General features: G+C 37.2%; 4 protein-coding genes across 5 annotated transcripts in view; 3 read left to right on the top strand and 1 right to left on the bottom strand.

The window, feature by feature from the left end:
* The window catches only part of lrriq1 (leucine-rich repeats and IQ motif containing 1), a 26680-nt gene extending 11118 nt beyond the window's left edge, over positions 1-15562 (top strand). Inside the window, exons 13-24 of the mRNA XM_079874722.1 lie at positions 1945-2280; positions 2582-2750; positions 3306-3425; positions 4055-4144; positions 5181-5308; positions 5410-5466; positions 5599-5687; positions 6807-6905; positions 10982-11060; positions 11191-11251; positions 11494-11611; positions 14959-15562. Of these exons, the coding sequence (XP_079730848.1) occupies positions 1945-2280; positions 2582-2750; positions 3306-3425; positions 4055-4144; positions 5181-5308; positions 5410-5466; positions 5599-5687; positions 6807-6905; positions 10982-11060; positions 11191-11251; positions 11494-11611; positions 14959-15092 (1480 nt within the window). The 3' untranslated portion in view covers positions 15093-15562. The remainder of the gene's footprint in view (positions 1-1944; positions 2281-2581; positions 2751-3305; positions 3426-4054; positions 4145-5180; positions 5309-5409; positions 5467-5598; positions 5688-6806; positions 6906-10981; positions 11061-11190; positions 11252-11493; positions 11612-14958) is intronic.
* A 3336-nt stretch (positions 15563-18898) lies between these two features.
* alx1 (ALX homeobox 1) lies at positions 18899-24455 on the top strand. Its single transcript, XM_079874913.1, has 4 exons — positions 18899-19247; positions 20416-20708; positions 22069-22197; positions 23150-24455. The coding sequence occupies exons 1-4, from the start codon at positions 19043-19045 to the stop codon at positions 23486-23488; spliced, it is 966 nt and encodes a 321-aa protein (XP_079731039.1). The 5' UTR covers positions 18899-19042; the 3' UTR covers positions 23489-24455.
* Positions 24456-55256: 30801 nt separating this feature from the next.
* rassf9 (Ras association domain family member 9) lies at positions 55257-66128 on the bottom strand. Of its 2 annotated transcripts, XM_079874142.1 has the most exons (3): positions 65930-66128; positions 60320-61463; positions 58029-58304 (listed from the first exon to the last, which is right to left on the bottom strand). In XM_079874142.1, exons 1-3 carry the CDS (start codon positions 65974-65976, stop codon positions 58233-58235), a joined length of 1263 nt encoding a protein of 420 aa, XP_079730268.1. In that variant the 5' UTR covers positions 65977-66128; the 3' UTR covers positions 58029-58232. The 2 variants fall into 2 exon arrangements, with proteins under 2 accessions (XP_079730267.1, XP_079730268.1); XM_079874141.1 differs by having other exon boundaries at positions 55257-61463.
* Positions 66129-67378: 1250 nt separating this feature from the next.
* Positions 67379-71849, top strand: nts (neurotensin). The gene is made up of 4 exons (XM_079874143.1): positions 67379-67880; positions 68448-68509; positions 69858-70088; positions 70842-71849. Exons 1-4 carry the CDS (start codon positions 67790-67792, stop codon positions 70983-70985), a joined length of 528 nt encoding a protein of 175 aa, XP_079730269.1. The 5' UTR covers positions 67379-67789; the 3' UTR covers positions 70986-71849.
* The last annotated feature ends 240 nt before the right edge of the window (positions 71850-72089 follow it).

The raw sequence follows: 72089 nt of genomic DNA, 5'->3' as shown, positions 1-72089 counted from the left end.
CAGGACTTAAACCAAGACTTCTATTGAAATCTATTTCAGCTATGAAAAATGCATATAATAGTTATTTATATTTAATCATATTTTAACTGTAGCTAAACTACATAGTTTATGCAGAGGGTCTTTGTATAGAATCTGAAATCCAGGCCTAAAAGACCTAAAATAGGGCTAAAATAAATAATTATTATATATATATAGATATGCGGTATGGCAGAGAAAACTTAAACTGAGCATTTCATTATTTTTAAAATCTTGTGGTATTGCTGTAGAAATTTAGCATTTGTTAATATTGGCATGAGTGCTAATTATTTCTTTGAGCTCATACATGGTGAATATCAACAAAAAATTACACTTTCACTTCTGTCAATACAAAAGCCGCCTTAGACGCTGCTGCAGACCACCAGCAAATAAAGCAGAACACTCACCATGTTTCATAAAGCATGATTGGCAGAAGTCTGTGTGTCCTGTGGTTCAAGCTGAGGTCTCTCATAGCTTGGAGGACTTTAGAGAATCCCCCCCAACCCTTCCGCCGCACACTCTGCACAAAGGGTCTTTTGCACACCCGTGGGGACCGCTGCAGACGTTTAACATCTGACCTGACCCAGTGTCAGTCCCAAGCTTTGGCTAGGTGAAGACTCTGCCGTCTGACCGCGATACAATGGTAAACCAATGCCCGTGTTGATTAGAGTGACAGACTGAATTGAGGGATTCATTTAATGTCATCAGACCACTGTAATGAAATGGAATTTATGACACTGAATTATAATAAAGAGGAATGTGTCACTGCAAAAGCTGTGTTAGTTCTTCAAAATAATTCATAAACAAAAAAATCCCGGTTTTTCTCTGAGGTAATTTCAGTTGTCAGTAAGTAGGGGAACTGTGCAAGGTCTAGGATTGTATTTATTTTCCTTGGCATGATTTTTACAGCTTGTAATAATGTTTGGCTTTCAGAATGTGCATTGCTGACTGTATATGCAAATTGACATTAATTTGTTTTAATGAGGTAATCAAATTAGCCTCATCTCTGTGCTTGTGCTGTATTTGAACATGTTTCGACAGTAGTTTTGTTTCCCAGTACAAATGTGCATTGCATTGGACTCTTGGATGTAGCTTTTTACGACTCTATTCTGGACTGAAGTGTGTGTTGAAGGGGTGCGGATGCCCCCTTAACCGTGTCAGAGGATTAGAATAGCAGGGACTCAATAGTGACAGAGCTGGTTTCTGATGTTGACAGCAGAGACGGGCTCAGGGGTCAGGGGCAGGAGGGGCGAACTAGCCATGGCTAATAGAGTAATTAAAGGGGTATTGAGACACCTTTGTAGAAACTTCCTGAAACACTTCATTATAGTTTTACATCCCTCAAGAAATGTCCAATTCATATGTTAAAGGCTAGTTTAAATCTTCATCAAGATGTTGGTAAAAGATTATAATAAATTTTCATTTCAAGATTACTTAACTGCAGTAGTTACCATGAACTATTAATGAAAAGTACTTATAAAGCATTTATTAATAATATTAAAATCAAAATTTGAACTAATCTAACATGAACTAACAATGAACAGTTGTATTTTTATTAACTAACATTAACAAAGATGAATAAATACTGTAATAAATGTACTGCTCATTGTTAGTTAATATTAGTTAATGCATAATGCAAACTAATGTTATCTAATAGGAACTTGTAACGTTACCAAGATGTATTTTTTCCATAAAAGACTTTTGAGGGGCCATTTACACATATGCAATTTTGCATTTAAAAATTCAGTGTTATGAGCAAGATGCTGCAAAAACACTAGATGCAAACACTACTTTCAAACACACACATCCAATGCATGTTTACAGAGAATGACAATGAAAAAGCAACGTAGTGGAATGCAAAAACGCTGTGTGTGAATGGTTCCTAATACATGAAATTTGTGTATTTTTGTTCTCACGTTTTTCACGCAGTTCTGCGCCCTCGCAACATGATGCCCAGCTTCTTGCCATTGGTCACCAACCAGACCTGTTCAGATTGGCAGTGGACCAGCGTTACGCCCATGAATACGGTGACAGCTGTGTCACTGAAGATTCTGCACTGGCCGCAACTGCTTGTAGTCGTTCATGTAGGCTTTCTGAACCATCTTTTTCACAGGGACAAAGTCCAGAGAAGCAACCTCGACATACAGCAGATTGGCAGAATCCACAGAAGACTCAACTTTCTCAATCTGACCTTGAGCTTCGATCTGCTGACCGCATGGAGACACAAAGTGAGAAGGAACCTGTTCAGGCACTGAACCTTAAAATGTATGACTCTCACACACACAATATTTCTCTTACTTTGTCGCAGTAACGTTTACAGCATTTATTATCTGTTTGTAGAAATCATCTCCCATGATTTGAAGGCACATTTAATTTTAGCTAAAGATAATCAAAATAAAGCTCATCTTTAAGTCATATGACATCGGAACCCTGCTGGGTCTCTCTCCAGATGTTTTAGCGCAGATGAATCATCCAAGGCTTGAGTTCAGTGACATTCATTTAGTCTCTCATGACCTTGGTGAGTCATCAGATAAAATTGTCTTTTGTCTTCTGTGCTATCACTCAGAGAGGCAGCTGTGGTGATCCAGCAACGCTGGCGGAGGAGATGCGTATTGCGGAGACGTGAGGGCCTCCCAGACTTAATTGAAAAAACTAACACAAAATCAAGTCTTCAGAATGTGGAAGATACCTGCATTGAGAGGCCTGAGAGGGAACGTGCTGCTGTTGTTATTCAGGTGAGACTCACAAAAATTCCTATGTTCAGTTTGGTTTTGTTCAAGGATTGTTTGATCTACAGCATCATATCTCTGGAAACGTGTTTTCCATACCTCCTTTTATGAATGCAATAAATAACTTGAATAAAATTAAATCATCTTCATTACACCTATTACTGCCAAGGGCTTGTTTTGAGTCGGTAGGTAGTGCTTTTGAAAAACAGGCTATTCCTTTCACATGTAACTTCTAAGGGATATTTTCTCTCTCTCTTTGTGTTTAATGAGTCTCTAAGGACTCGAACCGAGAGAAAAAAATGATTAATCAGATTCCAACGTGTCGCTGGAGTGGGAGCGCTAGGGTTCTGATCTGTTAAGTCTTTTTTTTCCCGCGGGGAGTACGCAGATTTAAAGGCATCCCGGTGTTACATTTGTCTTACAAAGCCAAAGTCACAGAAAGTTCAAACTGCAGACCTCGGGGCAATTAAACAGAGGTTAACATGTTTTATCTTCCTAATGGGATAACACACAATATTTATGCTTGCATGTGATTCATGGCTGTGTGTATTGCCCCTGCAGGCTGTGTGGAGAGGCTGCGTTCTGCGGAAAAGGCTGGCCCGTGCTCTAGCTGCCGTTCAGATCACAGAAAGCGATGAGGACTTTGAAGAGGTGGACATGGAAGAATTCATTTTTGATGAGGTATGAGCAGATGCGTGGTGCTCCTGCCATTACGGTGAAGTCGGCAGACAGATAGCCTGGGCCACTGCGCTGACAGTCCTTTAACTAGCGCTCGTAGCCGTGAGGCGGGAGGCTGTCAGCAGTGATTAGGTATTGAAAAAGAACAGTCAATGAGCGGGAAAGAGGGGAAGGAAAACCTTGTTTTTCTTATGTCACCTGCTATTTTCAGCCCGTTTGCATCACGTTTACTCAAATTAACATTGGCTTAACCTATGAATTACGCTAAGTGAGCTCATCTGTGTAGCTTATTAGGCGATTTATTATAGTGTATTACGATGTCATGTTAAATTGATCTGTATTATCATCTGAAAATTCAGGAGTTTTTCATAAGTTGGCTCTTCAATTTTTGCCTGTCACGACTACAGGGGGGGGGGGGGGGAATCTGTTTCTACATTCTCAAGTGTTTGTCACACACATGAAACGAGTTCAGTGCTTTTAACTTAATGAGATCTGCTACTTGCTTTGAAGGCATAATGAAAAAAAAAGTATAAAAATAAATCTTTATTAACTATGCAAATCCAATCAGATGCCATTTTAGAATAGCTGAGTACCAGCTTTTTTTAATTTTGTGTGCGTCTTGTTGTAAATAGAAAGCGCAGGAGAAAGACTGGATAACCCTGCATTCCTATTCTTCACCGGCCAGAATTATGCCATTTTCGGAACAACTGCCATTGCCAAAGGTAACAGCCCTAGGAACCCTCCTTCTGTCTGTGGGCCGGCACAATCAGAGTCTCTCTGGGTGATTAAGTGCCGAATTTATTGCCTCCAAAAACACAATTACTTTCTGGGCCGCCTCAAACTTCCTTCTCGTCAGCAGATGTCATTTTTCAGCACGGTGCTTTGTCTCCTGCGGTTTCTTTTCTTTAGCAAGAGCTGGCCTTTTCTATCACGGTAGCGGCGCTGTGATGTGATGCAGCTGCTGCTGTGGAGATGTAGAGATTGTCGAATGCACTTCAATGTTCTTAACCAAGATGAAAACTGAGCAGCAGAAATATTATCTATGCTTACATAAAAGAATTGAAAGTTCACATCATGAAAGTCTTTGGGCCCTATCATACACCCGGCGCTAGGTGCAACACAAGTGTTTTTTGCTAGTTTCAGTCCGTCGCAGTTATAATTTTTACGTCCTGCGCCACGTTGCTTAAATAGCAAATGTATTTGCGCCCATTTGTGCATCCATGGGCGTGCTGGTCTGAAAACGAGCTGTGTTCAGGTGCATTGTTGGCGCGTTGCTATTTTGAGGCAACTGAAATAGACTGCACCATTGACCAACTGAAACCTGGTCTAAAGTCAATGGCGCAATATTATTTAAAGAGCACGTTAGTAATGTGTGCCTATAGGTGGGTCCACAACGCGTAGATGGTCTGCTTGTGCGCTAGAGAAGCGTTCAGTTTTTCCGCTTGCAAATTCCACCATGTAAATAGCGAATCCGCCATCGCGCGAGCGCAACTGACTTTTAAAGGGTATGGGAGATGTGACTCTGATTGATTTATTGCACGTTAACACACCCATTACTTATTAAGAGAATAGGGACAACCCTTTTGGACCATGCGCCGGGCACACCGACCATTTTTCCTGTCGTTAAACTAGCAAAAGTGGATTCGGACACGCCCTAAGTGCACTTTAGACCATGCGCTTAGATTGTTAAAATAGGGCCCTATGTGTTAGAAATGACATACTGATGCTATCTTTGATTATCTTTTTCGGTACTTACAGTCTCAACTCCTTCTTCCGATGCCGCCAAAGACCCTATCTGTTTTTCCACGGCAACCTAAACATGCCTGGTCAGATAGTGAAGATGCAGCCTGCTTGGAGCAAAGCGTGTTGCCTCACCTTAGTAGCAGGTGATCATTTGGCTTAGTTTCTAATGCTCATGATTATTCAAATAAACATTTTGCTAATGTTTTCTTGCAATGTCTATGGTTTTCTGAACAAACATTTCCAGATCAGTCCTCAAAAAGAACAACATGTCCGAGAAATCAGAAAAAATCCTCAATGAATGGTATGTTTCTATGCTCCTTTTTGCAGTCCTTTCAATAATAAATAATATTATTGGAATAATAATAGTAAATAATTTTTAATTCTACATTAAAAAAATGGCCATTTTAGTTACTCTTGCTAACTTCTATTTCAGGGGCATCACTAATGAATCCACTGCCCTTCTCATGCTGAAGAGAGCCAAAAAAATGAAAGGCAGGAAACAGCAGGAGAAAAGATTATTGGGTAGGCATATCCATCCATCCATCTTATGAGCTATACTTAAAACCATTCAACTTTTAATTCAGTAGATCCTATATTGGAAATCCTAAATCAGTGCATCTCAGTCAGGGGGCCTGGGCCTACTGGGGACCTCTGAAATCTTCATAAGGGGCCTCATCATGACTTACAATGATTTAAAATAAAGATTTCTAGACCTGGGAAAGTCATTTAAATCAATAAAATCGTATAATTCCATGTGCATTTTTATGAATATACGTACACTTTATAATTAGGCCAAGCTACAAAATATTATAAGTAAAACATCATTTTTTTTTTTATTCTTATCCTTAATCCTTATCCAGTAAATCACAACTGGAAACAGTGACGGGGCCTTTGAATATTGTTGTGGACAATGGGGTTCTCAAAAAGTTTGAGATTCCACAGTAGATTCCTTACAGTATTAGCATCCGACATAGCCAGTGCAAGTACATTCCTGTCAGTAAAGTTACATTGCATTATAATACTGCATATTTAGTCTATTAAAATCACTACCACTAAAAAGGCTGCTATCCTTCAATCTGTACTGACATTCAGAAACTTCTCTGTCTTTGGTGAGCAGTTGTGCCACACTTAGCATGGATCTTTTGATTCCATGAGAAGCTTAATCTGTCATAACAGCAAGCAGCTCCACCCTGTTCCATGCCTTGTCATGTTCGATTGGCCTGTCTGCAAACATTCTCACATATATTCCATCGTGCTTTGAGTTCCAAGGGCCCAGAATCAGCTTCATTACTAGGAGTTAGGAAACATCAGCGCTCATAAGTTCAATGGGCCATGAGTCTAAGAAGAATCCCAGACACGGTAGTCCTGGCCCTGGTCTGGATCCTAGAGGGTTGGCCTGAAGCCGGCTTTGATCAAGGTCAGGAGTGCGTGACTCTAATGCCACAAATCCAATCATGGCCCCATCAAATGAGGGCCTGTGTCAAGCTCTCAGAGCCACTGCTCCATAGGCCCTTTGGTCTTGTAATGGAAAGTGAAGCTTTGGTTTCTGTCAGTTTTCTGTTTGCGCTTGTCTGCTCGATGAATCCTGCATTCGCATGAGCTCATTTGTGGCTTCGTTCCTGTCTGTGTTATGTGTTCTAGACCCAAATCTACGTCTGGCCCTGTTCAGGAGCCACAGTAGCCAGTTTGTTTCCACAGAAACTCAAAGAACACGTTTCGCTTTCAAGGACAACTTTAAAGGTAGGACTGTATATATACACCACAAACCAAATAAATCACTATATAAAATTTAAAATGAATCACATTTCAGATGAATTACAATTTTTTTCTCTACATAAATGAACTGATTCACCTTATGAATCAATTGGTTTATTATATGAATCAGTTGTTGTCATATAATATACAACAACTGATGGAGTTTGCACAATTTCCTGAACTGATCCATTTTTATTATTCCCCGTGGGCTGGATCCATACAGTCATTTGGGACACGCTTGGATCTATCTTGTGTGTAATACACAAAAACATGCACATCGCTCGATCAAATTGAATGCACATGATGGGATCGTAAATAGCTAGCTATTAGGTTGTTTGGGATGGTGGAGAATAAACAAGATGATTGTATTTCAGGAGACTTTGTAGCGGACCTGAAGTGTGAAATTGAGTTAAGTACAGAGGAGGTAGGGCACTTAGGGGTTCCAGACTGAGAGAGAGTGCTGTCTGCAGCCCTTGTGCCACCCTAGGGGGGTGGGGCTTTCAGTGCGATGCTACCGAGCGTAAGAGATAAGGGATAGATGAAGGGTCACGTTAAAGAGCAGGGCAAATAAATGAAAAGAGATCCTCTTTACATGCGAACGGTTGCTTTTTTTTCTTGACTTTTTTGTTGTTGTTCCGACTCCTCCGCCAGTCCCATGGCGTATGTAAGCCGATACCCATTTTCAAGTGGGTTACTTCATGTCCAGCACATCCACAAAAGAGAGCTTGGATAAAATAAACACGAGTGAGGCGGATATCTCGGAAAGAATCTGTCACGGCTTCGGGGGGCTAATCACCTCCAGAAGGGGGCTTGGAGCGCTCGGCTGAAATGTAAGCCCCTGCTGGGGGAGAGCAGGGGAGCGGCGGCCAGCCTGTAGCCTGAGGCTTGGGGCCGTCCCTGGTGGGGTTGGGGTTGTGTTGCTGGTGCCTTCCGCAGGTCAGCAGAGGGGAAGAGCAGGTAGCCTTACCCAACCCCAAAGCCAGGACACAGTCCCATGATGCCCTGCTCATGTTGGTTTCAACATCTTTAATCTTAAGAAATGCAATCACTTTTTTGTTAAATGCAGCGTAGTTGCTTTGCATTAACCTGCAAGTTTTTGCTGCTCTCCTGTGCTTAATTTACACCATGTGTCCTGTATTTCCAGTCTCCTGTATCTGCTGGGCTTGGCACTGTATCACTTCTCAAGTAGATGATGCTTTTGGTTTGGTTGGATTCCTTTGCAAGGAAATCTTGCAAGAGAGTCCACAGAGTCCACTTTTTGAATCAGTTGAAGGAGTTTAACTGACATATAATGTCTTACTTGGTTCATATGTGTAGCTTAACAAATGACTTGATTGTTTCTTTTTTTTGCACTTGAGTCAAATAAATTAAAATAATCAGAGGATTTTTAAAACATCAGTTCTTAAATTTAAAAAAAGTTCAGATAAACCAATCATTTCAATCTCACATTAAGATTAATCAGATTCCCTCCATTTCGTTGTCCTTTTTTGATTGCTTCAAATTGATGTGATTGACAATGTGTGTGTATGTGTGTGTTGACCGCTGGTTGACCGCCTGTGGTCTGCTCTCTGGAGGTGAAGGTTTGACCCAGGGTAAAGGAAAGTGGGAGACAGAACCTCACGATAAAAGACCTGACCTCCCTCTTTGAGGCTACTCGGAGAACTCCCAAACAATCAAAGCCCCTTGGGTATGTCTCGTACACACACACATACACTCAAGAATCCCCCACATGCAAAGTGTGTCTTGTGGATAGCCTATGCGTGTGTGCATGGGGTGACTTCACTGCAGTGAAACAATTTAGGCATTTTGGACACCAAATTCCAGTTTAGTAAGTCAGACCCCAAAATAACTAGAAAATCTATGGAAGCATTTTTGATAGACACGAGATAATTATTTTGTGAGATGGAATGTATATAAGCATCAAAATATGAAAGATCTATTGTGGATAAAATACTTTTTTGTATTGTACTTTTTTGTTAAAAATCTTTTTTCATTTTAAAGTTCCCTCTGAGGATGCATATATAATCTTAATGTGTTTTTGAACTTTCTCTCTCACTCTCTTGTTATTCTCGCTCTCTCAGTTGTTATCCTGGTTTGGTTAGGGCTAACCATGTGTCATTGCCTCAGTATTGGTATGAAGGAAGAGTAGGATTTCTGAAAATACCTGCGCAGTGACCTTAAGGGAATCATGTTGACCCGCTTCTCTGAACCCACCCCCAGCAATTCGGTTCTGTCATCCTGACCCTCCATGAAAGAGCTGATTCTCTGAGTCCTGCCACCGCCATAGCAGCACCACACTGCCTAATGTACTTAAGAGCCCTTTTAACAGCCGTGACTCCTGGGCCTCCTAATGTCCTGAGGGTGGGATAGCTGGGGGGATGCGAGTTCGAGAGCTACTGGATGCTACATGTGCATGTGTTTCTATCATATAATATCTGTGGTTAACTCTGGAGGTCCTTCCCTAAAATCTGTGTTCACTGATATGATACACGCAACTTCTACCCCTTTTTTTCTTGTAGTTTTGTAACTTTTCAGCAAACAATAATACTTATTATGAACCTGTCTTAATGCACACCTTTTTATGAATCACTTTTTATGAACTCAAGTAACATTTTTATCATTGTTAAAATATAATTATATTGAATCTATAACCAGCTAAATGCTATAAATTAAATATTAATAATATACATTATAAATAATGTTAAATTATCATATCAACTTTTCTATTTCTATTCTATTCTATTCTATTCTATTCTATTCTATTATATTATATTCTATTATATTATATTATATTATATTATATTATATTATATTATATTATATTATATTATATTATATTATATTATATTATAATACTTATTTTAAAATTCAGTGGCCCCAAAAGTATTTGGACACTTAAGGGACACAAAATGTATGCATTAGATAAACTAGACAATATTAAACCAGTGGACATTTATTTTAAAGAAAAATAACATAAGCACCATTTTCAAGTAAAAAATACTTTAGGGCCAATTGGTTAAAGGTCATTGCAAAATGACTAAGTAAAGTTAGTTTTGAGAAAAGCATGATTTGTTTGCAAAGGCCATTTGGCTAAATATTTTGTTATTGAATGCAATGAAATTCATTCATTTTGTGTTCAAGTGTCAAGAGTCCAAGCCGTTGGGAGTGGAAAGTTCTGTGGGTGATTTACTTACAATGCACACATTAAAGAACACAGCAGCAGCCGGATCATTTCCATAATGATCAACGTAATCCACCAAGAGCAGCGCAAATTACCATCAGGTTTAAGACATGCTTTTTTTGGGCCGTTAAATAAATACCAGTAAATTGACAAGCGCAAACCTAAGTAAATCGCGTTGCATGATTCATTTAAATACTCTCCTCCGTTAAATATTGCGTCTGAAAGGGAAACTCCTACAAACGCATATGCAAAATCACACTAATTTGCCCTGTTTAGTAAATCTGTCCGTAAGACTTTTCAGCACCAATAAATGTGGATTGCCTATTTCCCCGTTTTCTTGTACAGCCCTTAGGGAGGAGTTAATCACTTGACATTTTTAGTGGATTTTCAATTAACCCATGACAACTGTAACCCATAAACCTTGTCTGCTCTTTATTTTTTGGCAAAACCATGGAAATGACTTAAATAAATGGCTCATTAGTTCCAGCACTTGGCCGTCAGAAGTTGTTATCAATTCATGCTAGTCTCCACCGAGAACACGTTTATTCTGAATTAAGGCTTTTTAGTGATGCATATTGACACTGTTCATAAATTTTCCTACTTCTTACATACTCATTAGTTTTTTATTGCTCAGATGACTTAAATATACACCACAGAAGTTGGTGAAACAAAGTCATTTTCATGTGCTCTCCAACCTCACAGACTTGTTTCTTCTGCTTCTTAGCTACAGTCCAAAACTATTCTTTTTTGATTCACGTGGTGCTTATCAGGAATTGTCTGGCAAACAACCCCTCTTCTGTTTATTTCAGTAAATATTTAAATGGATGTGTCTGAAAAAAATCTTTTGGGTACTTTTCTTCTTGTTTCATGTCAAATGCAGCTCACAAAGCACCGAAAGCAGAGGAAAAACAAACTTACCAGTGGCTCCAACCCGACACGGACTCTAAAGGCACGGGACGGTGAGGCACACTGCTCTGAACTAATAGTTCTCCAACAATCAGTTATAGTGGTGACTTGTAAACGTACACCATCTCACATTTTGTGAATATGCTGTGGTGTTAGAGATAATCTATTCAATTACTTTTTTAGGGAACATTTCCTACCTGATATTGGCCATGATATTCTTAATGGTGGGAGAGTGCAGCTTGTGGTAAGAGCTATTTTTTGTCTTTCTGTACTTGAACTGTTCACTAACATTTATTTGAACACTTTTTTTTCACAAATCCTGTTCTAATTAACTGTGAAGTTAAATTTAAAGCGGTACTCGTGCAAATTAAAAAAACGTACTAACAACTGCTGCTGTAAATACTTATTTGAAGGAGAGTGAATTTATGAATGTTTGAGCATGTGAGAGGTTGTCTATACTTTAACGTACCTGTTTTTTTCTTTTAGGCCATTGGGGACAGAGACGGTGTAGAATCGGGAGAAAAAGTTTGGGCTGACTCCACTGATGTCTCTCCACCTCGTAAAAAGCATACGCAAGCTCGGAGATACTCAGCTGAAAACAGAAGTGAGTGTTTTACTTAAGATAACATAAAATAAATATAAAAATATAAAAAACACATTATATCTGTTTGTGCCAGGTCTGCTTATATTTGGTAATACTGATATTTACAGATATTTATATTTAAGTTTTGCGTAAAAATATTGCTTAAGCAGACCATTTGCTTTTTAAAATATTTTTTTGCTGATAAAAAAGGTAATGGAGTATGTAAAAGCCCATTAACATTAGAAACATCTGTGCCCTCATTGTTAATAATATCACGCAAGCAAAAAAAAAAAAGTTTTTGGAAAGCAGTGAAAAACTCCCTTCTCCACTTCTGAGTACATATAACACACTATAAAATATATATATATTTTTTTTACTGTTATCTCTTTTTCTGCTCCAGGTTTAGGTTGTACTCAGAACATCATCGCCGTATAATAATTTATGAAATGTTAAAGGATGGGATTAATTAAGGAAGGATTTTAAAACACTGCGGACTTCACACAATGATGTGAGGTTAAATCATGTCAGTCAGGTGCCAAATCAAATACTGCACACAGAGTCCAGTGGGTGTGGCATGAAGCGCTCGATGGAAACTGACATGAATGTACACATCATCTGGCTCACTTGATAACCTATTACAACATCACACAAATCCGATTTCACACAATTGAAAACCACTCGACATCACCATGCCTTTTATATGGAAAAAAAGCAGGTTTGATCATTGTTTCCACTGGGGAATGTTTTTCCACTGACCAAATTTAGACAAGTGAGAACTTTTAGACAAACATGTTTATGTATAATAAATATATATATGTAGTATATACCATTCAAAAGTTTGTTGTCGCCAAGTTTTTTTCTTTTATGTCGCTAAGAAATTAGCTTTTATTCAGCAAGGATGAATTAAATTGATCAAAAGTGAAAATCTATGATCTTATCAATGACCTGAGTGAACAGTTCTTCTGTTATTAATCAAATGATCCTGAAAAAAATGCATGACAGTTTCCACAAAAACATCATGAAGCACTAATGTTTGCAACATTGATAATAATAAGAAATGTTTATTTAGCACCAAATCAGCATATTAGAATTATTTCTGAAGGATCATGTGACACTGAAGACTGGAGTAATGATGCTGAAAATTCTCCTTTGTCATCACAGGAAAATCAATACATTTCAAAATATAATAAAATAGAAAACAAATTTCAAATTGTAATACTATTTCGTAATATTACAGTATTTTTGATCAAATAAATGCAGCCTTGGTGAGCATAAGCAATTTTTTCCAAAAACATTAAGAAATTCTAAACTTTTTAATAGTAATATTATATATATATGTGTGTGTTTGTGTGTGAACACGTGTCTCAGCTTAGCAGACAGATGCCAGGGTCGATGAGGGGACGGGGGGGAAATAATCTCTCTTTCAGCAGGAAACGGTCAGTAAGAGACCCCTGACACCTCTCTGATTAAGTGCGAGCTCTGTCACACACTCTGTGCAACTCAGGACTCACCCTGACAAAGATCCCACTGAGTGACACAAGCAGGGCTCAGCGCATTTAACATAGTGATGTCGGGCTGTGAAGGCTTTTCACTGTCTGTCCTAATAAAGCCAAATTAGATTCCGCTGAAGATTTGAAAATGAAATCCACGAGGATGCTGACAGCCTGACCGACTGAATGACTGACTGGCTGTCTAAATGACTGACTGAATCAAGCCTTTCACACAGCGGTATTTATATAGGTGAATTATTGGAGAAGCTTATAGTGGTATGAAGACTAATTCTACAGATCAAAGAAAATGAAAATGCAAGATTCCTTTATAGATTCATTTTACAGTTTGTATGCTAAAGCTATTTCTCTATAATCCACAAATATCAGTACTCATTTTCTGAAAGAGAATGTTTTATTCCCGTCGCGTGTTAGCCTGTTTATCAGCTAACGTAATACAAATTTTCCCAGTCCATCATAGGCCTCTTGTGATTTGAATTGGATCAGCGTGAGCGATTAGGTCATGGGCACAAAGTTGACATGCTTAGTATGTTCAATTATAGTAAGGACTCTATAAATACTACTTAGCTTTAATGCAACAAGATACCCTCTACTTACTGGGGCCGAGCCATAAAGAACAGTTTAGGGAGCCATAAACGTTTTCATTATGTGTGTAGAGGAAATCTCCCGGTGCCTCATTTTTTGCCCTCTTTCAAAGGTAATGGGAGCAAAATGGCTGAAAACAATTTGTTTGGTCACAGCGGTTAAGTGAGTGTGTGGCCGTTTTATTAAATATCAGCCCACAGAATTCGGGTAACAACATTTGTCTCTTTGAATATAAACTTCCAGGGTTTGAAGTGCAATTAATATCCATCGAGGGCTGACGTCTAGTTTTTCCACTTTAATCAACACAGACAAGGAATAAATTAATACAAATGTAGTAAAACCAATCATTTGAATTAGCTAAACAATTACTACATTTGTAAAGTGGGTTACACTTTATTTTAAGGTAACTCCGTAACAGTGTAAATAGTAGGGCTGTCAAACGATTAATCGCGATTAATCGCATCCAAAATAAAAGTTTGTTTTTACATAATACATGTGTGTGTACGGTGTATAATTATTTTCTATATATAAATACACACACATGCATGTATATATTTAAGAAATATTTGCATGTATATACTGTGTATATATATTTATATTATATATAATTTATATTATATATAAATATTTTATATATAAATAACACGTTTTCTTAAATATATATATGCATGTGTGTGTATTTATATATAGAAAATAATTATACTCCGTACACACACATGTATTATGTAAACACAAACTTTTATTTTGGATGCGATTAATCGCGATTAATCGTTTGACAGCCCTAGTAAATAGACAAGTAAGTACTGAGTAATATTAATTAACTACATGTACATACTATAGGGTTAAGGTTGGGATTTGGTTTAGGGTTAGTTACTTGAAATTATGCATCGTTTTCTGTTATTACTGTTGTAATGTGAAACTGTCACCTTAAAATAAAGTGTTTGCATAAAATGTATTGAATTTATTAAAAGCCAAGGAACAGAACAGACTTCAGACTACATTTGATCTTTGAAATGAAATAGAATTCTGTGTGGCAAGATGTGGTGCACGGTATCCTCCCGAATCGATGAAGTTTTACCTGATGTTTCGTTTTGCCATGTGTGACTTCTTGCTGAGCGCAGCCATGGGTTCTACACGTGGAACACATCAGCTGCAGAAAAAAGAACTGTGCTTGTTAGAAACACCAGAAATGTCAGTCAAAGTCTTAACATGTATTTGAAAATGGATTAGCATTGTTGAAGGTGTATTTTTACAACATTATCTTTGTCTTCACAGAAACAGAAGTGCCATCCCCCACCAGAGTCAATTCAGCTCCGATCCAAAAGGAACGCATCTCGTTCCGGGACAACCCAGTGCGACAGAGTGGAGGCTGGGGTGGAGGAAAGAAGAGGGCCAAAGTGAACAAGTAAAAAGATAACCACATCAGCTTGTGTTTGTTGCACTGAGACAATATTGATTCAGTTTGTTCTTTTGTTTTCACCCTTCGTATTTGCGGCCGTGTATGTATTCCGAGTGTGATGGATGTCTTGTTGATGTAAGCCCTTAACAAGACTTACAATGCACATTTGATCTCCGCTGAAATTCCTTGCAGCTGCTGTTTTTACTAAAATCCAGCTTCCTCTTCTACAAATGAATTAGAAGCAATGGATGTGATATAGCCCAAATATCTGCAGGCGGTCACAGGATACGTATTGCTTTCAAGTATCACTCCATTTAACATGAGCACTGCGAGCCATGGAATGGGTGGAAACCATTTACAAATGACATGCTTAATATGCAGACAATGACAGGCAATAAAAACCAGCTTGTTCCTGTATTTAATTTACTTTTTTCTTTCCTTATACTAGGAATTTGTGTTGTTCATGAAGCTCAGTATAAAATGATGCACATTTAATGAAAGTAATCAAAATCACTGTCAATAAAGTATTTGGTTTGCACTCAAACACCTATTCTCTGTATATAAATCTCTGATCAAATGCATCTATGGCAAAACAGTCAGTTATCTAAGATAACAGATAATATCCTTCTTTCTGTATTTGAACTTTCTGGCACCAGTTTAGGGTTCATTTTGTATGCCTAGAAATGATAAAATAGCCTAAATCTTGAGAATAGGGTGTCTTATTAGTGGGAGTTTTGGCATTGTGTTTGGATACGCGTCCCATATTGAGTAGAGTACATTTCCAAGTTTCCACTTTTGCTGAATCTCAGAATAACAGACTGAATTTGCAGACTGATGCCAGCAGTTAATTCATGCCAGTTGTTACCCACAGAAAACATAGGCAAACCCTGAGAGATAATCTTTTCAACTGCCAGCAAGAGCAGATCTGCATAGGTTAGTAAAACCCTTCAGAGCCATATAAAACCTATTGGTTTGTTTGGGTTTCTAATAGACTACGTTGTATTTAACTACCCAGGAACGCATTATGGGGAAAATAAATAGCCTACTCTTTGAATAATCCTTCACACTAAAATGAAAAGGCCTTTCAAACCAAATTTCACATTGCAAGCTCAATGCATCTGGCCTGACCTGAGCAGCTCAATCACAGCAGCTGGAAGAAGTGACTGTGGCCACAAACCGTTTATTATCATTTTAATTACTTAAGTGACTGCAAAGGCGTATGTACACAAACCCAGCTGACACTCTCGTACTGAACTCTGACTTTCACCAGAGATTCATTCTGTCTAGTACATAAGAAAGAGAGAGAGAGAAACAGGGAGAGGCAATAAACAATGGCAAACATGTCATTGGCCTGAAAGCCTCATGTGGCCTTTACAAAACCATTCAAATTATGTAAGAATGTACCTTCATAATAGAGAAAATCATCTATGTACCAATTTGACAGATATCATGTTAGGGAGATCCCTCTGTCATTCTGGGTTATTATAACTGAAACTAAAACTAAAACCATTAAAAAAAATAATAATAATAATAATTAATTTTTAGTTCAACTTGATTTACTCAAATGAAATAAAATGAATAAAAACGTATATAAAAAAACTTGATTAATAAAACAAAACAAAATTACAAAAAGTTTAAAAAATGTAAAAAATATGAATATAAAAATATAAAATGTTATGCAAAATATTAATAAAAGCTATCAATGATACTAAAATATCTCTGCTGTCATTATATATTTTCTTTTTACTTTACATTATATTATATCAAGGACATGCAAGGCTCCTCACAGTGTATAGGTGACATATGAATATTGTGTTATTAAGACTTCATATATTATGGTAACACGTTTGAATTAATAATTAGAAACAGCCACATAGGCTATACGACAGAAATACAAAAATAAAGACTTAATTTGGAGAACTTTTTCCCATAATGTTGCATAATGTTTTTTTTTTTTTTTTTGGTATCGAAAGGATCAAATGACAGATCAAGTGTTTTAAATACCTCATTGCTTTAATGTTCACTTATTTGAGTTGATTTTGCAGCATCGCGTGTATTTACGCGCTTAATTGAGTGAAATGAGATCGTAAGTAATATAGCTTCATCTGCGCTTTCATGTGCTTTGCTTCTAATGCGCAGACAAAATTTCAACAAACCACACAGAATTTCTCACATTTTCCCCTCAGCAAGAGGTCCAAATAGAAGGTCATTTCAGAGCCTTAATAAGAACCCCCCTGCTACTTAAGAGCACCCCTATTTATTTTCATTTTTTCTCGGAGTGGCACCATCAAACCCCAAGCATTGTAAGTGACCCTTAGATATGGCTAGCCTGGCAGGTGGTAAGGTTTGCTGGCAGAGAGAAGACGGTGATCTCTTACACACATTTTGGAGTGAGGGTGGTATCGGATGACGCCTTTCCTGTTTGAGATACAAACGTTTAGGTGGTCGCAAAATCATTTTGGTGCCGATCTTTATAATCTCGCATCGCAAATGCTTTCTGCGCGTGTCAAAACTGTTGCTGTCGGGAATGTCAAGCTCTTCGTTGTTTGCGTTATCAGTGGATTTTGGATAAAGCCAAGTGTGCCAGTACCGAACAAATTACTCTAATATTATAGTTTTTAATATCACACTTTTATTGAAAATACTGTATCAGGCTTGATCATTTGTGACAATTAAAGCATATTTATGATCAGTTATCTTGAACTTTGAGAGGATATAGGCCTAGCTTTTCAAATGGTGTGGGAAAAGGGATTATTATTTTTTTATTTTTTTATTCTGGTCACATAGCCTGCATTTCTTCACAGTTGAGTTATATGAGTGTGACCGCGGTCAGCAAGCGCTGCGTGCCGTCGTGATATTATTCGTCGTATATTATTGATTGGAAGATTCAGATTGACGTTTCATGAGACTTGCAAACACAGGTTTGTCGTGCCGATATAAATAACTAGGCTATTAGAATAATGTTATAAGAAGAAAAACTATCTGAAACTTGTACTATCTGTATAGGCCTACGTTAAAAATCTTTAATAGGCCTATAGGCCTAAATAAAGACCATAGTCTGTCATTTTACTGGATTGTAAAAACGTTTAAAATAAGTAATTTCACTGGAAATTTACATTATAGCCTATTTAACAAGGCAATATGCATACTTTATTTAAAAATATTTTTAGGATTGTTTTTATAAATAAAACGTATTATCACCTTAAAATCATGCATACAATAATATAGAGCAAATAAGATGCTTAAATAATTTAATGACATTTACAGAACTGTAAAATAAATGTTTTTAGCCCACATGCCATAATGCGTGCCTATATTTTTCTGGCAATAGCCAGATTATGCGCTGGAACATGAATTAAATATTTAGAAAATGAAGTGTGCTATTTGCAGTGAAATACAGTTTTTCTACAAAGTAGAACGTTTTGATGTTTTCCTCTTGATGTTATTTATTAATAACTTTATTCGTTTTATTAAATAACGTAAAAAATGGGTAAAGCGTATATGCTTTATAAAGACAACTTACTTTGTTCTTTAAGCATTCATCCAACTTTAATATGATTAGTGAAATGCTTAATATTGTTTACAAATAGTTTAACACTTTAAATATCGCGCAATATATCTCCAGTCGGATTTATCAGTTAAATGATCATTAGAGATATCCAAACACACTGAAAGCGAAAGCAAGTGTAACTGTTTCATTTCGGGTCATCAGAGAGTTTCATAAATCTTATTTAGTGCTTGTGCGCGTGGGTGGAGTTTCACCTTCTCCATATTCAGAAGTTGGGTGGTTGCTTGAATCTCCCACTCTTTGCCGTATAAAGAGTGGCCCTCGGTCTCTTTAAGACAAGACAAATTAACGACTTGTACAAATAATTGGCTGCATTGCTTCATTTTTGACATCACTAAAACATTTATGGTGTCCATTGACGCTCTTCATGCTTGAGACGAAGCCAGAGGACCATGATGGAGTACTTGAGCGACAAGTTCTCCTTGAAAAGTCAAGCGATTAAAGGCAGCGATTACTACATGGACCAAGTCATGGAGACTTTAGACAATGTGCCGTACTACAACAAGACATCACCGAAATGCGTCCAAGCCTTCTCGATGCAGAGCAATGAGCAACACAGCACGATGGACAGATCGTCTCCGTGTGACAACCAAAACAGTAAGTCTGGCTTTGAGTTTAAAAGGGTTTTAAATGTAACAAAACATTTTGTAAAACATTTTAAGATTCTTCCGTGTTTTTTTTTCAACACCTTGGTTCAGTAACTAAGTTGCTATGTGGTTCTCAAATTAAGTTTTTCAAAGTTTCTTCAGGTCAATGCGTTCAGATCATTTAAAGCAGCGATTTATGTGGTGAAAAGTTAAAAAAATTCTTTGTGTCATAATGTCCTCCTGTGGCATCAGACTATAAAATCACTTTTTGTAATAACCTTTATTTTTATGTGTAAAACAAAATAGCCTATTAGAAGATAATTACCGGTTTTGCGTATTCCAACGATAAATGTTTTTATTTTATTTATTGGTAGGCTAGCGGCTATACGTAGGCTAAATAGCGAAAAAGATAAGAATTAAATGTGAAAAATACATATAACCTTTGCAGATTTAACCAGTATTTAAATATTATATATATTTTTTGAAAGGTTACAACTTTTCAACATTTCAAACGTTTGAATATTGTGAGTTGTAATATTTAATAAATATAGGCCTAGGTCTAAGTTATGAACAAAAAATAGCTACAAAGTTGTTTCTTTTGTTTTTACATATATTTTTAAGAAACTTGTCCCTTGACTAATTCCTTGTAATTCTAAATAAACTTTTTTGGCCTTTAAAACTATATTCTTCTATTAAACGCATTGCTCTTTTATTTATCCGCTTATCGGCTAATGGGCTATTTTGGTAACACTTTTCATTAAAAAGTCATTCGAAAACAATGTTGCAGATAAGTGATTTATTTTCATTAAAAGATCAAAAAGAAAAGAAATAAATGTCATTTTCCCCCCCTGATTGTACGTGGACTAAATAGCCCAATAATAGGCCTACAGGCCTTTCATTTTTTCCGCTATAAAGGTAGGCTACAGTTGACAGGACTAGCATTGACTTTTTTTATTTATATAGAAATTAATAAAGTGTATATTTAAGGTCTTGTTTCTTAATATTTTATAAACCCTTTGAGATAATCATATAGCTACGGAGTAAAAAAACATGTTTGGAAAAAGTTTACAGCCTACAACTTTATTCTCTATGTTGGAACATTTTTTTAAAGAAAGTTTTAGATTTAATTTTAGATGCTGCTGAAATTGCAATTTTATGTATTTTAATAATGATCACAGGCGTGAATTACTGCGCTCCAAAAACTGAGGACAGCAGCCTGCACGCGCTGGAGAACTGCTGCAGTGTCCGAGTCTCACCGGCCACAACCGGACCAGACAAAACTGAGCTGGACGACATCGGCGAAAAATGCGACAGCAACGTGTCGAGCAGCAAGAAGAGACGCCATCGCACAACCTTTACCAGCGCTCAACTTGAAGAACTCGAGAAAGTCTTCCAGAAAACGCATTACCCAGATGTGTATGTGAGAGAACAGCTGGCCATGAGAACAGAGCTCACGGAGGCAAGAGTTCAGGTAAGTGGCTCACTTTCATTTGGATTCTCTAAAACTCTTTCGCTTTTAATTGATTTATTTTAGGAACTTTTCAAGAACTTAGGCCTTGTCTGAGAAAAACTTCATTATGTTTGAGGACATTTTACTCACTATAAAACATTCAAATCAAATGTGATTGCTCAAACTTACATGCATTCCTCAACGTAAACAAATGAAAACAAACTATAATTGAAAACGTAACATAAATTTCAGCCTGAAATGTTGAAGTTAAAATGACAGTGGTGCAATAACCTGTTCATTCAACATTTACGCTTGGCTCTTGGCGCTCTGCGTCACATTTTTCGACATGCAGGATAATCCATTACTTTCAATGAGAAACCTATGGCGTCATATATAAACGCGTTGGGTATAGGAACGTTATCTGAACGATGTAACGAGTTGGTTGAGAATGTCAACTTGAACAAATGTCAATGTTCATTGCGCTTTTTCAACCATTTTGAATTTAATAACTGATGAACAAAATCAAGTTTAACCCTTCAAAACTCATGAAAAAGTAATGAAAGGACAGAAATTGAGACAAATGAAATGATGGAAATAAAGATGCTGTCCTGATGACATATTTACATAAATGACATACATATTTACTGTGCTCACTTAAATGTACAAAATAAAGGTTCCAAAAGGGGGGTTCAAATAAAGGTTCTTTATTGGCATTGACGGTTCCATGAGGAACCTTTAACATCCATGGAATCTTTCCATTGCACAAAAGGTTCTTTAGATTAGAACTATTTTTGGTTCCCCAAAGAACCTTTCAGTGAACAGTTCCTAAAAGAACATTTTTTGTATTCTTTGTGTAAAGAATATTTTAATAACCTAAAGAGCCTTTTTGCACTATACAAAACCTTTTGTCCAATGGAAAGGTTCCATGGATATAACATATTTTTTTAAATAACCATATATACTAATAAAGAACTGTTATTTTTAAGAGTGTTTGTGTACCATGGCGTTATTACCTTTATTTAGTTATAGATCTGTATTTGTTTTCAATCTAAACTTAGTAACCCTTCCTATGTCACAATTTATGAATTTAATGTCACAGCCCTAATTAAATTAGAACTTAACATTTAATCACATTTACAAATATTTAAATAAAAATAAATGGTAGCACTTTATTTTACTGTGTCCTTGTTACACGCGTTACATGTAATTACTATAGTAATAACAGTAAATGATGCATAATTACATGTAACTAACCCTAAAACACACCCTAATTTTAACCATAATCCTATAGTAAGTATTATTGTTACTCAGTACTTACTCAGATTCATTCAATCGTTAAACATAATGGAAAAATAACTAAACGTTCCTCTTTCTATTCAAGGTATGGTTCCAGAACAGAAGAGCCAAGTGGAGGAAGAGAGAAAGATATGGACAGATCCAACAGGCCAAAAGCCACTTTGCAGCAACCTATGACATATCAATGCTGCCCCGGACAGACAGCTACTCACAGGTGAATTACTTATTTGTATCATAATAATAAAGATCATCTAATGCATGGCTGTTGATTAAATATGCATCAGCATTTTAACCTGTATTGGCAACCCTGCATTGTTGTGCATCACTGTTTGAATGTCTTTAACCCAGTGTTTTTGCACGATGTCTCAGAAGTAATCACATATTTGTCATACATTGTATAAGTAGATTTCATGATCTTTTTATGTATAATTTTTTTTTCAATGTGACAGTATTTATTGATCTGATTACAAAATATGACTAAAAAGTCACAAAACATTTGACGTAATTTCAGCAAATAGCATATGGTGAGGGTGAGGGTGAGGGTGAGGGGTGGGCGGTCAGCCGTCTCACGGTAACTGACAAAACCTGTTGGGAGGATAGGAGAGGAAGATTTACATGGCACCGCGGGACCTCAATTTCCTTCATCCGAGAGCATATTCCTCACTCATGCGTTTTCCATAGTCGTATAAAAAAAGCCTCTGCCTTAATTTGACATTACAGCAGGTCCTTATTGCACCAGGCATGTTGTAAACCAGACTGCAGGGCTTGTGTTTGTCTTATGCCCATGACATGTGTACACTCAGATTTTTGTGGTGAACACAGATGCATTTTTGTGGACTGCAGGGTTTGTTTTTAAAAGCCTTGTCTGGATTCATTTAAAGTCTTGGACATAATCGTCACTGTGTTTTAATGCAGATTGAGGGTGTATCTGATATGATGTCATCAGTTTATCAGAAACTTTTCCCAGGCACACAAAAATGCATTGATTTCTGTTGTAAAATTGAATTAACTTTCCAAATCGGAATGTATATTGATGTGCCATGAAACATTTGGTTTTCTTTATTTTGATTATTATTCAAGCCTGTTGTTGTTTTTCCATCTCCATTTCATCACATGTACCAAAGAGTGTGTTTTCTTTTTTTGTCTCACATTCTCTGACCACACAGATTCCCAACAACTTATGGACGGGTCCCGCCCCAGGCAGTTCCGTAGTGTCGTCCTGCATGATCCCGCGAGGTTCCCCTCCCTGCGTGACGTCGCCCTACCCCCACTCGCCGAGGGCCGCCGAGCACGGTTACGTGGGCTTCCCCAATCACCAGCAAAATCAGTTTGGAGTTAATCACGTGTCTCTCAATAACTTCTTCGCCGATTCACTTCTGGCTCCTTCACCGAACAGTCACGCCGCGTTTGAGACCAAACCCGAGTTTGAACGGCGGTCCTCCAGCATTGCTGTACTGCGCATGAAGGCTAAAGAACATGCAGCCAACATAACTTGGGCCATGTGAACTCTGAACTTAGTCTAATAGTCATGATCGGAACTGTTTTTGCCTAATAATAATAATAATACAGTCAGTTACTTTCATGAAATAGTGGCTGTCCAGTTTATATTATTACTTTTTATATTTTTATTGGAACAACAAAGATTTCAGCCCCGTGATTATAGACATTTTAAAAAAAATAATTTAATTAAAAATCTCTGAATTGTGTTTTTTCTTCTATTGTTTTAGCATCTCTTGTTGTCATGAATATGAAGGGCGCAGAACTCAACAGTATTATACTCTCATGACATTAACAGAGAGGTTATGGCTGACATATTAACACATATGTCTGTGTGCTTTGCAGCAAAGCTGTATTAACGCTCTCTAGCTGTGGCTAGTCTGCAGTGCCACGTGCAGAGGAGCACATTTTATTATTTTATGGAAATAAAAGTTCATTCAAATAAGCAATGTGTTTCCATTTTTTTTTCACTCTCTTAGCTCTCTTTTGATAGAACATGATTCACCAATAGATTGTGATTTTGAATCATATTAGCTGCCTTTAAAAAATGTCATGAATACACATTTGTAACACTTTTGTTTTCAAAGTTCAGTCTTTTGTTGTTTTATGAATTAGGTCCACTACCGTTCAATTTAAAAGATATATTTTTTAAATATATTTTTAAAGATAATTTATTGCTGTGGTGGCAAAGCTGAATTTTCAGCATCATTACTCCAGTCTTCAGTGTCACATGATCCTTCAGAAATCATTCTAATATGCTGATTTGGCGCTCAAGAAACATTTATTATTATTATCAATGTTGAAAACGATTGTGCTGCTTTTTTTTTTTTTTAATTTTTTTGATGAAAAGAAAGCTCAAAAGAACAGCATTTATTTGAAACAGATTTTTTTTGTAACAGTGTAAAAGTCTTTAACTGTTACTTTTGATCAATGTAATGCCCTCAACGAATAAAAGTTGTTTTTTTAACAACTCTTAAACAGTTGTGTACGTTTTTGCCAATTGTCTGTATTACAGTTATGATCTTATATTCGTGTTTCTGAGTGAATTGCCAAAATAAGCAGTGCTAAATAATTTTCTGGTTTAGTACTGATCCTTTTTCAGCTTCTCTGTTGACAGTTACATATTTCTCCTTTTGAGACTAACACAACTTTACCAAGTTACTCAACTGTTCATGACTTTTGCCAAATAAACAACCTCTTCTTTTTCATTATTATTCTCATGTTTTTTATCCACAAGTTTGTAAGTAGCACTGAGGTGTTTTCTTAAATAATAAGAATGATCTTGATTTGTTTTAGCTGATTTTCATGTTTGTGAACGACTAAAAATGCTGTATTATGCATGCCAGGCCAGTAGTTGGTGATATCTCTTTGTACTGAGCGCCTATCCACCTTATTTTTCAGGAAAGAGCGGGCGTATATGAATGTGTCTGGCTTCTGGCGTCATTCGCTTCCAGTTCTTTTTAGCTGTACAACTCATTAAGCTGCTTGGTATTGCAAACTGGTATTTCTTATCATTTGATTTGAATGTAATGTCTTAATTATAAACACGCTAGCTTGTAGCGCAAACGGTTTTACAGTTTATGCACTTCGATATAGTCTTCTCATTATTTCCCTATAGCGACTAATAAATCGGAAGTCTCGCACATTCACAGAAAACACCTTCCGAGTCGAAAAATAAGGTGGATATGCTAAACATAGTACGCATGCGCATGACGTCACCGCTTTCACAAATTCACGTTTTTGTACGTTTACACAGAGAAAATAACGGTATCATTTTCAAAAACTTGCTTTAAAAAGTTTCCGTTTTCAGGCCCCCAAAATAATTATGTAAATGAAAGGCCAAATAGGCCATAAATCGGTAAAAAAAAACGGTAAACGAAAACGGTAAGAAAACGGTATTGTGTGAACTTTAGACTGTAATCTCTGTATCCATCTCTTGGTCACTGGTCTATAATTTCTCTGAATCCACAGCTTCACTGTAAGACTGATGGTGTAGCACATGTGAGGCAGAAGATCCTCAGTCTGCTGCAGATGAGCTCAACCAGCAGGCCGAATGGGTTTGACCCTCCGGGGTGAGCCACGCTCATTAATAAAGACCCTCACACGCTTGGGGGAGTGAAACATGCGAAAGAGAGATGTCTCTGCTGCCCAACACTCCCCAGACGGGAGGGGGGAAAAAATCCCATTTTAAAACACTATGGATTACAAAAATGTACCGTGCATTAATTGTTTCCCTTTTAATCAAATAAAATAAAAACATTTGTGATTATATTGTATTGAAAAATGATTTGGCCACATTTACATCTGCGCTCACAATTTAGTACTATGAAATCATTCAAAGTATGAAAGTAATTCACTAACCAGTGAACCCATAAATAAAAACAATCTGGCTTTGTACAAGCAGGCATGAATTTTGTGAAAGATATTTCAAAGATAAGCTGGCAAGAGCGATGGCAAAAACAAAAACAAGGCACACAGGACTTTGTGTGGAAAGTGTTGTGATGCCTCCTGTCCAACAGTTTATGCCTTGACTTTGAATGGCTCTCCTCTAGACGACTCATAGATTTTCCGTGCCCTGCATCCTTGATGGACATTTTTGGCCTAACTCTGCAATCAAGCACAATGTGGTCTTTATAATTACAGTATGCATGTAAACACATTTGTATTCCTTGTGGATAGTTTATTCAGTCATCCCTGCCAACAGACCCAACTGGTGCTGTACCAAAGGAAATAGCACACGTCAGACATGTCGCGTCACTGTCAGATGTAATCTCTAACTGTAATTCTTGACATTGATTTTTTATTTGTATATTTGATTTAAAAGTATCATGGGCAATTATATTCCAATGGTCATTTTTGTGCAAGCCAATGCAATTAATCACCCACATTACACATTTCACTCTGGGCATTGTAGGGAATAATCATGAAGTCCAGTATACAACAACTGGAGAAGTGACGCACACACACACACACACACTCACTCACTCCCTCACTCACGTACTTGCTCACTCGCTCACTCACTCACTCACATACTCACTTACTTATGTACTCACTCACGTACTCACTTGCTCATGTACTCACTCACATACTCAATCGTTCACATACTCACTCACTCACCAAATCACTCACTAACGTACTCCCTCGCTCATGTACTTACTCACATACTCACGTACTCACTCACTCATAATTAATAAACTGTATAAATGCATAACAGACTTTAATACAATCTTGCCCTGGTCCTGAGAACACATCTGAACCTTTTATTTCAAATCTACTTTCACTAATCTAGCTTGAACATAGGCCAGTGTGTTTTTTTTTTAGTTCACTTGTTTACCCGACACCTATAGCAAAAATATGATGATATAGTTTAAGGTCAGTATGATTTTTTTAAAATATGAAATTAATACTTTATCCAGCAAGGATGCATTAAATTGAACAAAAGTGACACTAAAGAGATTTATATTATTACAAAGATTTCGATTTCAAATAAATGCTGTTCTTTTGGAACACGGTTTCCACAAAAATATTAAGCAACATTATTGTTTTCAACATCGATTATAATAAGAATTGTTTCTTCAGGACCAAATCAGCCTATTCGAATTAGGATCATGTGACATTGAAGACTGCTGAATTACACAGAATTTATGTTTGTTAGTTTGAGTTTAAAAAAGAACTTGTCTGTTGTATTGTTAGATGATAATGTGTCCTGGTCATCATATTCTCTGCTTATCTCTTATAATATTGTTTGACATATATTACCATTATAAGACCTGTCTCTATCGACTCTCAGAAACTATGTACAAACAATGAGCTCATAAAGCAAATAAGCTCAGATCACTGCGAAACTCATTCTTTTTATGGCACTGAATGTTCTTAAACTTAATATGAATCATTAACAACATGGGTTGTTGTGAAATATTGGATAATGCAACTTTAAGGACCTCTGGGACACTTATGGCCCGTGTGCTACGAGTTGAAGACCAGTTAGACAAGAATACACCGCTCTTTGCTTAAGAATGTCACACTTCTTGTTTTCTTTCTGTTCAAATGCCACATACACTCTCTGATGGACATTTCAGCCGGGTCCCATCACTCACAAAAACTCCCAGCATGCAGCGGGTCGTGATGTTTTTAGCCCTGTGCCGAGCGAGGGGCCAGCGATCGCTCTTCCTGCCAGGACAGTTATGTATGTTCAGGAGCAGCGGTGCTAGAGTCGGTACGGGGCTTCATGATTAATGAAAGCATTCCCCGAACCCAGTCTCCTGCGCAAAAGAAGCCCTGTGAGTTATTGTGTGCGAAGTGATTTTTTTATTACCTTTTCACACAGAGTTGGGCTGTTTCAGAGAGCAACATTAAGTCCTATAGATCAGGAGGAGAAGCCGCAACGTTAACGTCTAAGATGGATGTAAACGTTAACAAATAGTAATGTTATACCCGAGACCCGAAAACAAAGAGGACAGAAAGAATGATCAGGAGATAGAAATACAAGTAAAACTATCAACTGTCTGGAACTATTTTAAATGTTGAGTTTCATTTGTAACACACCCATGATTAAGAAATTAAGCATGGGAGTCTTTTTGTCTTTTAAGGAGCACAAAAATACGCAGCAAAGTAGTCCATTCAATCTGTGGGCAGAAAGCCTTTACCTTAATTTGTTGTGGCTGGTGAGTCATCGTGAGAGTGTCAGGCTTGACGTGTAACGTGCTCATGAATAGTCAGATGTGGTGGCACCCCGTTGAGATAACAATGTTTACTGATGCCAAGACAAACAGAGGCAATAAACAGGACAATTAACCATCAGCGACAAACAAACTCAACGCAGGACCAAATGACGTCAACATTAAATTACTTCAGTATATTAAACAATATAGCACTCATTAATATTCAGAGCCATGATGATAACTTAGGTCACACACACACACAGATTTAATATATATATACTGTATATATTATAAATATATATATATATATATATATATATATATATATATATATATTTGTTCTTTTTTTCAATTCTCTTCCAGCATGCTAAATATCCAATTAAAGATTATATTTTAGATAAAAAAAAAACAAAAAAATCATAGAGGAAAAAAATAAGAGGGAACCAAATTACTTTTTAGTTTAAAAATTACATTATCGCTCGAAAAAGATTGTTGTTAAGCCTCTTGCTTTGGGCTATAAAACAATAGTTCACCAATTTTTTTTATTCTGTCCTTGTTCAACTTCAAAACACAAATGAAAATAAATGAAATCTGTTATCATATTAAGCAATCAATTTAAGCATGCTAAAACCACAATCGCGTATCGAATGACAAACAAGTGGCCTCTCTTCCAGTGACTGGACTCTCACTGAGTTCCCAGCAGGAGGAGAGAACCATCTAAAACCCTCAATCTCCATCATCTGCACTGGCTCTCTATCTGCCAAAACATCCAATGAATCATGAGAATCACTATTCCATCAGCCTCACTTCATTAAATCCTGAGAAACCAACAGATCTGAAGAACCGCAAAAGAAGCTAACAGTGAAAATATGCAATTCATTATTCATCCCTCTATATAATATTTTTTTTTTAACTTCTGTTAGCATGATATTGGAGTTTAAATGCAACTTACATTAAATAAATGATGTCTTGAATATAGCCCAGATCCATCATGGTCACTCAAAGTAATGGCAGCAGCTGAATATCAAAGGTTTTATTCTTTAAGTTAGACTTTAGTTTAAAGATAAAGGTGGTGTCTTAAAAGAGAAAGTAAGTCATCCTTTGATGATAAAACACATGGACCTCAAACCCCTCTAGAAGTAATCTCTGGATTGCGGACAGTGACGTATCACCATGTCACAATCTCATGAACTAATGGTAGAAATGTTGGTTTCTTATCATGTATATTGATGTGATCTGCTGACCCTTTGGGCATTTGAAGCCACATCTCCAAAGTCAAGCCAAGTCCTCCCACGCGGCTCTTCCCTTCTCCTACTGGCTTTGAAGTTCATTCTCCTCTAGCTGAAAAATCGCAGGGCCAAGTCACCTCAAAGATTTACTCTGGAATATTAAAGATAGGACTTCATAGTGCCCTCCATGCAAAGCTATTCTTGGACTTTTCTTTAACCAATAAAGACTTTGTAAACCACATATTTTCTCCCAAAGATTTCCTCAAAAGATCTATGATAATAATATTAAATCATTGGTATTAATATTGAATGATTTAAACATTGAGTGAATTATTTCCTGTCACACCACTTCGTTCCCGAATTATTAGTTTATCTTTTTTTATTTTTCTGCACTTATTCACCAAATGCCAGAATAATGTATCTCAATCTTCAAGCAGAAGAATACTTTCAGCTGAGAAATTACACTATTGTCCTTCTTAGAGCTGCTTTACAGAATAATTGAATTCTGTTTGCATCATTGATCATTATTTTCCTGTTCACTGTAAAGCTGCTTTGAAACATTCTGTATTAAGCGCTACTGTATATAAATAAAGGTGGCTTGACTTGTACCATATCATTACCTCATGCATTTGACTGTTTTTGTCAGGAACTTCTTTTTAGCTTTTGGCTATCTGAAAAACTTTTGGACGTTTTTTGAAATGATGCCGTTGTTTATTTGTGACGTTTAGGAATTCCCTGCTGTCCTTGTTCCCTAATGAGGAACATAATCACCCGTTGACTGACAGTGGGTTCTCGCCTCATGCCAGACCCCTCTCAGGTGACACTGCTGATCCTACAGATTTACTCTGAAGGGGGTTATGTAACAGAGCCTGGCATAGCACTGTACTGTAAACACAGCTCTGCTTCTTTTGATAACCAATGAGTTATTTTAATCAGGTCTGAGGAAAGAGCTTTAACACCCCCCTGTTGCTCTCTTTATTGGGCCAGGGTGATGGGCTAAGTAGCTAAAGTCCAATCCCACCGAAGTCCCTTTGGGATTTCACCCCATGGGGTGCACTGAATCAAGAGCCTGATGGCCTTTGAGGTAGTGCTGTTTTTATTGTGATTATTCTCTGGGAAACTGAAGGTCACGTTGCACTTTATCTAAAAGCCTCATTTGATACTTTTAAACAAATATTAAGCAGTAGCCAACTGCTCTGTGAGGTGGACTGCTCTGAACAGAATAGGTCAAACCATTAAAAATAATTGTGTTGAATCCTGCCACCTGCTGGTGCAGACTTGGTAATGTATAACATTTGCTTCCCTTTTGGAATTCCCTATGGGTTTTTAGAATGGTGTTTTTTGGTTTATGAGTAAAATAAAATCTGTTTAAGAGTCATTCTACGAAACGGGTGCCATTTCCACTTTGCAATTTTCCAAATTTTCATTAAGAACAAACTTATTTTTGAAAAACTTACACCTTTAAAGATATGTTAATCCTCCCAAAAATTATATTTTCCCACCTCAGGCACAAAATCCTTAATAATATTATCCTTTTTATTCAGGCATGGGAGTCCTTCTTGTACCACCCCGTCACGGACAATATGTATGCCATTAGAGTAGTAAAACAAGAAATATATTTTTTAAATCTAATGTTTTCCTAATAGTAAATTGTCCCTTTTTTGTTAACCATCAATCGAAAGTCTGTAATTTAATCCATTATTTTTTTTCTTAGTTTTTAATCTTGAAATATGAATTCGACATTTCAATGGCCTCATTGTTTGTACTGAAAAAACAAATTCACTTAGAAAATACAAATAAAGTTACATTTATTTGATTAGTCCACACAACAAGAACATCATTAAACATTAATTTATGCAAAATTGTATTTTCTTTCCCTAAAATTTTAACAAAAATGACCCCGTGACGGGGTGGTAACTGGTGTCACGGAGTGGTTCACTGTGACAGGGTGGTATGGACAAAGTGTTTCTCTACATGATCTGTTGGTTTTAAACTTTATAAAACTGGGGGAGGGGAAACATTATAATTATATAACATATTTAGAGATTTAATGGAAAACTTTGGTCATGCTCTGAAAAACTGAAAAGAGCATCATATTAGTATTAGTAGACTGTATGCATAATATTTGCTAACACTTTATTTGTCTTTTACTTTTACAACTACTTGTCACTTTTACTAACCCGTACCCTGATCTAACAGTCTACTAACACTGTACTACAGTCTACTAATACTCAACTGAGAGTTAGTTGACATGTAGTTGAAAAATTACTTTTTACCTTGTAAGTGTACGTGTACAGTAGTGAAGTATTTTTACTTTATCAGTGTTTTTCTTTGGAAAACTTTTACTTCAAAACATCCCAAAGCATAATGTCATACTTTTTACTGCACTACATTTCATAAATAAAAGTCTATGGTCCAATTTTTTTTTAACCTTTGATACTTAAGTACATTTAGAAATATTCTAAATGATAAAATCTTCTAAATATTCTAAATCTTGTACTTGAGTAAAACTTTGAATTAGGCTACTATTTATTACTCCAATGTAATTAAGTATTAAATGAAATTCAATATAAAACGTAGTGCAGTAAAAAGTACGACATTATGCTTTGGAATGTTGTGAAGTAAAAGTTTCCCAAAGAAAAACACTCTGATAAAGTACAGACACTCGAAAAATAGTGAGTGATTGAGTGAGTGAAAGCGATATGTTGAGTGAGTGAAAGCGATATAGTGAGTGAGTGACATGGTGAGTGAGTGAGTGAGTGAGTGCAATAGTGAGTGAGTGACATGGTGAGTGAGTGAGTGAGTTAAAGCGATATAGTGAGTGAGTGACATGGTGAGTGAGTGAGTGCAATAGTGAGTGAGTGACATGGTGAGTGAGTGAGTGAGTTAAAGCGATATAGTGAGTGAGTGACATGGTGAGTGAGTGAGTGAGTGAGTGAGTGCAATAGTGAGTGAGTGACATGGTGAGTGAGTGAGTGCAATAGTGAGTGAGTGACATGGTGAGTGAGTGAGTGAGTTAAAGCGATATAGTGAGTGAGTGACATGGTGAGTGAGTGAGTGCAATAGTGAGTGAGTGACATGGTGAGTGAGTGAGTGAGTTAAAGCGATATAGTGAGTGAGTGACATGGTGAGTGAGTGAGTTAAAGCGATATAGTGAGTGAGTGACATGTTGAGTGAGTGAGTGAGTGAGTGACATGTTGAGTGAGTGAGTGACATGGTGAGTGAGTGAGTGCAATAGTGAGTGAGTGACATGGTGAGTGAGTGAGTGAGTTAAAGCGATATAGTGAGTGAGTGACATGGTGAGTGAGTGAGTGAGTTAAAGCGATATAGTGAGTGAGTGACATGGTGAGTGAGTGAGTGAGTTAAAGCGATATAGTGAGTGAGTGACATGTTGAGTGAGTGAGTGAGTGACATGGTGAGTGAGTGAGTGACATGGTGAGTGAGTGAGTGAGTTAAAGCGATATAGTGAGTGAGTGACATGTTGAGTGAGTGAGTGAGTGAGTGAGTGACATGTTGAGTGAGTGAGTGAGTGAGTGAAAGTGATCTAGTGAGTGAGTGAGTGCGATATAGTGAGTGAGTGACATGTTGAGTGAGTGAGTGAAAGTGATCTAGTGAGTGAGTGAGTGCGATATAGTGAGTGACATGTTGAGTGAGTGAGTGAGTGAGTGAAAGTGATCTAGTGAGTGAGTGAGTGCGATATAGTGAGTGAGTGACATGTTGAGTGAGTGAGTGAAAGTGATCTAGTGAGTGAGTGAGTGCGATATAGTGAGTGACATGTTGAGTGAGTGAGTGAGTAAGTGAAAGTGATCGTGAGTGAGTGAGTGAGTGAGTGAGTAATAGGTGTGTGAGTGATATAGTGAGAAACAGGATTAAGTTAACAGTAAAACAAAATTTTGATTATCCTATCTTAGAATTCTTGATTTCACATATCCTCACATTCAAATGGGAACCAGAACCACCCCGTCACATCCCTTACCACCATGTCACAATAAAACATGTTACGGGGTGGTATGTGACGGGGTGGTAAATTTTATCCCAAAATGGCCACAGATCTTCCATGTGGTCAAGTTCCTCACTTAGCATACATGCATTCAATCTGAAATACAATTTTCTTTGCATTAATAATGGAAAAAAATAAATAAAAATCAGTTTTCCCTCTTTATTTTGCGTGACGGGGTGGTTGATTTGAGCTTGACGGAACCTGCCTAATATGAAAAAGAAACAAATAACTAATGTAAAAGAATGTCAGTACTTGCCTGCTTTTGTTCTTGGTGGCTACAAGGCTCAAATGATGTCACTTACGCTTTGTGATGTCATTTAAATCAACAGTCCATGATTTATAGATAAAACAAGTTAGTGTGACGGGGTGGTAAGTCAAACTGAGGGACGCACACAAATCATTAAATATTTACAAAAAAAATAAGGTTTACTTTGAATAAATATATCTTATGTAAAAAGGGACACAGTATAATCCTGAAAATAATAAATGTTTTATAAAAAACAACAACTTATTTGGTGATATTTTAGATGCAAATGTCATGTTGGTCAACACGGACATGTGAAATTGGCTATGTACTAAAGAAAAATTATTAAAAATAGTATTTTAATCTTTAAGAATAGTATTTTATCATATATCATGTTAACAAGAACACTTGAATTAATAACTTTAAGCTTTTGAAACACATTTTGGGACATTTTTGTGCCTTATGCATCTCATCAATTGTTGTGGACCCAAATGGCACCCGTTTCGTAGAATGACTCTTAACATTACTTCAAGATGCTAAATAAGGACAGCTGCCACAAGGATGTGTATTTACATAATTTTTAAGACGCCTAAGTCAGTGCTACAGGGAGATAGGAAAGAGAGCTAACCGTCCAATGCCTAACAACGTGTGACAACACATGCAAAGTTGTACCTACATCCGAATATCATACCCGCGGGACAGGTAGGCCTACCGTACAGGACGACAATAACAACTGCCAAGATACACCAGGATGCAGAATCCCTGCATCAGTGCTCAGACGGTTTCCAATAGGCTGAGAGGCTGGATTGAAGTCGGAAGGCATGTCTGAGGTGAGAATATTCACATTAAAATTTCCCACTTCTGATTTCAAAGTGTTCCAGTAGTGTTCCAGACAACTCGAAACTCTCCTACCTCTAGTTGAAAATAACCAATAGAATGTAGTCACTGTCACTTTGGAAATAACAACAACGCAGCATAATTACACTTCCGGGTTGGCCTACAAACTGACGTTATGAATAAACGGGATTGAAATTGCATTTAAAAACTGGCTAATCAGTTGATGATATGGAATCTAAATTCAGTTGGCCACACGACACAGGATGTTGAAATGGAATTAAAATATGAATTGGAATGACAGGAATCTACTGAACTGCTAAATTTAAAAGAAATTCCAATACAAGTCTTGAAAATAATTCTACACGTGGCATTAATATGAGCATATAATGATCAATATGAAAATTACAGTATCTGAATAAGAAAAATAGCAAATTTATGGGTATATAGCTGTAAAAGAAGGGGGATGGAGGGTGGTGGGAGGATTTATATTTTTAACTCACTTGTCACGACTTTCTTGAGCAAAATTTCTTATGATATATTTTAATAAACCTTTTGAGAAACCTAGCCTCGAGTGTGAGGATAAGATGTGGCACTCAGAGGTTGGGGAATTGCACTGGTAAATGAAAAACAATTTCATCTTTGAAAGGAAGGTGAAATTATATTAGAAAAGCTACTTGAAATCTTTGAAATACCACCCACTTGTACGGTAACCAGGTTCAAGTATACTTTTACCATTTCCCTTTACGATTCAGCAACTGAGGCTAAATCAAAAGAAACACTCCTCTTCCAATAAATAGCTATAATAGAAAAAGACTCATTCACTGAGCAGAAAAGTGTGAGAATTGAATCACCAGTGGGATGTAAAACACACACACACACACACACACACAAAAACCCACACACAAGTGCTTTTGTGAATGTGGCTTTAATCTGAAGAATGGCAAAACCCAATGCTGCAGTTTCACACATGCATATATTGTATCATCTGCTTGATAGTGGATTTGTCTTCACATAAAATACTTATGTTTCATGCTGGGTTTTCTCCTTCAATGTTTTCCACCCAAGTAGAGTAAAGGCAGCATTGTGAGAAAGATGAATACAATCCTTGGATGATCTCTGAAAGTCAATGGACTGAAATATCTATTCTGCCATAATGAACAAAGCCTTTGTCTTCAGCATTACTGTAATAACCACATTCTCTGTCATTCGTCTTTTTTACGCCTGAATAAGACTAATTGAAATCGGATGGTTGTGAGGATATTCATAATTTGTGAACGTATTTCATTGGCGTGTGTGTGTGTGTGTTTGTCTGAGTAATTTCATGTTACATACATTCAGGCCTCATGCGGTGATTCGTCATTTCTGTTAGTACTCCCTGAATAAGCAATCCTCTGATTCACGCCTGGCAAAAAATAGTACAGTTGTAACTTTCAAAGTTCACTAAACAGACAAAAAGATAAAAAGGATATATCATTTGTATTAAGTTTAAAAACAAATGCAGACATTTCTTGTTTTTTATATCTACCACTGGACACTGAAACCTGAATATTTCAAGAGTTTTTGCAGACTATTTGTGGCAGTTTTGATATGCACCTACCAGCAGATGGCAGTCTAACACATGTTTAGCCTGAAGACATAAAGAGCCTGAAACTAAACTCACAATGAAACCCTTCAACACAGCACAAGAAAGTTGTGTTGTCCCTGACATTCAGCATACTCAGCACCTGTGCTGTCTGCTATTCTAATCACTAAGCATTAAATTATCCCTCATGTTCATGTGGGAGCGCCTGGTGTTTGTCTCTCATTAAAACCTCCCTAGTGATTGGGAATGAGAGGCCACACTCTCTGCCAACCTCTTCTGCTTTGCGTGGAGAGGGGGGTCCCAGGGGCAACTGCGTTTTTCAAATATCAGTTCATCAGTATTCAGCTGCCGGTCCGCCATACTTGTCAAACAACAAGTGTATGTGGCTTCACTGACAACCTTTATCTCTTGACGCAAAGTATATACGTATAGTCTATCCACATTATTCCTATGCCCCATGGCGCTTTGCGCAAATTATGGGTGTAACTTCCGTTAAGCTGTAAACAATCAGTGAAAGACTAGCTCTATGGACGCAATAATATATATTTTTGAACTGTGTACAATGACATTACATTATACTCACCCTTCAACCATTGAACATTAAAAGGACATTTAAAAGTGTAAAAGCATCAACAAGGTACTTTCAACAGACCATGAATAACCCCAAAAGCGTGAATCTTTCCACAGCAAAATCGGATGGTTAAATATCACTGTGGTAATCTGTATTATGTAACATACGTTGCCTTAATGATAATAAAAAAATATTTACTTCAGCATATGCGTGATACTATTTCAAAGTTATTTCAGTCATTTTGACAGATAATATATTGTATTTACCTGTGAAAACAAACCTGGAAACCAAACAAAAACTGACCCTTGACCTTTTTTATACTATGCAAGAAAATTATCATGAGGAAAAGAATGCAGTGACTGAAAAGAGCTCTTGCCATAGATATTATTGTTATAACATATTACGTTAGAATGTTACGTTATAACCTTAAATAAAACATGAAAGAAAACTGATAGCTCATTGAGTCAGCTTGTTTTGTAAGGCAACCTTATGATTTGAAATGATTCGTTTCAGTCTTTTTGAATGGAAGTTCCCCAAACCGGAAGTGCCACCCATAATTCAAAACGCAGTAAGCTCGTCAGGAATAAGGTGGATAAGTGAATAATAATTTCATTCATTAGTTCACCCTGAAAATGAATTTTGTCTTGAAATATAATATTTATAATTTTAATATATTATTTATTATTATGAAGAAATATATAGCCTACTACTGTTTACAAAGCCGCATTTATTGGATCAAAAATACAGTAAGAAGAGTTTGTTGTTACAATGTTGGTAGTATATGTTAATGAACAATGTTTGCTTGTTCTCCATGTTATCTGAACCGATTTGTCAGCAAAACATTTAACAGCTCGATGGCTGCATCCAAAATGGCATACCCAACATAGTAGGCGAAAAACAGTGTGTGACAAAAGTAGTATGTCCGAATTCACAGCACTGATAAAAGAGTAGGCAAAAAGTTCCCGGATGACCTACTACTTCCGGCGAGATTCAGAAGTGTGCACACAATGGACACTTTACTATCCCATGAGGCCATGTCAGAGGATTTGGGTGCGCCTGAATCAACTCCCTAGCTTCCTACTCACTTAACACAGTTGGGTTAAAAATGACCCAACATATAACCCAATGGTGGGTTGATATAGCACCGACCTATCGTTAAGTTAATTTGACCCAATGTACTGGGTAGTAAGTTTTACCCAATAAATTGGGTTATAAAATAACTAATTTGTTCTTTAATCATTCTGTTATTATTATTAATTTAATTTTGTATTATTCATACATGTATTATTTATATAATAATAATAATAATAGCAATAATATACAACTTACAAATATATTGATTGAAATATAAATGATTTATTTCCATTACATTTAAAGTTGCGAACACTTCTATACAATTAAGTTATTGGTTAATAAAGTTAATCAGAACAAAGCTAGTACAGACAATGTAATTGTAAAGTGTCTAAATTGGTCACAGTGTGTTGACTGAACAGAGTACCGTGTGCTGTAGACAGACAGCAGCAGCAGGCTTGGGATACTCATTGTCCAAAATGTAAAGCATGTATCAACTGCAATGCAGCATAAAAGTCAGACTAAATTATTCTAGCTCTGACCTATCTCAGAATCGAAGTATACATTTGTAATTACTCTATAAAGACACATAAATGTCACTTTCAGTGTTTCTAGTGTGATGAAACTCTATATCAGGAATGAGGCCACAGGTAACCACAGCCTGCTGATATAGAGTCTAACAGCACAATTACGAGTGTGATATTGCTTTTATACAACAAATTACACTTATTCACTACATCATTCACTGAATCATTGATTCACTCAAATTACCACCCGCTAACATAACAATGTAACATGCAGAAAGAGTTAAAAAAATCCCCACACCTGTCTGTAATGATGCAAACCACCACTCTTGTAACACTGCCAATCAAATTGATTTATTACAGACATTAGTCCATTATTACAACAGTAAGAAGTCAAATGAAAGACTGCTACCATGGCTTACAAAAATGCTTCAAAAGTGCCCCCTTTTCCTTTCTTGTTTAGAGATTTGGACATGTTGCATTACAACCCTGCCAGCTATCCTTCCTTCATTGCTTTACAAAGTGGGCATTTTGGGGTATTTTTTTATCCTATGTGTGTGTGCATATTTACCATTTTAAATTTCTGTTTAAAGGTTGGAACAAATATCATTCAGTAGTTGGAGGAGGAGGAGCAATGGAGGCAATTCCCTCATGTCCTGCAGTTTTGGGATAAAATCAAGCCTTCGTCATTGTGGGAGGAATGGCACTGAAGCAAGACCGTCTTTACAAGCAGTTGATGCATGCTTTAAATTATTGTACATTTTGGACATTGAGTATCCCAAGCCTGCTGCTGCTATTTGGCCGTCTCTACAGCACAATACTCTATATTATGTTCAATCAACACACTGTCACCTATTTAGACACTTTAAAATTACATTTTCTATAGCCTATACATTCCAAGTTTTTATATTATTTTATTATAATATTTTAAATTATAATTATAAATTATAATAATTAAATTATAGATATATGTGTTGGTATTAATAATTACATTCATACTAACACTCGTAGAACACGGATGACAGAAGCGGAGGGCCACCCGGGCCTGGGCACAGGTAACTTTTGAGGTCTGGTAGAAATATAACATACAAAAGTAGGCCGAGGGCTACTTTAGATGAACTAAGTAAGGGATAGTTCACCCAGAAATGAAAATGCTGTCATTATTTACTCACCCTCATGCCGTTCCAAACCTGTAAGCCTTCCGTTCATCTTGGGAACACAAATTAGGATATTTTTAATAAAATCTGAGCCAGTTCTGTTCTCTACACACTTTGACACTTCAAAAAGTTAATATTCTGTAAATCTAAATTCAAAAGATTGAATTTAGTCTTTTATTTACATAGACATTGATCAGCGAACATAAACAGAGGCTCAACCGAACAAACCTCCTTGGTTCTTGCATGTCAAGCAAACATGAGCTTCCATTTATCATAACTGTGTGCGTTGATGAATATTTAACGATATGTGAATAAAAGCATAAATTATATCTGTTCAGCGTATGCAATCGTGTCTCTTCAGAAAATTTGGACTAAACCACTCAATTCATATGGATTAGTTTTACGATCTCTTTATGGACTATTTAAGTGTCAAATAGGTAGTTAAAGGATTAGTTCACTTAAAAAAGAAAATTCCTGATAATTTACTCACCCCCATGTCATCCAAGATGTCCATGTCTTTCTTTCTTCAGTCGAAAAGAAATGAAGGTTTTTGAGGAAAATATGTCAGTGTTTGACAGGTGTCAGTCTCAATGCAGCTTCAAAGGCTCGACACGATCGCAGTCGAGAAATAAGTGTCTTATCTAGCGAAACGATCTGTCATTTAAAAAATAATAATAAATAAATAAATAAAATTACCATCTCTGAGATGTTCCACGCATTACGTCAACAGGTTGAAAGGTCACGCGTGACATCGTTAAACACCGGGATTGCTAAAAAATCTGTTTAAAGACGTAGGCCTGCTGCATAAAAGCCAAACTAAATTATTCCTAGTCTGACCTTTAGCCCCTAATATAAATGTATACTATTAAAATAGCTGTTTAAATGCATTTATTCCACCTCTTAGCAGCAACAGTCTGTGTAAAGACACCTAATTGCCACTTCAGAAGCCCTTCTGTGCCACCTTTACACCAGGCCTGTTCACACCGGGACGAATTTCGCGCACGATATTCGCCGACGTTTAACGCCTCGTGACTAAACAAAGGGCGCCAATGAGTGTGCACACCGACGCGAAAAACGCCACGCGTAAAAGCGTCATTTTTTAAAAAACGCCTCGGGTTCGTTTTTTTGGTTTGACGCGCCGCGTCAAAAACTATCCGACCAATGAGATTGGTGCTTTTGCTCACGTGTCTGGAGCTTCTGAAGTTACAGTAAAACACAACTTGGGGGCGCTCAAACACAAAACGGTCTTGCCGAGCACAAATACGTGTAACGGCGAAGAAGATATACGCCAAGTAGCGTCTACACCGCCGGGAAGAAATAAGACGAGGATGCAAGGCAAGATGAATCGTTGGTGTCGGAACATAAAGAACTATATGACAAACGCGACAGCGACTACAAAAATCTTGATAAAAGAGAACTGTTATGGAGTGGTATTAAGCGCCATCTAATGTCAGGGAATGAATTTGCATGTTCACTCGGCTCATCGTCAGCGAAAATCGCTTGGGTGTGAACACAAAAAACGCGTTGAAAAACGCTGGCGAATAACGCGCGCCGATATTCGTCCCGGTGTGTAGCCTACGGCCGTTTACAGTGTAAATTTTGGCATAATGTTTTGTTTTCAGAATTGTGGGAGAACCAAGATCTCGCTCTAAAAAAAATCCAGATGATCCAAAATCATAAATTAACAAGGATTTGGGACACTTATAATGCATTATAATGTTTTGTAATTTTAAAGACGTGGTGCGTCTCATACAAGTTCTGTAAACCACTTTAGCCTTGTTTCTAGCACCCACCCCCAACCTGTAGTTCTGTAACCCGCCATATAGCTTTCACTTTTGAAAAATTCAGTTTTAGACTGTTTCGGTCCTGGACGCTGACTCATTGGTCATGATTCATTCACAAATGAGATCAGTTGTTTTATTCCTGAATGAATCAGGGTTGTTGAAATAATCTCAATGACTTATTTACAGATTGTGTCATTCACTTGGCATAATGATGTAACCTTCATAAAGAGTTACTGAAAATACCCACCAATGATGCACAGACTGACACAGACAAGTGATACAGGAAAAACAAAACCCTTTTGGAACACTGCTCAGTCAATTAAAATCGAGGCTCGGATTTAACTTTGTATAATGCTTGGCTTCAATGCAATAATAGCCTACTCCAGAAGCTGTAATTCCAGCTAACATTTTAATTCTTTGTGTACAGGAACTTGAACATTCCTCACATTCCAGGAAGCCTCTCAAGCCTGTAGTATTTACTCAACTTCCTAAATGATAGCTCTTTTTACTAATGATTAACCATTTATTGGTGCTAGGTGCCATTTTAAAGAGAAATGGAGCATTAAGACCGCATTGGTGGTGATTTTTGCCTGATGTTTGTTAATGTTTAATCAACAAGAACAGACTTGTTTTACTCTCTGAATTGACCAATACCCCTGCAATTTACCTGTGGATGACTCAGCATTCCCCCCTCCAAAAAAAGAAGAAAGAAAATCCCCCACAGCCCACAACCAATTAACATTGGCCAATCCAAGAGTGACTAAACACTCACTCAGCAGGCTGTTTCATCTAAATATGCTGGATGTTTACGTAGGTTCCATAATGAACCAAATCAATTTAAGAACAGTGAGACAGGGGAGTCAGAGTGCACACTATTCTCATAATTGCTCCTGCTCGAAATAGCTTATGAATCTCCCCACAGAGATATATATGTTGAGCTTGGTTGATTTAATGGGTATTGCACACTGAGTCATTGAATTGTCTGCCGTCTGTATTTCAAAGCTTTGTCTTCCTGATCCTTGGATCGAGTTTAACAGCTTTGGCTCATAGGCTTAAATAGCATTACAAAATAAGGTAAAATATTTAGTAAGTGCCACATGACCTCCCAGCCATCAAACTGTAAGCAATATAAATAAAATATGAAAAGCAATGCTGAATATGATTGACCTTTTGAGAAGATTCATGCCCCTATTCACTGTCACAGCATTAACCTTATCCACGAAGCTGATAATAGACTCCTGACTACTGCATCAGTCACCCTTGCATGCTTTTCTATCATTCTGTTGTATACTGCATTCCGACACTATCATTTCCCCCCGCATAAGCCTCATAGAAGGCGGCAAGCCAGACTAATGTTTTCATTCTTTAAAGATTTTGCTACTTCAGCAAGGCTTTCTATTTTCCCTGCATTTTAAAGATTTACCTTTAGGGAAGCAGGGAGGACCCACCCAACGATTTCTGGTTCCCAGAACGTTCTGGGAATGTTAGTTTATGGTTGTAAAACTAAAACTTAAAAGGAATGTTTTTAGAATGTTAGGAGCTTGTTCCCAAAATGAGTAAGCAGCCTAAATGGAGCGTCTATATGCTGTCTGTTACATGTCTGCTATTATGTTTTTTTCGTGCTTTCCTATGCTGGAGAGAGATGTAGGCCTAAGTGTTTCCCATGGGTGATGAAGGAGTTGATCATCCTATTGTTGCCCTGGGCACACCCTGCGTCATATACCAATGAGAGTGCCTGTGTAATTATTGCTACCAATTACTGGCAGCTGAATTAGAAGAAGACAAGGTTATAAAAGCCACTTGTGGTGTGAGGGGAGGGAATGCAGAATCAAGGCTGGTGAGTTGAGTTGAGTTGCTGGTGCAATTCCATGCTCTTTTATGTCCCATGCACTATTCTTATTTTTTCATTCTGTCTGCTTCCGCGCACACGCACACACATGTATAATTAGATTTAAATTATGTACAGTATGTAAAAACATTTTTGAATAAAATCTGAGATCACGGTAAAAACAAAGGATACAAAATTTTATTTAACCTGGAAATGAAGTTACCAAAAATAGAGACATTATGATGTACAATGAAGAACTATTTCAGATTCTGCACTATTTCTATGTTGCTAATCAAATAAGTAAATTTGTCACATTGGTCATGTAAACTCATGTAAAAAAAGGTCAGATGTTCTTGTTGCCATTGTTGTGTTGGAAGGCTCTTTGGAACATTCCGAATACTATCATAAAATATTATGAAATTCATAGTTTTCACTTGAATTATTCTGGCATAATTTGTAATGGAATTTCACTACTGGCTTTTGGACCCCATTGTATTCTTCAGCCAGGTTAGGCCTACTGAAAGTTACTGTGACACAATATCATGTTCTTTTGACACATTTTAATGACTTTTTTTTTTTAAACCAATGCTTTATTTCATACAGAGTGTATCTGCCTGCGACAGCTTTAATGCCAAGTAATAAACGGAGGCCGATGCGAGTGATCTGAATCGGCGCATCAAAGAGAAATGCATTGCTTATGCTCTCCCTGGAATGACAGAGGGAAACGGCTGAAGGTAAAGTTAGACAGATTTATAGAGTGTTTTTTTATTGGCCTGTTAGAAATCACTCAGGTCTTATTGAGGCTGATAATGGAGGGAAATATAAAACAGGCCGGCTAACTTTGTTAGTTGGCACCGTTCCTAGTCTTCCTCATTACCGAGGCATTGTGATGGCATTTTGAAATCGACTGATGTTTCCTTCCAAAACCTGCAGCAATAAAGGTATGAAGATCCAAAAACTACAAGAAACACATGCAAACCAACCGCCCATACAAAACAAATAGTCCACAAAATACATATGTTTACATGTTGAACAATGGATGGGACTATTGTTGCTTCTAGCAAAATACAGTACACAATTCTCCCCATTAGATATACACTGATTTCCCTGACTCTTTACTGGGAAGGAAATTCAACAGATGTCAATAATAAGTGGGCACATTCTTTAGTTTGCCCTAGCAATAAAAAGACTTTTGTGAATTGCTATTTATATGAAACTCTTTTTATAATTGCTATTGAAAACCATTTTCTTCTTCACTATACCAGAAAATTACAATGAACATGCTGTGTGCCTCACTCCGCACGCTTTTGTGTGCTGACAATATTAGCATTAGTTAGTTAAAATGTCCCTCGTAGCGCACAGCTGTGCTGTTTAATTAACATCATTTCCTCAGCCACACACTCACTAATTGCTATTAAAATCGTAACAACGCTCTCTGCTTAAAATGGACAATGTCTTGCAAGTAAACGTTTTTATTGGCAGGTTTCAGGGTGGAAATGCTTCCAGGAGGATCTGAAAGACGAAAGAAACAGGTGTTGAAATCTCTTTAGCATTAGCATTTATGCCAGATCTTTGAATACTGTACTTGTCTAGAGAGGTCCACGATTTAAAAAATGGATAATGTTTATTTACTCGTTCGTAAGAAACCAAGAAAAAAAAAAAACGTCCTTCATCTTTTCTGCAGGGAGGTTTGCGTAAGCCATTAGACTAAATGCTGATTAGAAATCGCATGATGTCCTTTAGGTTTTATATTTGATTAATGTTTGGCAGTTTGCTTATAATAAATGCTTCTGAACTGTCTGTGCCCTTTAAAGAATCTAAAAAAACCATACTCAACAGTTATATTATATTAAAGAAACAGGCATTTGGTTTAGCTCATTGACCTTTGTAAATAACAGAGCAACATTACAGTAATTAATGGAAATATTCTCTAATGTCACTTCTTCTTGTCTGGACCATTAGTATGTCTGGGGCACAAAAACCCAGGCCTGTCTTCAAATATGACAGGTCAGTCTTTCCATATTGCTCCATACTGGAACAGCAGGAAAAAAAATCCACAAAATGCTACTGTACATATACTGTATATAATATAAAGAACAGCAACGGAAACAAAATAAGAGAAATGGGAAATTATAAATAGACAAGATTGACTGGTAACTGCACACATTAGTATTATGTCTATCCTCTGGAATCAGACAGACACAGTGACGCTGTCACAGACTTTTCAACCAACATCTCATTCCCAAACAAAAATAAATAAATGAACAAAGGTTATACAAAAGACTATACAAAAGATTGTAATTCAAGCACATGCCTAATATTCAACAATTGGTCATAGTCATCCTGTGGTATGATTCATCGCAACAATACAGACAGACAGACATATTTCTCATAACCTTTCTGTTTATGTAATCCATCAAAGGATCCCTAATCTCTTTTTGGGTGGATGAAATCTGCAGCTTAAGAACATCATCATGTATGTGTTTTTTTCTTTTTTTTCTTTATAAAGACAGAGAAAATGGCTGCTTGTAATGCAGGCTTGATCTTTCCGCTCAAGATCACTTTACCCATTGAAAACTTCAATGCTTTTTTTCCTAATAAGGTGTAAGTAATAAGCCCCTGGAACCATTTCAGTACTCCAGTCAAGCGTTTAAACAATTTCATTTCAGGTTTTTTTTGCACTTTACAGTCTGGCATGTTATATTTGTTGACAAATGATCTTGGGGAGCAAAGGTAATTAGGAAATGCACCCCAAGGGATGTCGTGGCACACCTTCCCTTTTAATGTGAAGAGACATTGGTGCACATTGTAAATGTTTAGGAAAAATGTCAGTGGAAGCTTGGGTGTGAATTTGTGCTATTTATCACTGATGTTATAGGGTGGAGAGAAAAAAATGAATTGGGTAGTTCATTTATGTACCAAATCCATGAGGTTTGCAAAACTCATTGACCTAAAATGGATATGACCGGCAGTTTTTAACCCCTTCTCTGTATAGCCATGAGCTTATACTGACCTCTTTTTACCCTCCCTTCATGTTTCACACCTCTCTCAGAAATCTGATAGGATTAGATGAAAACCGGTCTGGTTCCCTGTGGAGTTATTTCTCTCCTGCTATGGACATGTGACTGTATATTTTGCCTCAGGACAGCACAATATGCGTCTATGCAAATGGGAAAATGCATGGAATTACAACATTGAAGAAATTACTAAAAACTGTGATATATTTAGCATAAACATAAATGTTTAAAATATCAAAATGTTGACAATAACTACAAAAAAGTTTTTCAATTTGTCATTTTATAATAACAAAATGTTATGATATAGTTATAGAATTTATCAATTACAATATTTCTTGGTCAAAACAACATTTTGATATCAAACTCTGAAAAGCCTATATAAAAGGCTGTTTTATTGTCAGGTTTGTGGCAAGATTCCTCAAAATAGCACAAAAAGGTAATACGAATTTTTCTAGTAGCCTAAATTACAAACTTACTTTGAGAAAAATTCACTGGAGTAAAATGTGACGACTAGCTTTAGAATGAAAAGGGTTCTCTATTCTTCTTGGAGTTTATCATTAAACATTCTCACAGGTATTTTTATAGCACATAGTATGTGGGCCAGTCTTAACAAATGCCACATGAAAAGACCCATTATCCAACACTTTCCTAACGTATACTAAAACAAAAGCCAGACAATATTTTGAAAAAGCCTCCATTGCTACAAGTCTTCGCTGGAGATGGGGGGTCTGTGCATGTGTGCCGATTCAGCCACATGAAAGCTTCCACTTCTGAGTGCATGTCTGCAGCTTTGCGCTCAGGGTGGCGAGAGAGAGCACAGTGGAACCCTGAGGAATAAGATAAGGAAGAACAAAGCTTGCTTTTCCACAGTGTCAAAACAAAGTCTTCCCACTTCACCCTCAGGCTCGGCCGCATTGAGCGCTACAAGGGAGACTATACAGTCTGAAGGAGGCTGAGGAATTAGAACACACACTCCAGACATAACTATTCGTTGGATTGTGTTTTTTTTTTTTTGGATCAGTTTGGGCAGGGTGATGGGGATGGAAGTGCTTGTGAAGGATAAATTCAGGGAGTAAATTACTCCTGTAAAAACAGTTACTGCTTCATAAATAAATAAGCAAGCATGAGAGGAAATCATTAAAGTTAGTATATTCAGTCTATGGATAAAACCTTAAACTATTGACAGACAGTATAAGAAAGCGTATTTGTTTTCAAGGCATTTTTATTTATTTATTTATTTATTTATTTTTCCAAACTATTAGGACTATATATACTGAGGGCGCTTTAACACTTGGCTCGATTGCCTGTTCCGAATCTGAGTTCGATTGCTCCCCCCCTCCCCATGCCCCCGATGGACTGTGTTCACATTAGGCTTGTTTGAGATGAGCAAAATCTGCGCAGAATCGATCACCGGTGATCAGCGCGAGATGCATGCCGGTTAGAAATGTGTCCGAGTGCGGTCCGCCTTGCTCTGATGTCATGCTGACGTATGTCAAAAATCTCTCGCGAGCGCAAGGCGCACCTGTCGGATTCTGCAGTCGAGCGCAGTTGCTCTCCACCGACTGCGCTGATCAGAAGCATGATGGGAAACGACTTGCTGACGACACAGCTTGATGTTAATTGGTTTAAACAACCGTGATGTATTGCTCTTATTTAAAATGTTTGATTTTAAAACTCTGATATCATGTTTTATGTGTACGTTATGTGGTAATATTCCCAAACTACCTCAGTGCGATCTCTCTGGGTTATGCAATGTAATTTTTATTTTTAAAAAAAGAAAAAAGACTGATAAACATGTATTTGGAATGGAATTAAATAAGTATGCTACTTTGGGTGTCTTGTTCATTATATTTATTTTCATATAAAAGCAACAGAACTTAAATTCCATTCAGTTTATTAGCAACACTGTGCACGAGCGTGAATCCGGTGAATCCCGCGATATCCATCTTTGATCTCACAGGTGTCAGATCCACTGCGAGAAGAGAGAACTGTCCGGCTTGCTTGCGCTTTTTTCACTCCTCCTCTCACTGCAGCCGCCTACTCTCGCCTACATTTCAGGCGAGGCGAGGCGCATCTCAAACAAGCCTATTATATTATTTGTATCCGAACCGCGATACGTTGTAATCGTGTTGCTTGGTAACCGCGATGAATGAAAAGGCGTCAAAATGGATAGAAAAGATAAAGAAACACACGTCTGTCTGCTGCAAAATTTTGAAAATTTCAGCATTTTTATGTGTTTTCCAGTTGCGTTTTTATGTTTTCATCAGCCCATGCATCTAACAAGGTTTCAATTTCTTCTGATGATGACCAAAGTAAACCCTTTCGCTCATCTTGAAAGTGACGCATGTGTGACTGACGACTGTCCTGTCGACCACATTATACGTCATCAATAGCGGTTCACTTCCGCGATTTGGTACGATTGCTTTCATATCAGCAGCGAACCGTACTTGAGTTCACATGAACCGTACCCCAGACCACCCTTTTTAAGCGGACTCGAGTAGGCTACGGTTCGCGGGTGCGCACCCGAGTTCGGAAGACAGCGTTCACATCATCCAAACGAACCGAACTCTGACGTCATTCGAACCCGGTGCGCACCAAAAGTGCTAGTGTGAAAGCGCCCTCAAAATAATGACTGTCAATCTGTCAAATGACCAAAAATCACTATTACCCCTTTTCCACCAACAAGAACCGGGTGCTGGTTCAGAGCCAGAGCCAAAGCTGGTTCAGAGTTGGTTCGACTGACGAGCTTACTAAGAACCGGTTTGCCTTTCCACCGGCTAGAGAGCCACAACAGAGCCAGATCTTACGTCACTGTATACGTCTCATGTTGCCCAGCAACCGCTAGTGCGGTAGCGCCAAACACAAACACGCCAGGCTTGTTCGAGATGCATCGGCTTCTCGCAGATCGATCGCCGCATGACATCAAAGCACTGCGATAGCGATCTAAAAGCACAAGGAGTCATATGCTCTCCAAACACTCCCGCAGCTCCGATCGGTCCTCGCCGCTCCGATGCATCTCGAACAAGCCATCAACAATAACGGACGTTGCAATACTATGGATGCTCATGGGTTTGCAAAAATACATCGGAATCCAACGCGTTCGTGCAGCTCGCCGTAACTTACATAGACGGATATTATAATCGAGCTGCTATTAGCTCGACTAGCTGCTATTTAAAAATGGCGGTCACAAGTTTCTATTCGTCTTGTTGGTCACGGTAACCCCGCCCCCAGCCCCTGACGCAAGCGGTTCTTTCTTGGCTCCGTTCTAGACCCTGCAATGATTTGGTGCTACTTAAGAACCAGTTTTACTGGTTCGGAGCTGGTGCTTTGGCGGTGGAAAAACAAAGAACCGATTTGAAACTAGGCTCTGGCTCCGAACCAGCACCAGCTCTGCCTTGGTGGAAAAGGGGTATATGAGTTTCATAAAAGTAGGCCATGAAACATTTCATAATTCTTTTTTCCATTTATTCAAAGTGAATGGGGATTCGGGCTGCTCCCTCCTCAATTGTCACATGCAACAGAAGGGAAGATTATTGATAAATAAAGGCTTCAAGTTCCACATTGAAAGATATTCTATGACTTCAGAAGAAATGGAATATATAAGAAAAGTTTGTATGACTACTTTTTTTTATTCTTGTTATTCAGTCTAGGTCCCTATTTACTTTCATTTGAAATGAGTAGCCAGTACATTTATCAACATTTATCCTTTTGTGTTCCAAGAAAGAAAGTCATGAAGGAATTTTTTTTGGCTGAACCATTCATTTTAAGTCAAAGACGGATCACCATGTGAGTATTTGGTTTAATAAAAATGCCAGGCCATAAAGGGCACAATGGAGGGTGTTGTCCTCATAAAATGAAGGCTTTCACTCTAGTTCAAACCCTCTGATTAGAGGCATTAAAGGCGATGGAAGAGAAATGAGGTACAAGGATGGTTCAGAAAGCAGAGGAAGCACACTGCCGCTTTGACAGCTGGAACCCATGCCGGGTGTCTGTTTCCAGGGTTGCACACGTGTGCATGAACACACACAATGGTACTTGGATGCACTCACAGAAGGGATAGGTCTCAACCTTTTTCCCCTCTTGTGGCAGCACTGTGCGTAATTCAGCAGGTGTTCCCAATAACCCGGCTGACATCATCCTCCAACACAAAGGCACATCAAGCATGTAGTCTGCCAAAGAAAGCAAAACTACAGGCATCACAGCAAGAAAGGTCAGAATACAAAAATACTTTTAACAGGACATACTTCAACTACCACAGTCCTCCTTGGGCAACCAATTTTACTAGACAAACAATGTCGTAAAAATTAAGGGAATATTATGCATGTACTAATGCAAAATTAGGTTAGTTTTAAATATAATTAAATGGAATTAGGTTTGTTTTTAGTTTATATTTAATTATATTGAATATAATTATATATATTTAAATACATTAAATTATATATGTATGTACTTACAAATATATTAGTATACAGTATTAGGTATAGTATTATATAATATAGTATTAGGTTTATTTTTATAATATAATATAATTTATAAATGTAATTAATTATTTTTGTTCATATTACATTCATTTTTAATTATATTTATATTTGCACAAACTTAAAGGTATAATGGAGGATTTTTTACTTCCGGGTGGATCACCTATACTATTGGTCCTCCTAATTGTCAATCATTCTGGTGAATCAATCAAACTTATTCAAAAAGTGGAGAGGGCGGGTCTTATCTAAAATTCGGAAAGATCCTCCACTATACCTTTAAGTAGAGTTAATTGAAAAGGATTTGAGTTTAGTTTTACAAAATGATACAGCACTTCATTTCAAGTGGTCAGTTTAACTCAACACGATGCAGCATAACGTCTACAAGTTTGTTGTGTTTCACTTCGGCAAGTGTGCTTATACAATACACATTCCATTCCCAGTGATATCCTATCTTTACAGTCCCTCAGGGTTACATCAATTCACTTTTTTACATGGGGAATCTGGGCCAGCGCTCCAAAGCCTGCCTTGTCTTCTCTCTGGAGACAGTCTAACTCCTGTGTCCTGCTCACAATAACCAAGGAAATGGTCCATGAACGTTGTCATTAGACTTTGTTTCATTTCCCTGATAGTGGTCCAATTGATTAAAGGGAATTATGATCCAGTCGCCTCCAGGAACATTTCTATGGGGCGCGTATAAGTATTAAATTAATCTATGGTTATGACATTTGAACCATTTTTAAAATGTTGTGTCTTTAGGGCATTTACCACTTATCTACTTTGGTGTTTTGTAAAAAGTGAAAATGAATGTAATATCCGAAGATAAAATCACAGGGAGACATTCCGCCCTAGATGTCTGGCCTTATATTGAGTGCAATAGAATCATAGCAGCCATTCACTACTAGGACACCAATTTCATTACACATTCCCTATGATTACATAGCCTACTGTACAATGTAATTTTAGAGTAGTGATAGAGTAGCTACAAACAGCACTGGTGGGGATTTTCAGTAGCTCTCTCTTCAGGTTACACAGTTGCGCCTGTAGGTGGTGACAATTGACTGTCTTTTTGAATGAATTATTGAATCACACAACCAAATCGATTTGTTAAAAAAACGCTGTTTATTCAGGAATGAATTCCTGTGTTGCTCAGAGATGTGTAGCCTGATTCAACTTCATTTGGAACTATCTTCGTTGGAAAAAGTAATTCAATATTAACTTGATGTTTATTAAACTGCTGTATAAAAGCAATATTTTTCTGTTGGCCTGGAATCCTATGAGTGAGGTGTTGGGGTGCACATAGTTTTGGCCATGCAGTGTTTATAAAAGAAAGCAGAAAAGTGTGCACTGTATTTAAAAGAACAATACAAATAAAACACCATTAGATTGCTTTCAGGCTAACATGACAAAAACACATCTAGAGCAGTCTTGCTAAAATTGGATTTGACTAAGAATTTATTTGCTATATATATTGTAGAAGCTTTAGAGCTAATCAAAATGTCACACTTTAATATAGTCCCTCTTCAAAACTAGGCTACATGATTCATTTCTGTGAAGCTGTCTGTTGAGATAAAGAGACTCATGTGCTGCAAACAACCTAAAGTACTGCATTACACCTCAAGAACTCTCACGCTGTCTCTTATTTGGTCTGTATTCACGAGTTCACACTTGCATAATCAGATATAAAATATGCATATTTGGCGTGCTGTCCGAGGAGAGGGCTCCGAGCTCGAAATTTGGCCCAAACCCAGAGCACCTAGACACATGCTTATAGATTTCTATTTTACACCTGCAAGACTAAAACCTTGAATTATTTTACTTTTAACTGTGCAGTTTTGTTGTTGGAAATAGCCAGTTTGGTTGAACTGTGAAATGTTTCTCTAAGCCCTCACTCTGGACTTCAACAGGAAATGTTGACCATTGAACTCCAGAGGAAACCACTCCCATACAGTATACAAAAGCAAGAGGAAAGAGACCCACAAACGTCAGTCTATTATCAGTGTATCTCAGAGATATGAAGGGCTTCACAGACCTGGTGGGACATTGATTTGTTGCCCACTGTCACTGATTTTGTTTAACCCAGTGCAAACTCTTCTTTGAGGTTAATATGATTTTTTGAGGGAAAAAAATGTATACTTTTATTTAAAGAATCCTGAAAAAAACGCTATCACAGCTTCCACAAAATTATTAAGCGGCACAACAGTCAAATTTACTTTTTGTAAAAAAAAAAACAGACAAACATTTACTTATTTTTTTGCTCAAATATTACTTAAGGTTCATTGTTCCTTAAAACAGTTAGTGAATTCAATAACTAAGTAAATTAAGCAGAACTCAAATGGAATGAGTTATATTGTAATAATATTGGGGGTGATCTGTTAGGGTTTAATGTTCTGAAAATGTTGGCAATCAGTTTCCTCATATGGTTTGAGTTACCTTAACTTGGGTTTTACAGTCGCTTTCAACATGATTTCTGAAGAATGATTTCTGAAGGATTATATGACGCTGAAGACTGGAGTAATGATGCTGAAAATATGTTTCTTGGATTTTGCATTATTAAAATAGGTTCAAAAATGTATGTTGTCATCAATAAAAAAAAAAAAAAACATAATGACATACATAGGACAGTTATTTAGAACTATGCATGAGGTCAAAGGTCACCATGGGTAGGGTAGATCCAGCCATTCAGAAGTTTTTACTTAAAATGGAATGTAAAGTCCATAGTAGAGGCTTAGTTACTACCAGCTATTTTGTAAACTAACTCTGTACTTTATTCGGTTGCATTTGTTCTTAAGGCAGAATCTAGCTAGTTGCTCGTAAGCTTCTTGTAAAGTAATGCGTCAAGCTTGTTGATGCATTGCAGTCAGATACTGTTTTATTCCAACCGTTACTCCTGACTGGAGGTTTCCGTAAATATTTAATTATACAGAGTTACGTTTCAACTAAGTTTAATGGTGCAAAAATAAAAATATTTATATATATAAAAATAATTTTATATAAAAATATTTAGTAGAAAATTGTAAATTAGTGCCCATTTACTAGTTGAAACTAAGCTAAGTTGTTACAGCTGGTGCAACCGGCCCATGATGGTTAAAAATGGCTTTAAAATATCTGTTCATTGTAGTGGACACCATATATCATAGGGTTAATGTTTGTTGAAGGCTAGTTTTAGTATTCTGTCCATGGAACCACTAAGCCTGCAAAGTACATTTGCACTGTGTATACCGTAGTATACTATCAAGACAAAACACTTAGTTGCCATAGTGATTTTTAAAGTGTGGGTTTTGGTTTGTTGGATGAGAGCTTGACATGCTTTTAGAAAATGAACATCAACTTCTCTATATCATATATACAACAAGCCGGGGAGAAGAGGACTGAGGATGAAGTTAATCAAGACTAGTGTTATGCCCGGCACATTCTAGAGGAAGCCAGGAAGAGCAAGAAAAAGCGAGACGGGGCATCCATGTGATCAAAGGCATGTCGTGCAAGATCTCAACCAGGCCAGGATGGGTTCTCCGTAATTGGTACTTCAAACCCTACAAGTGCTGAGAGTGAACATCTCAGTTCAAAGTCTTCATCACAGACACTTCTGAATATACCTGCAGCATCTGTGTTTGTGCGTTCACTCAGCGGCATAGCCCCTCGTGTTTTGATCTCGGGTGAATCAAAAGATTAAAAGCAAATGAAGAAATGCTCAACTTGAAGATGCATTCATCAATGAGGATAATATGAAATTGAGGTGGAATATGCTATTGAGGTGGAATAACCTGCCTTGATTCCAATGGGACTTAAAAACAAGCCAATATGTTAATATTTAGCTTTTAATATAACTGGAATCTGAAGAAAAGTTAATATATTCACTCACACAAATAATATTCATAAGAAGCGTTGATTTTATTTAAAAAAATATCAGTTCATTATAATAATTTTCAATTGTAGATGAGCACCACCAATGTCTCCTCCGCCCATACGAATCAGCAGAAACAAGATGGGGTCATGGCTTTAAGCTGATTAGCTGTAATGGATAAACTCTCTGTGCTGTAGGCAATCAGTGTGTATGCGCGCAGAGAGGGTCTCGGAGGAAGAGATTGGAAGACGAGGACCAGGCTTTGAGGAAGACTCAAGCACAGAGGGTGAGGTGGCAAAAGCAATGTTTATAAGCAGCTAATCAGTGAGACACACCAGGGTTATGAGGGCCGGTGGAGAGGAGAAGGGGCAGGAAAATGTCTCGGCTTCATGCAAACCCATGTAAAAACATCAAATCCTTCTTATAAACCAAAATGGAAAGAATACATCTTTCTTGCCAGATTGGCATTAAAAAAACTCATGGCAACAATCCAAAAACTGCATTAATCCTTCCGGTTAACCAGCATTTTTGAATAGTTACGTCTGAACGCTTGTTCCGCCAAGATAGCTGCCTGTCAAGTTAAGTTCTCTCAGAGGCACTTGTTTCTATCTAGTAAATGTCCTAATCTATTTCCTTCCTCTTTTGTATCTCGACATGCAACCCCCTTGGCCTCTCTCTCTCTCTCTCTCTCTCTGTATAATAAGAGGTTTGCTGATGAGTCTTAGCGAACACCTGTGGCAAAGCAAATGCTCTGAGAAACAACAGCCGTAATAAGACTACATTAACGTCTGAACCTGGCAAGACAGAGAAAAATATAGACGCACAATAAAGGTGTTTCAGACCCACCATCACCTTCTGGGAATGATCTCTGGAGACAAAAGACCACCCAAGAGAGGTCTATGCATGTGTGTGTGTTTGCCAATTGTTTCAAATCAGAGCCTTCAGCGGGCGTTTTCAGAGCCTTCATACAATTTAATTTACAGCACTGCAATAAAAATATTGCTGGTCCTCTATGTTTAGGGGAAGCAAGATTGATTGCCAATGTATGACAACCCTGAAGGCTTGGCTTTGTGTTCAAGTAAAATCACTGCACTTTATACATTCATCTTCTCGCCTTTCAACAGCTTGAATTGGAGTTTTGTGGCATTCAGTCCATGTCTATTTGGTCTGAAGCCATCAATATGCTCCTGAAAGTCCAACCCAATCACACGGGAAAACATAACTATTTTACGTGGTGGCGATATTATACGAATTAATACGATGTAACATTTTTTAGAAAACATGAATGTCCTCTCCTAACCCCACCCCTAAACGTAACCACGTAACCACGTAAGCAGTTCATATGATCATACCGATTTCCCAAAACTTTACAAATTCCCATGAGACTGTTGAAAATTTGATAAAATAAACTTAAAAGTTACAGACTTTCACTTCTGAGAACATGGACAAAAAAGGCAGATGACTTACAAACAGTCAAACAGCTACTCTGTCTAGAATAAGAACATCCCTCCCTCAATTCCACTTGAAAACAATGACTATCTAGTAAGGAAAAAACATTTTTAATATTAAAGCTGCGAGCGGCATTTGAGCGGGGTTCAAGCATTTAAGGCCTTTAAGCACAAAAGCATCAAAAGACATTGTTTTATTTAGAAAGCATTTAACCACTGACATCATAGATTTTCTAAATGACTCTGCTATAGTCAACCAAATGCAAAAGTTAAACTTTTTTTGATAATTATTGATCTAGAGAGTCCAGAGAATTGTACTGCACTGGTTTGGTTCCGATCGGGCGAAAAACCTAGGACTAGCTCGCAAAAGTAGGTTTTTAACATATTCGCTAAAATATTTAGTGAACGGTTTGATTGACAGCAGTGGTTCTTGAGGCAAAGTTGTTCAGTATGAGGAGATCTATCAAATGATATGCATATTGTGTGGATGTGTGCAACAACACATGACTACAGAGCCGTAAAACTCGTTAGCGCTAACTAGTGGCCGATTTTTTTCAAAATTCTTACAGACCTCTAGGGCCATGAGCTGAGCACTCATGACCATTGAGTGTCGTTCCGATCAGCCTCCGTTAACCTTGTCTAATAGGTGCTCAAACTTCATTGGCCGATGCTTTGATGCATGTTTTTCGAGATACGCCAATGTCCTCATAGACATACATGGCACCTTGGACCAAGACACGGCATACCAATTTTCAAGTCAATCGGACTAACGGTCAGGTCATAGCCCTTTTTATGCGATTTTTTACTGTGACCTCAGATTGAACTCTTACACGTGTACAAATTTTGGTGAAAATATCTCATTTCCTTCTCAAATTATAGCCATTGTAGTAAAATAGGCTCCTCCCTCAGCGTACGTTTTGACGCCCCTTAGCGACCGTGAATCGAAATTTCAACTTTTTTTCGATAATTATTGATATTCAGACTCCAGAGAACATTTCTGCACTGGTTTGGTTCCAATCGGGGCGAAAAACCTAGGACTAGTTCGCAAAGTAGGTTTTTGACAAAATTCAAAATGGCGGAAAAATTCGATACCGGAAATGAAATCGGATATATATGTTTTGTCCGTCTTGAGCCAAGGATTACAGTGATATAAGACACTTGAGACTACGACAAACCTACTTTTGCTTGCTGTAGCACCACCTATTGGCCAATCTGGGTCACACTCTCTCAACCTCTCCTCGATTTTTGTACTACCATCTGGCCAAGTTTCAAGTCTTCAGCCTTTACGGTTTGGGCTGCACAATGTGTTTTACGGCAGAATAATAATAATAAAAACCCTTACAATAACAATAGGGTTTCAGCACTACGTGCTTGAACCCCTAATTACAGTTTTAGGATATGAACTCATGAATTAACTATAAAAAATTATGAGCATTTACTGATATATCCCACCACAATGCAGTTTTAATACTAAATACATCAACACATGAAAGAAATTTCAGGGTGTCTTTTAAATTAAAAACTAAAATATTGAGAGTTGATGCTAAACTTCACTACTCTTTATTATACCAAACAAAACTGAAGCAAGACCGCACAATTTTTCTCATTAATTATTGCCTTGGGTGATAATTTAACAAATTTTTTTTTCATTCAAATTGTTTGGTCAGATGGCATCACCCTTTTGATCTGCTTTTATCCACTCATTACCTTTGACTGTGGGAGAGGTTCAGACATGCCGAGTCTATGTGAGGTAAAGAAACAGCAAGCTCTTTTCAGTTGCAGTTATTTTTATGAGATTTAAAAAAAGATGAACCTGTTCCCCGACACGATTCAGCAAGTGCACACAGTTTCGCCTGAATGCTTTGAACATACAGCGTTCTTGCCACAAGGCTGAAAAACTCCATAAAACATGTTTGCATAAAGTTAAAATTGCAAAGTAAACTTCAGCATGCCAAATAAAAGACCGGTGCTTGTTTCTATTTGACATTTTAAGCATTTCAGTTGTTTTAACTGAGATAAGAACTAAAATTTGCTAGTCATTCACATAAGGACGGGCTTGTGTACAACACGTTCTTGTGCACTTAAAATGGTACCCTTTAATACAAGATATTACAGCTTTCAACATGTCATTATGAGATTAAAAATAAAAGAACGGCGTTTTGCTGTCAAGAAGGCAATTCTGTGGTTTCCATAATCCTGTTAACATACACCAACACCCACAGTTTTTTCTGAACAATGGGCAAAAAAAAAAAAAAAAATACAGTGACTCAGTCTAAAAGAGATCCTAAAATTAGTTTATTTGTTCTTTGGTACAAGTTCAAAACTCAATGGTTTTGTATGAGAGAAACATTAACATACAAATCACTGACTTAAGTGGAAAAAAACCCCCAACCATTCAGGAAATGTCAAGGCAAACTGACAAGATAATGCGAGTGTTGTTTTTGAAGATTGCAGCATGCAGGCGGCAGGACTATTTTGTCTTAAGATGATCCAATCACTTGTTGAATCAGAAACCACATTGTGTGTTTATGAAGTTGAGAAGGTTCCTTGATCTAGTGAAAGAAAATGCATGTGTCTTGTTACATGATGGCCTGGTCCACCCCTCTTCTCTTATGACACTTCACTCATAGTTTGCATTTTCAGCCAAAAAGCCTGTGAGGATGCCACAGTCCTCATAATTAAAGGTTCAACAAGGGGAAGATGCCCTGACACAATCTAAAAGGACTGTTTTCAAGAATTGGCTGGTATAATTATTAGTGCTGGAACTACCACAGCAGTAGCGAGAGATAAAAGTCAGTAATTGCCATTTTCGCACAGGAAATTACGGCCGCGACAAAGTCCTGGCAGCTCTCTGGTTCCTCCTGAACTGACAGTGGAGGTAAACAAGTCACGACGCTGGCAGTGAAGACATTAAAGTGCCCTCGGACTTTGTATTGGCAACACCCTACATAGGGGGCTGTGTGGGATCAGAGCCAATGAGGGGGAATTTGGTTATTATCTCAGTGCGAAGCCGGCACTCAGAAGGATCCAATGAAGCAAGTCTTCATTAACACCCCCTGAATACCAAGGCCTGCTGCATAATGCAACTGTTTAAAACCCATTTGTTTTGCATTACAAAATGAAGCCTTCTTTAAAATCCCATTTGTTATGAGTCACGCTGAATGACAGCGGTGTAACACGTTGTTACCCTTCAGGAACTTGGCATTAAAGACCCTGCATTAATTCAGTGAGACCGCAGTCTAATAGTACTGCTAAGTCTCTGCTGTTTGCGGGTTTTAAAGAAAGAATGAGGCAATTACTTGAAGCAAAAGGGCTCAAATGTCTTTTTACTGGCACTGACTGAAAAAATGTAGATCGGTTTTCCCATTAGAATTCAAATATTCCTTGTGTTTGTATTAGTGTCAGAATGGATTCTTTCTATGAGTGCTGTTTCAACCCACTTTAGCTGTGAAGGGAACACGAGTCACAGTGTATTGCGACTATAGTTGATAACACATTTTACATTGCAAAAGCATTGAAGGAAATGTCATCACATAATTTTAGTTATGGTTAAAAGACTCAACGTTTCAAATGAATTTGAAAATTGATCGATTTAGTTTGAAAGAGAAAAACGAATAAATTATGCATATGTGATAACTTTTATCTCTATTTTGCAATCTGTGCAGTCACCTGTTTATACAGTACATTTAAAAAAAGAAACAGGTTAAAAAGTAAAGCTTATCTACAAAGTCTATATAAAAGCTTGTTTTAATATAAAACAAGAGTATGTTCTTTTATCAGAGTATCTTTTTCATTTAGCTATAAACACTTCATTTATATTGCCATTGCTATTTACATAAAAATATTTTAATGCATTTAATATTATATTTTTTTCTTTAAAAATGGTATATATATAAATGAATATTTCAAATTGTGGAAAATATAGGGTAAATAAATATCAGCAGGATTTAAAATATAAACAGAATGAGGGTTCATTTTAAATATGAATGACATTTTTTCAGCTTATTGAGAAAGTTCTTCTATATTTTTAATGCAGGCTTTAAGTGCATATGAATTCTAATAGCGAGAAAAAAAAATGTATTCACATCTATATCTATATAGTATAACTGTAACAGCACAGCAAATGTTTAAGGGATCGCACATCACCGTTCTGTCATCATCTCTGTCATGATTTACTCATATTTTTCCAAAATTATATGATATTCTTACTACTGTGGAACACAAAAGGAGATATTTTGAGAAATGTCTCAGTGTTTTTTGTACTTATAGTTTAAGTCAATGGTAACTAAAACTGTTTGGTTACCAGCATCCTTCAAAATATATTTTTTGATAATGACAGAATTGTCATTTTTGGGTGAAATATTCTTTTAAGCTGTGTGTTTTGTTGTTGGAGTCATTAAGCACATGTATGTATTAAAAACACAATTAATCCTCAGCTTCAAACATCAGTGTCCAGAGGCGGCGACCTGTCCACACAGGGCGACAGTGAGTCCTGACTGTGAGTAGAGCTTATTCCAGTGTCGGAGTCTGTGTCTGTTGCATCTGTAGGGGAGCATGTCTGTCTTACCTTGCCAACTGTCTGCTGAGAGACAGTGGCCCTGATCTGGCTCTTCAGAGATACAGGGCTAGGCTGGTCCAGACAGGCCCCCAGCTCAAGCACACTTAGTTGGGCAACTAAATGCTGGTATTCCTGGTTCTGGGACTGCAGGTCTGTTTTGTTCCGCTGCAGTTCCTTCTCGATATCCTGCATTTGGACATGGAGGGAAAGCCCAGCTCTCATGCTTGCCTCTAGTTCTTTGCGTAAGCTTTCCAGCTCTATGAGATCTGAGGAGGACAATGAGAGGTTGGGTTCCGGCTCTAGTTCTGGACAAGCAGCTGCTGCTCCTTTTAAATCCTCCAAATCTGAAGTCCAGTTCCTCAGCTCTATGTCAATATCTTGAGAGAGCTGGTCAATGAGTTCTTGGTGCCTGCAAACATGTAGTTCTAGTTGCTCGATTCCATCACTGGTGTACAGGTACTCCTCAAGCTGGTTGTCAAATTTTGACATGGACAGCGATTGGCCGTCATCACTCTCGGTGATGCTGGAGCGAGGCGTGGGGCTGTTACTCTGTTGTTCCTCTGCATGTTCAATCTCCAAGTCTAGCTCACGCATCTGCTGAATCTGCTGCCGGATGGTCTGATCCTGGGAGATGATCAACCATACAAGCTTATTGATCTCCTCTGAGCCCTCGGATGTCTCTCCTTTCTGGATCTTCTCTAATTTACGGAAGGCCTTCTTCACCATGCGCTTCTGCTTCTCCGTAGACACCGTCTTGGCGTACTGTGCAGGTCCTTGGTCCCATCTCTTGGACCTCGCTCCCCGAGACTTCAAGGCCCTCTTGGCTCCTTTGGATGATGGCACAAAGTCACTAGTCTTCATCAGGACAAACTGTATGAAAGGTCTCTCATCGCCCCAAGCATTCCATAGCCGAAGGATCCGAGTAAGAGGTGGCAGTGCTCTCTCAAAACCCTTCCACCGTTCGAGGATGCAGAAGTCTTTAGGTTCCCCATCTAAGAGCCTCTTACTCTCTGGTATAGCCTTGTGGTCCTCCAATAAAGCCTTAACTACATCTGCACAGGTTGTGTGCTTGGTCACACCACAGACTACTTTTTCTTCGTGACACACAAGCACCTGGATTTCCTTCCCTGGTGTCTCCTCTACAACCTTAGACCTGGTAAAGAGATTTAACAAGTGTGTATTATAAAAAAACACAATCGCAAGTGTTAAAATATTTTATATAAGAAAGAAAGACAAATAGTTTAATATTACGAAATGGATAACAGTTAGTAACTATATTAACTAGGAGGACAAATTATACATTATTATTATTATAATTATATTTAATAATAATAATGAATTTACTGAAGACTAGCATTTCTCTGTAGTCAACCCTAAGCTCTGGAACAGTCTAAAGATGTCTGTCTAACATAAACATAAAAGCATAAACATAAAAGCAATACTATAATTTAGCATTAGAGAGTTAAATTGTGTGTTATGCTGATTCCATCACAGTTAAATGTGATTTTAGACATTCATGCTTAAAAACACCCGTGGTAAATCACATGGACAGACTTGAGTGGCTTGTTTCATTATTACACTCAAATGGGGTGAAATACATAAAGCTCGCATATATCTATGTTTCAAGAGTCATAACTGTATTTGACACAGATTCACATCCATAACTCAGATGTTAATTAAACACTAAATGTCTGACATTATTAAGATGAGCAAAGGGCTTCATGACAAATGTATCTTACCCTCAATTATCTGAAATGGTTGTTTCATAATTTTTCATTTGTTTCAGGTCATAACATCAGGTACGACAAATTATCTCTCTTAGATCAGAATATTGTAGAGGCTAATTAAACGCTATTAAAAGCAAATTTTAAATACAGAGGTACTGTTTATTTATTCGCTAAATATATGACAGACAGACAGACAGACAGATAGACAGATAGACAGATAGATAGATAGATAGATAGATAGATAGATAGATAGATAGATAGATAGATAGATAGATAGATAGATAGATAGATAGATAGATAGCATTTTTATTTGTAAAGGGTGACAAAAATGCAAGTAGTATATTTTTTCTTAATGAAATACCTCAGAAGAATGCAACATTTATGCAAGAATGCAGGTGGTTAGTTAATATTTAGAAAACTCTGCTGCTAATCCACACAAAAAGTAAATAGTTGAGCTATTTACATAGCAGACCACCCAATACACTGCTTTTACACAGCGAGACAAGTTGATGCAATGCTTAAACATATTGTGTATTGTATAGGGTTAAAGGCTTTTATCTTAGACAGAAAAAGTATACACAACTAATGCAAGATTGCCATTAAATGTTGTATGACATTAATTTGAACTTACTGTATACAATGCTATTCTAAAAGTGAATTACACATTCGCACCTGTGCTGGTAATTCCATATGACATCATCGCCATTACATCATAATAGAAGTGTGCAACTCTAGCATTTACATAACAAGCAAGTAAAAGTATACAGTGGCTTGTTCACACATGTCAGAAACATTACACTGAAATAGACAATATGCTACAATACAATACAAGCATTTACACTCAGCTGGTTAACAATGTTTCTTGGCTTGCTATACAATTTTGATCTATTTAAAGAGCTTGTTAAATGAATCTGAACAAAAAGAAATGTCAGAATAGTCTACACTGGGAATTCAATATTGTTTTCATGAAATGGTCTACTTTATTTAGTCTTTTCCAAAATTGCCATGAGGACAGGAAACAAATGAGGGGGAATGGAAGCACCTGTGTTTGTCTTGTGGGAAAATCAATGGTGACCAGCAGTATCCTGTAACATACATCCTGCCAAGTTCAAGTATCGTGAGATAATGGAAAATTATGAATGTCCATTTCATGGATATTGCAAAGAAGCAGTGCAACAAACTAACAAACCATCTGTTGTGCTTACAGAAACATAACTATGGATCAGTGAACATCAGGTTAAGTCAGTCCACAATCACAATGCCTTTTGAAATGTAGATTTGATGTATCTGTTGTACCTTAATAATCACAACACCAGAAACATTGTCAGAACCACTGAAGGTGAAAAGAACAGAACACTCTGCTTCTCGACTCACAGAAGAAGAAAAAAACATGTGTTGCCACAAGACAGGAGCACTGGACTACAGAGAACATGCTGTATCTTTCTACTGACTCAACACAGTGTCTGGACAAGGAACATAATCTCCTTGACAGTCAGTCTATCAAGGTTTATTAGGCTGTACAAAATTATGCTTGGGAAATTAAACATCAATTTAATAAAGATGTGTGGGTCATTCAATTATATATCTCATTAACAAAATTCATTATCTTTATATTAATACATTTAGTCAAAGTTGTAGATATTGATAAAATAATAAATCCCTATGCAGCAGTTGTAACATTTATGACCATGTAAGTTAAGAGCAGCTGTGAGATCATATTAAATGGGTACTGTCTGTGTCAAATGATTCATTAACAGTTCTCTGAGAGGGCAGAGAGATTTTAGTGGGCATGTGAACTGGAGAGAGGTAAAAGTGTTCATTTTCATAATGTTAAGGAAACATGCTATCTAGCACAGTAAAATAGAGGCAAGGATAATGTATCCTTGCCTCTATTTTACTGTGCTAGATAGCATGTTTCCTTAACATTACACCACGAAAATTCACTTTTACCCCTGAGCCCTGTCTTAAAAGCATGAGATTTTTATAATAATAATGAAAAAAAACCTTTTTAGAAGATCTCTTTACCTCATAAGCATAATTGAGATGACAAAACATATTCATTGTATTTCAGGAAGAGCAGTTTGTCTCAATAGCTAAAGCAAAGTACAGGTTAAAAATTGCAATGCTGCTCTAAGGTTCTTATTTAGGTATTAACTAGTGACATTATGTACTAAAATAACCACACAATTATGGCAGCTGAGGTAATTTAGTTAAGTATAATAACCACCTCCAGTTTTAAACTGTCGCTGTGAGAGCATACCTTCACAAAACAAGTCTATTAATTAAACCATGTATAAATCAACTGTTCGAATGTCATTCTGTATGGACCACATTAAATAAAGCAGACACAGTGTTAGCTTTCCTTTGATTAGATTTCCCTCTGAACTAGAGTCCTCTTTAATCAGCACTACAACAAACTATTGAATAATTAACTATTTAGATTATATGGAAACACTGAGACATCAAAAGTAAATTAGGGCACTTAAAATGAACCGTAAAATGGTGTCAATGACAGAAACTTTAAAGTGTACAAACATTTATAAAATAATTTCTGTCAGTAATTTATGGGCTCAATTGAAGTTCATCTCACACGTCTTTTGACGCCACTAGAGTCTAGCTACCCCTCAACTGTAAGCTACTGAAGATATTTTAAAGGGAAAGTTCACACAAAAATGAAAATTTTGCATCATTTACTCACCCTCAAGTTGTTTAAAACCTGTATGAATTCATTTCTGTTGAACACAAAAGAAGATATTTTAAAGAATGTTGGTAACCAGACAGTTGACGGGACTCATTGACTTCCAGAATAGGAAAAAATATATAGGCTACTACGTAACATAATCAACTGTCTGGCATTCTTCATAATATCTTATTTTGTGTTCAACAGAAGAAAGAAACTCATACAGGTTTGAAACAACTTGAGGGTGAATAAATGATGAGAAAATTTTCATTTTTGGGTGAACTATCCCTTTAAGCAAAAACTAATGATTTTCGTCATAATATTTATGATTTGTATGTCTCTAATGACATTATAAATAATGACAATATCCTTAAATTTTGTCATCCTGTACCGATCGATACAGACAACAATTGTGTAATTTTGGCTGCTATGGTTACCTGCTTGTTCGTGAGTGTATAGGCTACACATTTAGCACACTCTTCTATCTTTTGTTTATTGAAATATTGTTTAAATGCTTATATACTTGTAATTAAAAAGAACATATACTTCCCATCCCCTTTCTTTGACCTCTTTGGGGGGTTAATATTTGTGTCAAACTCCTTTTATTTTTTACACCCAGAATCCTTCACAAAATCGCACCAAAATTACAAGCTTTTCTCTAAACAAGCAAGGTAAAACAAAAAGATTTTGTTGACATAATTTGTCATAATTACACAGACTAATTATAGACACAACAAAATAATTAAGTTAAACATACTTGAAGCAATACTCAACATTACAATATCAAGCCTTTCCAGTTCATTTCATCAAACACTCACGCGCTAATACGCACATCCGTCGTCATGCAGGATTTAATATTGAGAAAAAAAGGACACATTTGGCGTTACTTAACGCCAGCTACCTGCATCCTAGAGAGGCACCAGAGCCAGCAGAACAACAGCATTAGTGTAACTCGACTCTCTGCGACCATGCGGAGAAACACTTGAGTCAGAGCAAGTGTTGTTACAGTGACGAAGAGTTTACAGTCCATAAAAACTAGGCTATAGGTACGCGTTTCTTTGCGAACGGTTCTGAGAGGAAAAAAAGACAAATATTTAATTGCTTCTCAAGCTTTCTACCTTTTACGTTGTTTCGACCTAATAAATATATTTAAATGTTCTATTAAAAGGTCTGTGGTGCAATCTCAAATGAAATGGATGGTTTGAGTCATACCTGTTCTTCAAACGCGCCTTCAGAAAGTTTTTTCCAAAAGGAGCCATCGTGCGTCAATGTGACCACAGGTCAGATCCAAGGCATCGTGCAACAGAACGGAGCGCATAAACCTAATCAAGAAAGTACCACTGAAGTGCTGGTCGTGGAAAAAGTTCAACAGAACAACTTGCGAGCTTCAAAGTAAAAGGAGTTTCAAACAGGGCCGGCCCACTTCACACGGAGGGAGGCGACAAAACTCGCCTTTAGGAGAACTGTGTGGAGCTGATGATTGTGATATAGCATCTCTGTCCTGTACCACTAGATTGGTGAACTGGGAGTGTTGTTTTGTTTCAATGTCTGTATTTCTACGTTTTTTTTTATTAGCATCAATGGTGTCAAGAAGAACCTTTAACATCCATGGAACATTTCCAAGGTTCTTTATGGTGGAAAAAGACTCTTTAGACTATTAAAATGTTCTTAACACCAAAATAACATGTTTCTTTTAAGCAGCATTGTTCACTGAAAGGGTTTTTGACAAAATGGTTCTTCAACAGGATCGCTGCAAACCTTTTGGAACCATTATTTTAAGAATACGTGCCTCAAACTAATATATTATTCACATCTGCTACAATTTGAATTATTCAGACATATACACTAAGCTCAAATGTTTCAATGAATTACAAACTGTTAAAATGAAATACAAAAGAGAGTTCATGTCACAACCTACCCCACTTCTGGAATGGTTTAGCGAACACAGATATTTTACATCTTAATTAATTTTAAAACCCCCTTTTTAAAGAGTGCACTGTATCTTTCAAACCGATATCATATGTATCTGCAACAAGTTGAATTAGTCAGGCATCTAAGCTCAAATTTGTTTCAATGAATTACAGAATTTTAAAATTAAAAACAACCTTCCCCACGACTGGAATGGTCTGTAACACCAATAGCTAACATGGATATTTCATAGGATTTGTTTTCTATAGTCCTGTAAAGAGTCTTACAAACTTCTACTGTAACCACAGCAGGTTGGTGGCCATGTGTAACCATTTCAATTGCTTTAAATGATGTTCTCAAACAGTGTTACAACACTCCCTGGTCTGATGAATAATAATGCATCATAATATAAATAATAATCCAACCTTGTCATTGGCTATTATGTAGCCTATCTGTATGGAATATTTGTTTTTGGGAGCAATCAAAAGTAAACGCTGTTTCATTACAGAATGTACGGAGAGAATCTTTCAAGGCTGAACATTACACTTTAGACTCTCAAAACAGTTTAGATTTTAATCTCAGCACAGTATGAGCAACATATGGATAGTATGATTTGTAATTCTTGAGGACTTTTCAATATCAATGAGTTCAGATGAAGGCATCTAGCATCCTCTCTTATCTTTCATCACCATGCTTCTAAGAACAAATCATTCAACACTCCCCTTTCCTCCTTTAGAATGAAGAGAGGAACATCAAATTAGCATTTATGGAAGTTTTGACGTCAACAATCAAAGTGGTTTCTGAGGTGTTTGCTGATGTCATCATGACACAGGACAAGGGGGCATGAAGGGAGGGATGGAGAGAGAGAGAGATATGGAGATGGATATGGGAGGGGTAGGAACGATAGTGCGGCTCCTCTGACATCATTGAGGCTCTTATATACCGGGTGGAATGGAGCCCGCCATTCCTCACTTCACTTCTGAGAAAGCCAAGAGAAGACACAGCAAACAGGTTGGATAGGAAACCAAGAAGAGAGCATCGTGACTTCTGCAGGACGCGCTGTGATTGTCTCTGTAACTCTCTTACAACTTATCTCTCTTATTCTTCCATCCGTTTTCATACCATTTTATGACCTTTAACCTTATGGACTTGGGCCCAGCTTGAATGTACAGAAACTGTGGGACTACCAACAACATGCAGATGCAGCTGACCTCCGTTATGCTCCTTTTTTTATTGTGTAATGGACTATGTTCAGGTAGGTGCACTTTTATCACTTTACAGACTGATTTTACTTCTGCTTATTTAATTACCATTCAAAATGACCAATACATTGCAAGATAAATATTTTATGATGAGCTAAAATTCACATAAAAAAATACGTCTTTTATGGTCTTTTAGTATACAGTAACTATCTGTTATATCTTTATCTTATTGATATCAAGAATTATCAGCATTTTCATCAATAGTATTTGATCATGTTTGGATAACTGTATTAGAAAGTGAAAAAAGATAAAACTTTGAATAAAGATAAAACAACTTTTATGGGATAATCACAATTTCCCTTTGAAATAAAGAAGTCACTTGCTTAAAACTCTAAAAGCATTACAGACATTAATGTTAAAACCTTAAAGATTTAAAACATGTTGCAGGGCAAGTGTTGTATCTTAAGGTTCTACCCATCTCAAAAACCCATTTGACTTTTTCTTTAGATCTAACTGAATTTAAAACACACTCACTACTGCAGAATTTATTTGTACTTTGATGTCTATATTCTCAGTGCTATGTTTAACATGTCAACGTTGTGTGTTTTCTCCCTCTTCAGATATAGACCAGGGAAAAAGGGCAATAGAGGAAGAGGTATTGAGAAGTCTCCTCACTTCAAAGGTACAGTATTGCTTTTAAAACACCTGTTGAGCCTGAGCCAACAGAGGCAATACTGGCCTTAAATGGGGCCTTAATATAGATATGCCCTTTGACTGTAGGGTAGCTGAATTTTAAATGAAAGTCATGGTTATTTCATGGTTTCTGGTTTTGTGAAAACAGCATGGTACCAGTACAGAAAAACAGAAAAAAACTAAGATTGTGTGATAATGAATTTTTTTCAAATTTTAAACAACTCAGAAAAAAATACAGCAGATTATATTAAACATAAAGAATATTCTTTACCAGCTAAATCTTTTTACAAAGGCATCTGGAGAAGCCCTTTCAGAGAATAGCACATGGATGTGGGATTTATAGTACATTTATGTTTATGCTCCTGTCACTTGATGATTTATAAAAAGGTTATTGTCTTGATGAATGCCATGCTGTACAGCGGTCCATAAATGTAGATGCTAAGTGATGTTAAATGTAACGCGAAATGACACATTTAAAAATAATATTGATTCAGGCAGCAAATCAGGAGCAGTGTACTCAAAAAGCAAAATGGATGAAGCTTTTACGCTCTATTGGTGGACCAAATGATGTGCCATTGCCCAAAATAATGCTCAGCTGCCTTCATTCATTGAGCAATATTCTGCAATGCATCAACATCCATTATCTATCATCAGCACATCTGACTATTATCAATTATCAATAGAGAATATCATACCATCATGGTGTTTGTAATTTTCTACAGATTTTCTTTTTAACACTGACCACAATTTCTGGCAAGACAGCTTTTCTAACTATCCGTATAGAAATTATAAAAGTTAATTATGACTTTAAATATGGACATTGAATATTATGTCTTTAATGCTAATACTTTTAAAATGTCAGCTGGCCAAGTCTAATTAACTGTAGTGAAATAGAGTTACTTTAATGGCAGATTGACGGCCTGCGGGTCTTATACAGGTGCCATTTTCTTAATATGTAAGGAAAAATCTTTCAGTTTGATATGTTTCAATTACTGAGAATATTAACTCTTGTTTTTATATATCAGATCCACGAACTGGAAGGGGATTGTGTTATTTAAGAACAGTGTAATATAAGACTTACCCAAACTTACAACCAACAGGCTGAAAAGAGATTTCCAGATAGCCCGGCAGGCCTTGATCTAGTTAGATTCATCCTGTGAAGCCCAATAAAGTGGCTAGAGAAAACTCAAAATGTGCTTATCCATTATTGGCACCCTGTAAGTGGACTGAGAAAATAGCAATGGTTGAAGACAGCATGACTTTTATATAAGGTGAATTATAGCTGAGACTGAGATTGAGTTATTGTAAACATTTTTGCTCTGTCGCGGTGTGTGCAGGTTAAGCACGGCAAGCACATCGCCCCCTTGTGGCAGCTGCCGCTCCAGGATGTGTGCAGGTTGATGAACAGTCTCGGGGAGTCGAGGCTCGAGTCCTGGGGCAGCGAGGAGGAGCAGGAGGACACCGAGTTTCAGGCTGACTATGAACAGAGGGTCTCCGGTACCCTCGCACAAATGCTTGAGGAAATGCATGACCTTCAGAACCTCTGCAGGGTCCTGCAGCCTAGAGAGGTGAGAATCGACACATAGGCATTGCCAGTCGACTTTGAACATGCTCTCTTGTAAATGCAGATTTCTTCCTCAGCCACTTAAAGGGATAGTTCACTTTGAAATTAAATTTTGGTATGTTTTAGCTTACCTCAAGGGCATCCAAGATGTAGGTGTCTTTTTTTCCGCTGTAGTTTCAATTTTGATATTTTTAGGTCAAACCGTTCTTGTCTGTCAGTCCTATAATGCAGGTCTGTCGTCACTGTCTCAAAGAGCATGCACAGAGTCCAAATTAAAACAATTCCCCAATCGTCCAAATTAAACAATTCCCCATCGTAAGTACACATTGATGGCCTAAGACACGAAACGAGCGGTTTGTGTGAGAAAACGAACAGTATTTATATAGTTTTTTAACTCTTGTACACAGCCACGTCTAAGTGATCTGAGGGCGCGCGCGCATCCTGGTGTGTGACGTGTACGCAGTTGTTAACAAATGAAACCTTATTGTAAAGCGTTTTCGAAATAGCTTATGCTGCCAAATTGATTACAACACATAAAGGGGCTAAATGGGGATAAACAATTCCTGTCATTATGACCTGTTTGGCTCGAGGTCAGTGCACCTCTGAGACTCCATCAGATATACATCTTATTCTCTGAGGAGAAATGATTATCCAGGAGACTAACTGAGCATCAGTCATGACGTGGCAGTTGATTGCCAGCATTGTCCACCCAATTGCTGTGATTTTCAGTCCTGTAATAATCTGACTTTCATTTCAGCTTCAAGATGACCAAGAATATCTGGAGCTGGATAAAAACAGCGACAGTCCACTGAAGAGGAAATCCCCCTATATACTAAAAAGGCAACTGCGCACCAATAAATCAAGACGGCCGTACATTCTGAAGAGAAGTGTGTATTACTGATGCTCAAGACCCACAGACGGAAAGACATTTTTACATTTTGTGAATATGTGTCTGTTTTCACTGTCATAGTATTATATATAGTAATTGTATGTTCTGTTTTAGCTAAACCTTTATTTATTTATGTGATTCAGAAGTCAATCCCTTCTTCTTCATTATGGGATGGACGATGTAAATAAAACAGCAGTCTATTCAAGAGTTTATTAGCCTATATTTATTTATTTAATGTATTTTTCTTCCGATATAATTAAATCATACTTATTAAAACTATTTTTTCACAGAAGAAAGTATTCTTCAGATGAACATGATATAAAGAACATTTATGAAGGATTTTGAGTGACTGAAATATTAAAATGTGTAACTCCTCTTAGTGTATACACAGTAAATATAATTTAAAGCTGAAACGTTTTATTCCAGATTTGGTACCTTCAAATTCTTGTCGCATAACAAATAATTACTACATAAAGAGATTTGAACCAATCACATGATAGAAGAAGAAGAGGAATAAAAAAAAAATGGATCACAAGACTTTTAAAGGTTTCGTTGGATTTTCAAAACTAACAAGCAGAGAACAATAATTGTGCTTGGACTTTCAGTTTAAGGAAATTATGTGGCATCTACATTTGTATTGAGATTGATTGATATGGCGATTAGCTGACCAATAAAACATCATTTGCAATTCCCTACTAGTGCAACATCCTTAAGACAATAGCTACGTTTTGATTACTCTGCCCTTCAAAGAATACATAATCTGTTTAAAATGTGGTCTGTAAATGGCATATAAAACACTTTTCTGGACTCTAGCTGACATGCCAAAGCAATTAAGAAAATAACTGGAAATATATTCCATTAAACTCCATTAAGGACATTTGACTTATTTCATGAGTAACAAAACAGTATCTCTGATGAATGCTCAATGATTTGTCAAACCCAGAGCTATATGCACATCACTTTCATTAATGAAATGGAAAAGAGAGAGCTTGTTGGTTTTCATTTCTCTAATTGGCCAGTGCTAATTAAAAATACTAACGCAGCTAAGTAATTGGCTTCAAAATGTGCTGAACAACTCAAATATATTTCTCTGTGGCCTTTTGACACAGTAGGCTG

The sequence above is a fragment of the Squalius cephalus genome, assembly GCF_949319135.1.
Source record: "Squalius cephalus genome assembly, chromosome: 6".
Taxonomy (NCBI): domain Eukaryota; kingdom Metazoa; phylum Chordata; class Actinopteri; order Cypriniformes; family Leuciscidae; genus Squalius; species Squalius cephalus.
Note: the sequence above shows the minus strand (reverse complement) of the source record. Positions and strands in the feature narration are given on the sequence as shown.

Coding starts and splice junctions, on each gene's coding strand:
- rassf9 (XM_079874141.1), bottom strand. CDS start 65,976: ATGGCTCCTTTTGGAAAAAACTTTCTGAAGGCGCGTTTGAAGAACAG. Junction 61,464..65,929: donor AAGGCGCGTTTGAAGAACAG/GTATGACTCAAA, acceptor TCTCTTTACCAG/GTCTAAGGTTGTAGAGGAGA.
- alx1 (XM_079874913.1), top strand. CDS start 19,043: ATGATGGAGTACTTGAGCGACAAGTTCTCCTTGAAAAGTCAAGCGATT. Junction 20,709..22,068: donor TCACGGAGGCAAGAGTTCAG/GTAAGTGGCTCA, acceptor TTTCTATTCAAG/GTATGGTTCCAGAACAGAAG. Junction 22,198..23,149: donor GGACAGACAGCTACTCACAG/GTGAATTACTTA, acceptor CTGACCACACAG/ATTCCCAACAACTTATGGAC.
- nts (XM_079874143.1), top strand. CDS start 67,790: ATGTACAGAAACTGTGGGACTACCAACAACATGCAGATGCAGCTGACC. Junction 67,881..68,447: donor GTGTAATGGACTATGTTCAG/GTAGGTGCACTT, acceptor CTCCCTCTTCAG/ATATAGACCAGGGAAAAAGG. Junction 68,510..69,857: donor GAAGTCTCCTCACTTCAAAG/GTACAGTATTGC, acceptor CGGTGTGTGCAG/GTTAAGCACGGCAAGCACAT.